Source organism: Triticum urartu, chromosome 6 (assembly GCF_003073215.2).
Source record: "Triticum urartu cultivar G1812 chromosome 6, Tu2.1, whole genome shotgun sequence".
Classification (NCBI taxonomy): Eukaryota; Viridiplantae; Streptophyta; class Magnoliopsida; order Poales; family Poaceae; genus Triticum; species Triticum urartu.
In genome coordinates, this window is record NC_053027.1 from 550,034,342 (window position 1) to 550,105,765 (window position 71,424).

Here is a 71,424-nt window from a genome sequence, read left to right on the forward strand (position 1 = left end):
GCCTTGATGACTTCGTTAATCTCAAGATATTGTGTCGGCTTAATATCTTGAAGGTGCTCGCATGGCTACGGTAACAACATATGAACATAAAACCACTAGCGCCATCGACGAATTGCACAAGTCTTTCTTTTCCAACTGCAAACTACTGCTACGTAATGGGCACGGTTTGACCACATGTTTGTGGTATTACTTTATATGGATATATGTAAGTGATAAAAAAAATAACAAATATTTTCTATGACAAACTTGTGGCGATACCTCTGCATGATTGGATCAAATGAGCCTAATGGCTAGGTATTCATTATTTGCGAAAAGATGTGATGATTGTCAAACTGTATAACTCATTTTCTAGCAAAAGTTCTAGGAAAAACTAAATCCTGTTGCGATCGAGAAGTTTCAATCCAAATAAGCTAATAACAAAAAATCAAAATCAAAATCGCCACAACCTCTTTGCCGGCCAGTCCGAGCATGTCAAGTCCTACTATTAATCAATCAATGAAGTCACTGAAACAGATGTGCCGTTGAGGTTTGCCCGCATGACCACACATAGGAAGAGCAAAAGCCACACATAAAGAGGCAGACGAATATTACACAAGCTTAACAGTGACAAGTAACTGAGAGTGAGACATCATATGTACTATGTGGCGTCGCGTAAAGATCCCAAAACGGGAAAAGGCTGAGGTCGACGTTACGGTTGTACTGGACACATGATAATCCATACTATTTGTTACAGTTCTATTGGACACATGATATTATATTCATACTATTTGCAAATTAAGGCTCTTTTTCATATAAAAAATAACACAGAAAGCAACCCAATAACCACCGTGTATAAATCCAGGGAAACAAATTCACATGGCACATAGACTATTCTGCGAATCTGCAACGGAACAAAGGAGTATATATATACGGGACAAAGCAGCCGTGCAAGCTTAAGGCCACTGTTAGCCGCACAAATTCTCTAAAATCATACTTCTTCTGTTCACAAATGTAAGATATTTTGAATATTTCAATATAGACTACATATGAAATGAAATAAATGAACAAACACACTGAAATATATCTATATACATGTGATTTAGAACGGAGGATTGTTCAGGACGAGAAAGTCCAGATCTGGTGGACCGCTAATCATCAGCTACGCGACAATTGAACAAGAATAAATTAAATTATTCCACGGAGGAACCATGCATGGTGCATGCAACCGAGGGCCGGGGCATATGACGGAAAAACTAGCGAACAGCAAACCGGATCGGACGGCGCCGCCGTGCCCGTCGGCGTGCCCGGCCACGCATAGGGGCGTCTCGGGCGAACGTAGCGACGGCAAAGACGCTGTGCGGAGGCGTGCTAGCGGCACCGGTCGGGCCACCGGCGGACCCCTGAGTACGAGAGAGCGTCTGGCTTGCGTTGCGTACGTACCTCCGGGTGATGGCGAGCGGTGTGAGATGGCCGGAGGCGTCGCGCGCCGCCAGACCCACCGCCTTCCTCGTGTGCTGCTCCGCCGCCGTGGGTGCCATCCTGACTGACGCGCTCGAGGTCCGGCCGGCCGGAGAATTAGTTCTTGAGTAACTTCAGTGGGTGGTACTGGTGGTGGTGCGTCTCTGTTGTGTTGTCGTGGCTGCAAAGGAGGTTCCATGGTTGCCTTTTATGCTACAAGGCCCGCACATCTCGGATGTGCCAAGTGCGTCATCGCTGAGAGTAGTCGGCCGAGGGAGAGAGAGGGTATGGATGGTTCTCGTGAGCGCGGCGTGGGTGCGAACAGTGTCACTGTCCCGTCGCTGTGCATGCCGAGAGGAAACGAAAGGCTTCCTCTCGGGCCACACACTCGTGCTCCACGGGGTCTCGACTTGTACGACGATGCCATTGCCAGACTTTTCTTCCCCTCTCCATCTCCACCTCGAGGGGGTGAGAACAAAACAAGACCGCGACGTTTTCGTTTTTCCTTTGCTTTTCAGAAACATATCAGTCAGTATGGACGTAAACGATCACGTATAACACTGACGTCACACCTACTTGAACGTGTGCTCATATGCTCTACATGTACGGGTACTTTCGATAGACCAAACAGACATGTCTTCAGACTGATGAGGTCTTGCAAAGTCTAGAACATGAGACAAAGATGTGCAATTTCCATCACAAGAAATCTAAGCAACCGACTTAAGCTCAATTCATTGTTATCGTGTCCTTTTAACTACCAGAGCGAAAATATCCTCGAATCAAAATAAGACTGTTGTGATTCCTAAAACATAATACTGTATATCAATCCCAAACAGAAATAAGGATTGTACCAAAGTACATTCTTCACATGTTTTGTGTTCGGGCTAGGCTCAGACTTGGGATTTTAAGATCAGGCTGTCAAGCCTGACTCAAAACTCAACTCGGCCCAACGTATGATCAGGTTTAACGGGCCACCCCTATGGAAACCTTCCGAACTCTCCCGCACTAACTAAATAATGGAAGTCACTAGTTAATGGCGCTTCTTCGAAAGCCTCACAACGATCAGCTTCACTTGGCGCGCTCTCAGCTATTCGCCATGTGTCGTGCTCTGGGCGCTCCTTCGGATTTTGTTTTTTTATTTTTCCGCACGCGATTTCGGTTATTTAAATGGTTTTTTCGACGTTTTAGTTTTCCACTGGTCTTCCTTAGCTTTTCGAGCAAAACATTTTTTTGGGAAATTGTTTTTTTGCGTGAAAAAATGCGTTTTTTCCTTTCGCGAGAGTCACGGTTTTCCTTCCGCGAAAGGCACGGTTTTGCTTTCGCGGGAGTCACGGCCGTGCCTCTCGGAAACGAAAAAACGCGTTTTCTATTTTTTTCCTTTCGCGAGAGTCGCGGTTTTGCTTCCCGTGAGAGGCACGGTTGTGCTTTCCCGAGAGTCACGGTCGTGCCTCTCAGAAATGAAAAAAATGCGTTTTTTGTTTTTGTCCTTTCGCAAGAGTCACGGTTTTGCTTCCGCGAGAGGCACGGGTGTGCTTTCGCGAGAGTCACGGCCGTGCCTCTCGGAAACGAAAAAACGCGTTTTCTGTTTTTTCCTTTCGCGAGAGTCACGGTTTTGCTTCTGCGAGAGGCACGGGTGTGCTTTTGTGAGAGTCACGGCCGTGCCTCCTCGAAAACAAAAAAATGAGTTTTCTCTTCTTCTTTTTTCCTTTCTTGAGAGTCACGGTTTTGCTTTCGCGAAAGGCACGGTTGTATTTCATGAGAGGCACGGGCATGCCTATTTTGGAAAGGGAGAAAACCCGTCCTCCTGGTTTGGTTTTTTAGTCCGGTTTTTCGGCCGGTTTTTTTCGTGAAAAAAAGTTCGTCAAAACCTATCAACATGGGATCTAGTTTTGAAGATCTTGACGCGATGAATACAATGGTGAAAGCGGTTTGAGATTTGGACGCACGGTTTGAGAGATGAAACGTTTTGAATAAAGGGATCTACGAAAAAAGGAAAAACTCTCGGGATGCGACAAGTGGCACGCTGCATGTGCGCCATTTGTCGCAACCTGACGAATTGAAGTGATCTTTGCAACGAGTACTCCTCAACTAGTGATTTCACTAAATAATATTAATCCCCTAAATTTTGTTGTGGTCTTCCTTCTGCTCCGATCGCATGCTGCCACTTTATCATGTAGGTTTAATTCTTTTGCTAAAAAATGCAGGTTTAGTTCTGAAAGAAAACGTCTATAAATGTAGCAAAACTCTAGTGTATGATAAGACTATCTGAAGGGGAGGAACGTTTTGGCTATGGGGTCCAGATGATCTCCCTAGCCTAGACATCCATTTGTTCCTCTCTATCCGTTCTAAAAGCAATTTTCGCTCATATAGAGTTGTCTGGAAAAGGGTTGTAGCACCCTGGGCGTATAGATCTGTATGGTAAACTGGCATTTCAGAGGATGGAAACTTTGCGCTAAGGGGAGGAACGTTTTGGCTATGGGTTTGTCGTGGTATTTTTCTGACGGAATTCATGATGCGGTCGCGGAGGTGCGAGTGATGCGGATGGTGTACGCAAGGAGAGACTTACCTAGGTTCAGGCCCTAGGGTTGAGGTACTATTGTGATTTATGCTTAATTGGATTGATTGCTCTAGCTTCGTGTGATAACTAGCTAGCGCTTGTGTTGTGTACGAGGCGTATACCGAGAGGTATTATGGTTTAGGACTTTAGGTTATGAGGAGATTATCAAGTACGTACTGGTCAGGTGTCCCTGCCCGTCCTTATATACAAGGTCAATGGTAGGGTGACATCATGCAAGTCGGTTGGGAGTTGTCCTAGCTAAGGAAACTATTCTACTCTTGTAGTAGAAGATTTCTTGTCTTGTGCGTCAATGCGATGATGCGCCCTGTATTGTACGTGGACTATGAGTCATGGGCGTGTGCCACCCCGTGGCTACCGATCCTCCATGATCCTGCGTGACTATACCCTGGGGGCATGGTATCGTCGGTAGCCCCTGAGTCCTTCATGATTTGGCTGTTGGCTTCACACTTCTTTCCTGGTTGGTTCTACTATTAACCATGCTCTTAGTCATCGCCACCACCCCAACTAATTGTCGTGGCGTGGTGTTATTGGACGTATACGGGAGGACCAATAGTGTCGCCGCGATGATAATCCAAAGGGAGGTCCCATATGAAGCATGGGCGTGACGTGGTGCTACAACCGGCTAGCGGTGGTTGCCGCCGTGGACCTTGCAGTAGGGATGTGGACAGGATCGCCGATCTGGGAAAGCGGATTAGGAGGGTCCCCCCCCCCCACACACACACACATCGGGCTCATTCCTTTCTAGGAATCAACCCAATGATTTGTCTTGGAGGGAAAGAGATATTTCATTTCGTCAAATAGGGTTTACACAGGGTTTTCCCAAGAGCTGGCAAAAGCTGGCGATACAAAAGGACTATCAACTCTATAATTTTTGCCAACTCCATATTAATTGACATAGTTATGGTGCACGACGCATAGCAGGGATAGCCGGTGAGGTCTCGGTTGGATTTGTGCATCATCCGTGTGTGTCCCCGTAGGGGGTGGTTGTAAGGCAAAGAAAAATTGTTTCTAGTATATAGAAATCGAAGAGGGAGCTCTCCTTTTCAAAACCAAAAAAAAGATATGGTGCACGACACAAAGAAGTCATTATCTCATTTTCTTATGTTATCATGTTGCAGGTTCTTCTCTTGCAGTGAAGTCATCCTCTTTCTTGCATTCTGATATTATATCTGTAATTCAAATACTCCCTCTCATCCAAATTAATCGACGCTGCTTTAGTACAACTTAAAGCTGCGTAAATTAATATAAAATTGTACTAAAACAACGTCAATTAATATGGATCGGAGGGAGTATGTGAATTGGGTAGGAAGTGCTGGATGAAATTAGTAGGGACATTTTTTCAATACATTGAGTTCTGAATTCACGATCTGTGCACAGAAAATGCTTGGTGAACTGCCAGTGAGAACTTCAGAGGAAACTGTTGGGTTTGTAGGCTTTCATCATTTGACACAGCATGCATGTTAAGGTGCGTCTCTCTTGTATTGTCGCGCCGATAGGACATAGGAGGAGGTTCGTTGGCCGCCTTTTATACAGCTGGAAGTGCCAAGTGCGTCATCGCTGAGCCGGTCGGGGGAGAGGTATGGATGGATGTGGTGAGCGCGACGTGGGTGTGAATAGTGCCGCTGTCCCGTGGGTGTGCATGCCGAGAGGAAACAAAATACTTCCTCTCTGCCTCCACACTTGTGCTTCACGGGGTCTCCACATGTGCTACCATGCCATTGCGAGACTTTTCTTCCCCTCTCCATCCCGAGGGGTGACAACAAAACAAGAGTGCGATGTTTTCGTTTTTGTTTTTCCATTTTCCTTTTGAACCCCTCACAATTGTCAGCTTGGGAGGACCTAGGCGAACAATCCGTTCTACTCGAGAAGAGCCAGAAAAGAGATCCTCCCTGTCTCAACCGTTCATTTGGTTGGAGATTCGCATGCATGCATACTTGTCTTCTTTGTCTGCATGGCATAGCCAGTAATTAATTTTGGAGGGCCCCATGTTGGGTAACGTAGCATAAATTCAAAATTTTCCTACGTGTCACCAAGATCTATCTATGGAGTCATCTAGCAACGAGGGAGGAGTGGATCTACATACCCTTGTAGATCGCGCGCGGAAGCGTTCAAGAGAACGGGGTTGATGGAGTCGTACTCGTCGTGATCCAAATCACCGATGATCCTAGCGCCGAACGGACGGCACCTCCGTGTTCAACACACGTACGGAGCAGCGATGTCTCCTCCTTCTTGATCCAGCAAGGGGGGAGGAGAGGTTGATGGAGATCCAACAGCACGACGGCGTGGTGGTGGAAGTAGCGGGATTCCAATAGGGCTTCGCCAAGCGCTGCGGGAGGAGGGAGATGTGTCATGGGAGGGAGAGGGAGGCGCCAGGGCTTAGGTATGGTTGCCCTCCCTTCCCCCCACTATATATAGGGCCAAGGGAGAGGGGGAGGGCGCAGCCTTGCCCCTTCCTCCAAGGAAGGGTGCGGCCAAGGGGGGGGGGGAGGAGTCCATCCTCCCCAAGGCACCTCGGAGGTGCCTTCCCCCTTTAGGACTCTCCCCTCCTCTTGTCCCTTTGGCGCATGGGACTCTAGGGGCTGGTGCCCTTGGCCCATGTAGGCCAAGGCGCACCCCCTACAGCCCATGTGGCCCCCGGGGCAGGTGGCCCCACCCGGTGGACCCCCGGGACCCTTCCGGTGGTCCCGGTACAATACCGGTGACCCCGAAACTTGTCCCGATGGCCGAAATAGCACTTCCTATATATAATTCTTTACCTCCGGACCATTTCGGAACTCCTCGTGACGTCCGGGATCTCATCCGGGACTCCGAACAACTTTCGGGTTACCGCATACTAATATCTCTATAACCCTAGCGTCACCGAACCTTAAGTGTGTAGACCCTACGGGTTCGGGAGACATGCAGACATGACCGAGATGACTCTCCGGTCAATAACCAACAGCGGGATCTGGATACCCATGTTGGCTCCCACATGTTCCACGATGATCTCATCGGATGAACCACGATGTCAAGGACTTAATCAATCCCGTATACAATTCCCTTTGTCTATCGATACGACACTTGCCCGAGATTCGATCGTTGGTATCCCGATACCTTGTTCAATCTCGTTACCGGCAAGTCTCTTTACTCGTTCCGTAACACATCATCCCGTGATCAACTCCTTGATCACATTGTGCACATTATGATGATGTCCTACCGAGTGGGCCCAGAGATACCTCTCCTTTTACACGGAGTGACAAATCCCAGTCTCGATTCGTGCCAACCCAACAGACACTTTCGGAGATACCCGTAGTGCACCTTTATAGTCACCCAGTTACGTTGTGACGTTTGGTACACCCAAAGCACTCCTACGGTATCCGGAAGTTGCACAATCTCATGGTCTAAGGAAATGATACTTGACACTAGAAAAACTTTAGCATACGAACTACACGATCTAGTGCTATGCTTAGGATTGGGTCTTGTCCATCACATCATTCACTACAAGAGATCGGGCCTACTATGACGAGACAAAAAATGTCATCGAATAGCTAATAACATCACAAATTACCCCTAAGTGACGTTTTATGGGCGTCATGAGGATCGTCATGGAATCCCCGTCACAGATTACTCCTAGTGATGGCGCGTGCAAAATAACGTCACTGAAGATGGGACCTTCAGTGACGTTCTCTAGAACATCATCAAGTTGTTATTTCCATGACAACCAACTAATGTCACACGCTACCGAGGAAATATGCCATATTGTACCATATTTAGTGATATAGCAACGTCACTAAATTCATGAAACGTCTAATGCCCGAGTAGACTATCCCATTGCCAACATCATTACTTTCATTATTAATGAATATTTAATTTATTTTGAATTTAAATCACAACAAATTATCAAGTCCACTGTATTCCAAATGTATATCACAATAAGTATTTAATTCATATCACATTATATAAATAAGTTAAGATCCAAATCACATCATAAATTTACAATATTATATACTTCATCATCTTAGCTCAGTTGTCCTCTCAACATAAATGATTGTAAAAAATAACACTAGCCCACGAGTTTGAGACAACAATACACAAGTTGAAATGCACTATTTAGATAAGTAAAGACCACATGTGTTATCCTGATGATTGCAATATATGATTCGACAACTATCTTTCCATCGCAAAAGGATGGCCTTCATGCACCATTAGGTTTGGATTGGGACTGCAGAGTTGCTTGAGCACTTAAGAGAAAACCAATCAGGTTATCCGTCTCTTGTTGCTTCTTTTACGAGGCTTCATTCTTCTCTTGCTGGATATTCTTCACATCTTTGAATTCTTCATGTTGCTTCCTCTGCATCTCTTCAAATGCTCTCGCTTGTGCTTCAAGTCTCGCCACTAACTCCTATCGGTGCCTATAAATCGACAAAGCACAAGAACGTTGCATCCTGATGAGATGAAAATAGACAAGATAACAAGGTACAAGTGTACCACTAAGAATCTTACAATCTATCAAAATATGAATGTAAAATAGAGGGGTACATTATTAAATGTGAAAGCGAACATTCGAATTGGCAAATGAAACAATAAAACCCAAAACAACTTATAATGGTTAAAAACATGGACAACCAAGAGATAAATTTCATTTATCGTTTTGAGAAACATCAAGCATCACCAATAAGATATCAAGTCAGCAACCCATGCAAGAAGCAACTATGCTTGGACAACAGTTTTTTAGATCAAATTAAACCAGCCTATATTGTTCTTCTAAAAATCAAGCACATAAACAAATCAACAAATCATACTGGATTTCAGGATTAGAAACCATACATTACAACCTTATTCTCATGCCTTTGTGTTGCAGCAACAAAGACCATGCAACAAAACATGTATTCTCATTACAAGCATTTATTATTTTTTATGTTACTTTGGATTATTGGATTTGGATCAAACCATACATAAACAACGAAGCACTCCTTAGTTTGTTACAAGAACTAAAAAAGAATGTCTTATTCACAAATATTTGTGTTTTCATTTTCTCACTATCATGAGGGCTCTGTGCACGTGCAGAAAAGCAAGAAAAAAGAAACAACCAGAACACAACGATAAACAAGATAAGTACCTGTCCCTTGCATCTCTCGCCTCGCCATCCTTTTGTTCAATTCTTTATTCTAGAACTCAGATCTGTGCTGATGAAGTAAAGCTCCCAGATCTCTCGGATCTTGATGCATAACTCATGCTGGAAAGGAAGGTGCTATTGGTGCTTTCTTCCTTTAGAACTTCAGCCACAATCATTGAATCAGACACTGGTTGCTCACCTTCTGATTGTGTTTCCATTTTCTTTCCAGTCACATTCTATTGTATAAAGGAAAACATTGATGCTCAAGGTAAAGTTCATATGATGGATACACTGAATCAATATGAGAATCTATTTCAAGTCAGAAACAATAAAGGAAGAAATCTTACATAGGCTAGATGTGCCGGCTCGCTCATGATGTCAGTCTTGTTGTTTGTATGGTTCTCTTTGAAAAACTCAATGGGACTTGGGTCCTGATTATTGTACTTGCCTTTTTCTACAAGATTTATAAAAATCTAACATTACTACTCCATATATAATGACAAGATGCGATAGACATAGGACTGGAAGTAAGGTATTTGGAATTCTTACAATTTTGCTGAAAGTGGAAACATAAGACCTAGATTCAGTCTTTTGGTGATGCTCGGCAGCTTCTCAGTTTTGCGTTTTCATTTTTGGCATGGTACAACCTTTAGGTACCTGGGTCAAACAAGTCAAGCAAAAGAAGGCAGTGAATCAACAGTGACTTATGCAATGTCAACACTAGTTCAAAAAGGCGGGCAGTGAACATAGATAGCATTGTCTAAAAGAGTAGAGGAACAACATGAATCAATCTTTAGTCAACTATTTGTGATAGTTATAGTGCAAAATGACATACACATGATATAAGCAAGAATAATTAAACATGATATAAGCAAGAATAATTAAAGCCAGTGAGTCCACACTGATGTACACATTATTTAAGATGTAAGTCCACACGATATATTACCATTGCTTTGGACATAGAAATGGTGGCTTCCTCTTCATCTCTCAAAGCCCCTTCCTGGAGCTTAGATGAATATAACAAAGTAGATAAGTTAGGATGCAAGCACATGATGCACTAATATTGTATATAAATGATGATCTCACGCATTGGGATCTAACAAGCAAAGCAATCAACAGCCAGTAAGCCAAGGAAAACAGGACTAAAATGTTCAGAACAAAAAACAGGAAAAAAATATTATTGCCGTAGCTACTGGCATAGTTTAGAAACCAGAAAGTTTACTACCCTTTTAGAATTAAGGATCGATGGATGATGCTGTATGTTCGCAAAGTAGGAGCAGCTTGATTTTACCCAGCTTAGTATGTATGAATATAGTAGAATACTGAAGCTTACAATGTATCTGCTTTTATCAAAGTTCTGGGCATACTGAAAATGCTTGTGGGCTTCAGACGCTTAACATCATGGGTAGCTAAATTAGGAGAGGCATGGCAAAGATTAGGTTTAGTTCTCTTTTAACTAGTACTGGAGAGAAAAGTACACTGATACAAAGCTAAACATCTCCTTAGCGAGTCAAAATCAAGTGCTGTCTCAGTCTTTATTCAGTTTTGACAGCACTAGTTAAGGACTATTTATGGGGCATCAGAACCACAAAAATAGAATTCAGTTTCGCATTTTAGCATAGATAAAGTGGTGCATCAATAAGCTAGTTTATTCGGACATGTAGATACATGGATACAAGGATGCACTACTTCCTGCTTGTAATTAGTTCTCCTTTTATATGTTGCATACTTTAGTTCATGCGTTTATGTTCGTCTGATTATGACACCATACAACGATCGAGAGCATCTAGTTTTATAATTACAGTAGGGTACAACCATCAAATGCTTAACATATAATTTTCTTCTGAATGCACGAGTAGCCATACAAGCACATGGCCGCAAAAGAAATCTCCCAGGTCCTAGCTAAGGCCACGCATCTCATACCTAACTGAACTTTTCAGTAACAGTAACTATACTGCAGTAGCATATATTCAGGTTCAGCCCTTTTTACAATAGCAGGCTATAACAAATGCAAAACCATGTTCTCACTAGTGTAGTTTTGCACATAGACCGATCAATAGGATATAAGTAAAGTTATCTAGCAGGAGGTTCAGGCTTTTTATCATCGCAGGCTGTGGCAAATAACTAATTGCAGAGAAGGGCGGGATGAGTAGTAGTACGCATGAACCCCAACCATTGAACGCCAAGGGGTAGAGGGATGAGGAAATCACCGAGAGACGTCGCCAGGCGCTGGGGAAAAGACAGCAGGGTGCTCGCTGGGCGGGTTGATGCGGTGGATCCAAGCTCGGCGGCGGGGCGACCTCCTTCAAGCTGGCGTCCCTGGTCGCTGCAATTGGGGGGAGAAGAGGGCCGGATCCGCGCAGGGCGGGATGTTTGCGTGGATCCGAGCTCGTCCTGTAGGGCGACCTCCCCTGATCTGCCGCCGCCAGTCGTTCCAATCGGGGTTGTAATCTTGGGGAGAAGAGAGCCGGTTGAATCGGGGCATAAGAGATATGCGGCGTGGGCGGTGGCTCTTCGCGGGTGAAATAGAAGGAGTAATTTTGCCTGGGTCTTTGACGAGTGGGGACACAGGGGGATGAGGGGGGAGGGGGGGAATAGAGAAATGGAGCGAAAAGAGTATTTGGGTGGAGGGAAAAGAGTTATTTTTGCAGAGAAATGATTTATTTTCAGGATTTAATTTCTACTTTGATATCATTTAATTCATTTAATTTGAAATAAATAGCATAAGATTGTTAGAAAAAAATAAATCTTATATATCCATTATGATGTGGTATTTTCTATCTAGTTTTTTTATAATTGTAAATAAGTATGCCCAAACTTGTACACAATGGCCTTAAATATGTTTTACTCGCCCACACGGGTTCCTACGGTATTGATCCAGACCATGATGGAACCGATGGTTTGATTTCAATTGGGATCAGACGACAAAGAGATTGTTTTTATCTGTTGCGGAGATGGATGGTTCGCCATACAGATAAATCATTTAATTTTTTAGATAGAACGAAACAACATCACCTCACGAGCACCCTATTCAAGTTTTTTGCCCAACAACTACCTGTTTTATAGATAAGAATAAAAAATATTTTCCATCTACTCTCGCCTTTCCATTTTAACTTTTGAGATAGAGCAAAACAACATTAGCTCATGAACGCCCAATTGAGCTTTTCAACACATCCACTACGTATTTATTCTAGAAATAATAACAAGATAATTGCATTAATTTTTTCCATTGCCCGTTCAATTTCCATTTTTTATTTTGAGATAGACAACATCAGATCACAAATGTCCAATTAAACTTTTCGTCAATTCACTACCTATTTATAGTAGAAAAAAATAACCATCTCAGGAAAATGAGAGAACAAAACAAGGTTTTTAGTTTATAAAAAACAGTAAATAAAAGTATTTCCATGGCCGGTATTAGATAGGGCAAAATAATACAACCCTTAATAGCATTTGAAAAAATTGTGGCGAGTACCACTACCCAAGCTGATGCATGGGTCCTACCTCTCAATAACCCGTGAACTAGCTATGGCGGGTCACACTACTAGACGTTACACGATAAAAATTTTTGTTTATCACACATTAGTAGTGTTCGGTGACACTGGCAAGTCCGTCATGAAAATACCAACCTGTCACAGAAATTGGTAGTCAGGTGTGCTCAGAGGCCGAGGCAATTAAGTGACGTTTATCGTCACCAATTTGCAGTAATCGGTGACATTGTCCACCATTGTCATGAGGATTTCACGATCTAGTGCTATGCTTAATTTTGTCCATCACTCATTCTCCTAATGATGTGATCCCGTTATCAACGACATCCAATGTCCATGGTCAGGAAACCGTAACCATCTATTGATCAACGAGCTAGTCAACTAGAGGCTTACTAGGGACATGGTGTTGTCTATGTATCCACACATGTATCTGAGTTTCCTATCAATACAATTCTAGCATGGATAATAAACGATTATCATGAACAAGGAAATATAATAATAATCAATTTATTATTGCCTCTAGGGCATATTTCCAACAGTCTCCCACTTGCACTAGAGTCAATAATCTAATTCACATCGTCATGTGATTAACACTCACAGGTCACATCGCCATGTGACCAACATCCAAAGAGTTTACTAGTATCACTAAACTAGTTCACATCATCATGTGATTAAGACTCAATGAGTTCTGGGTTTGATCATGTTTTGCTTGTGAGAGAGGTTTTAGTCAACGGGTCTGCAACATTCAGATCCGTATGTACTTCGCAAATCTCTACGCTATATTTAGAGCCATTTTAAATAACTGTTCTACTTGGAGCTATTCCAAATTGTTGCTCCATTATATGTATCCGGTATCTCTACTCAGAGCTATCCGGATAGGTGTTAAGCTTGCATCGACGTAACTCTTTACGTCGAACTCTTTTACCACCTCCATAATCGAGAAAATTCCTTAGTCCACTAGTTACTAAGGATAACTTTGACCGCTGTCCTGTGATCCATTCTTAGATCACTCTTGTACCCCTTGACTAACCCTTGACTGATTCATGGCAAGGCACATTTTAGGTGCGGTACACATCATAGCATACTGTAGAGCCTATGCCTTAAGCATAGGGGACGACCTTCGTCCTTTCTCTCTATTCTGCCGTGGTCGAGCTTTAAGTCTTAACTTCATACCTTACAACTCAGGCAAGAACTCCTTCTTTGACTGATCCATCTTGAACACCTTCAAGATCATGTCAAGGTATGTGCTCATTTGAAAGTACCATTAAGCGTTTTGATCTATCCTTATAGATCTTTGATGCTCAATGTTCAAGTAGCTTAATCCAGGCTTTCCATTGAAAAACACTTTCCAAATAACCCTATATGCTTTCCAGAAATTCTACATCATTTCCGATCAACAATATGTCAACAACATATATTTATCAGAAATTCTATAGTGCTCCCACTCACTTCTTTGGAAATACAAGTTTCTCATAAACTTTGTATAAACCCAAAATCTTTGATCATCTCATCAAAGCGTACATTCCAACTCCGAGATGCTTACTCCAGTCCTTAGAAGGATTGCTGGAGCTTTGCATACTTATTAGCATATTTCAGGATTGACAAAACTTTCTGGTTGTATCACATACAACCTTTCCTCAAGAAAATCGTCGAGGAAACAATGTTTTGACATCCTATCTGCAAGATTTCATAAACAATGCAGTAATCGCTAATATAATTCCAACAGACTCTTAGCATCGCCACGAGTGAGAAAGTCTCATCGTAGTCAACTCCTTGAACTTGTCGGAAAACATCTTAACGACAAGTCGAGCTTTCTTAATGGTGATACTTATCATCATTGTCCGTCTTCCTTTTAAAATCCATCTGTACTCAACAGCCTTACGACCATCGAGCTGTTCTGCCAAAGTCTACACTTTGTTTTCATACATGGATCCTCTCTCGGATTTTATGGCCTCAAGCCATTTATCGGAATCTGGGCCCACCATTGCTTCTCCATAGCTCGTAGGTTCATTGTTGTCTAGCAACATGACTTCCAAGACAGGATTACGTACCATTCTGAAGTAGTATGCATCCTTGTCATCCCACGAGGTTTGGTAGTGACTTGATCTGAAGTTTCATGATCACTATCATAAGCTTCCACTTCAATTGGTGTAGGTGCCATAGGAACAACTCCCTGTGCTCTGCCACACACTAGTTGAAGAGACGGTTCAATAACCTCATCAAGTCTCCACCATCCTCCCACTCAATTCTTTCGAGAGAAACTTTTCCTCGAGAAAGAACCCGATTCTAGAAACAATCCCTTATTGCTTTCGAATCTGAGACAGGAGGTATACCCAGCTGTTTTGGGTGTCCTATGAAGATGCATTTATCCGCTTTGGGTTCGAGCTTATCAGCCTGAAACTTTTTCACATAAGCGTCGCAGCCCCAAACTTTTAAGAAACGACAGCTTAGGTTTCCCTAAACCATAGTTCACACGGTGTCATCTCATCAGAATTACGTGGTGCCCCCTTTTAAAGTGAATGTGGTTGTCTCTAATGCCTAACCCATAAACTATCGTGGTAATTTGATAAGAGACATCATGGTATGCATCATATCCAATAGGGTGCAGTTATGATGTTCGGACACACCATCACACTATGGTGTTCCAGGTTGTATTAGTTGTGAAACAATTTCCACAATGTCTTAATTCTGTGCCAAACTCGTAATTCAGATATTCATCTCTATGATCATATCATAGATATTTTATCCTCTTGTCACGACGATCTTTCAACTTCACCCTGAAATTACTTGAACCTTTCAATAATTCAGACTCGTGATTTATCAAGTAAATGTACTCAACATCTACTCAAATTATCTGTGAAGTAAGAACATAACGATGTCCACTACATGCCTCGGCACTCATTGGACTGCACACATCAAAATGTATTACTTCCAACAAGTTGCTTTCTAGTTCCATTTTACTAAAAAACGAGGCTTTCAGTCATCTTGCCCATGTGGTATGATTTGTATGTCTCAAGTGATTCAAAATCAAGTGAGTCCAAATGGTCCATTTGCATGGAGTTTCTTCATGCATATACACCAATAGACATGGTTCGCATGTCTCAAACCTTTCAAAAACGAGTGAGCCCAAAGATCCATCAACATGGAGCTTCTTCATGCGTTTTATACCGATATGACTTAAGTGGCAGTGCCACAAGTAGGTGGTACTATCATTACTATGTTTTGGCATGAACATGTGTATCACTACGATCGAGATTTCAATGAACCATTCATTTTAGGTGCAAGACCATTGAAGGTATTATTCAAATAAACAGAGTAACCATTATTCTCTTTAAATGAATAACCGTAGTGCGATAGACATAATCCAATCATGTCTATGCTCAACGCAAACACCAAATAACAATTATTTAGGTTTTAATACCAATCTCGATGGTAGAGGGAGCTTGCGATGCTTGATCATATCAACCCTGGAAACACTTCCAACACATATCGTCGGCTCACCTTTAGCTAGTCTCCGTTTATTCCGTAGCCTTTTGTTTCGAGTTACTAACACTTAGTAACCGAACCGGTATCTAATACCCTGGTGCTACTAGGAGTACTAGTAAAGTACATATTAACACAATGTATATCCAATATACTTCTATCGACCTTGCCAGCCTTCTCATCTACCAAGTATCTAGGGTAATTCTGCTCCAGTGGCTGTTCCCCTTATTACAGAAGCACTCAGTCTCGGGTTTGGGTTCAACCTTGGGTTTCTTCACTAGAGCAGCAGCTGAATTGCCGTTTCATGAAGTATCCCCTTTGTTCCCTTGCCCTTCTTGAAACTAGTGGTTTCACCAACCATCAACAATTGATGCTCCTTCTTGATTTCTACTTTCGCGGTGTCAAACATCGCGAATATCTCAAGGATCATCATATATGTCCCTGATATATCATAGTTCATCACGAAGCTCTAGCAGCTTGGTGGTAATGACTTCGGAGAACCATCACTATTTCATCTGGAAGATCAACTCCCACTCGATTCAAGCGATTGTTGTACTCAGACAATCTGAGCACAAGCACAACAATTGAGCTTTTCTCCTTAGTTTGTAGGCTAAGAAAATCGTCGGAGGTCTTATACCTCTTGACGTGGGCACAAGCCTGAAATCCCAATTTCAGCCCTCGAAACATCTCATATGTTTCGCGACGTTTCAAAACGTCTTCGTTGCCTCAATTCTAAACCGTTTTAACTGAACTATCACGTAGTTATCAAAATGTGTATGTCAGATGTTCGCAACATCCACAGACAACGTTCGAGGTTCAGCACACTGAGCGGTGCATTAAGGACATAAGCCTTCTATGAAGCAATGAGGACAATCCTCAGTTTACGGACCTAGTCCGCATAATTGCTACTATCAACTTTCAACTAAATTTTCTCTAGGAACATATCTAAACAGTAGAACTGAAGCGCGAGCTACGACATAATTTGCGAAGACCTTTTGACTATGTTCAGGATAATTAAGTTCATCTTATGAACTCCCACTCAGATAGACATCCCTCTAGTCATCTAAGTGATTACATGATCCGAGTCAACTAGGCCGTGTCCGATCATCACGTGAGACGGACTAGTCAACGTCGGTGAACATCTTCATGTTGATCGTATCTACCATACGACTCATGCTCGACCTTTCGGTCTCTTGTGTTCCGAGGCCATGTCTGTACACATTCTAGGCTCGTCAAGTCAACCTAAGTGTTTCGCGTGTGTAAATCTGGCTTACACCCGTTGTATGTGAACGTAAGAATCTATCACACCCGATCATCACGTGGTGCTTCGAAACGACGAACTTTCGCAACGGTGCACAGTTAGGGGGAACACCTTCTTGAAATTTTAGTGAGGGATCATCTTATTTACTACGGTCGTTCTAAGTAAACAAGATGTATAAACATGATAAACATCACATGCAATCAAATAATAGTGACATGATATGGCCAATATCATATAGCTCCTTTGATCTCCATCTTGGGGCTCCATGATCATATCACATCACATAGCATACCCTGCAAAAACAAGTTAGACGTCCTCTAATTATTGTTGCATGTTTTATGTGGCTGCTATGGGTTTCTAGCAAGAACGTTTCTTACCTACGCAAAAACCACAACGTGATATGCCAATTGCTATTTACCCTTCATAAGGACCCTTTTCATCGAATCCGATCCGACTAAAGTGGGAGAGACAGACACCCGCCAGCCACCTAATGCAACTAGTGCATGTCAGTCGGTGGAACCGGTCTCACGTAAGCGTACGTGTAAGGTTGGTCCGGGCCGCTTCATCCCACGATGCCGCCGAATCAAGATAGGACTAGTAACGGCAAGCATATTGAACAAAATCAACGCCCACAACTACTTTGTGTTCTACTCGTGCATAGAATCTACGCAATAGACCTAGCTCATGATGCCACTGTTGGGTAACGTAGCATAAATTCAAAATTTTCCTACGTGTCACCAAGATCTATCTATGGAGTCATCTAGCAACGAGGGAGGAGTAGATCGCGCGCGGAAGCGTTCAAGAGAACGGGGTTGATGGAGTCGTACTCGTCGTGATCCAAATCACCGATGATCCTAGCGCCGAACGGACGGCACCTCCGTGTTCAACACACGTACGGAGCAGCGATGTCTCCTCCTTCTTGATCTAGCAAGGGGGGAGGAGAGGTTGATGGAGATCCAACAGCACGACGGCGTGGTGGTGGAAGTAGCGGGATTCCAACAGGGCTTCGCCAAGCGCTGCGGGAGGAGGGAGATGTGTCATGGGAGGGAGAGGGAGGCGCCAAGGCTTAGGTATGGTTGCCCTCCCTTCCCCCCACTATATATAGGGCCAAGGGAGAGGGGGAGGGCGCAGCCTTGCCCCTTCCTCCAAGGAAGGGTGCGGCCAAGGGGGGGGGGGAGGAGTCCATCCTCCCCAAGGCACCTCGAAGGTGCCTTCCCCCTTTAGGACTCTCCCCTCCTCTTGTCCCTTTGGCGCATGGGACTCTAGGGGCTGGTGCCCTTGGCCCATGTAGGCCAAGGCGCACCCCCTACAGCCCATGTGGCCCCCGGGGCAGGTGGCCCCACCCGGTGGACCCCCGGGACCCTTCCGGTGGTCCCGGTACAATACCGGTGACCCCGAAACTTGTTTCGATGGCCGAAATAGCACTTCCTATATATAATTCTTTACCTTCGGACCATTCCGGAACTCCTCGTGACGTCCGGGATCTCATCCGGGACTCCGAACAACTTTCGGGTTACCGCATACTAATATCTCTATAACCCTAGCGCCACTGAACCTTAAGTGTGTAGACCCTACGGGTTCGGGAGACATGCAGACATGACCGAGATGACTCTCCGGTCAATAACCAACAGCGGGATCTGGATACCCATGTTGGCTCCCACATGTTCCACGATGTCAAGGACTTAATCAATCCCGTATACAATTCTCTTTGTCTATCGGTACGACACTTGCCCGAGATTCGATCGTCGGTATCCCGATACCTTGTTCAATCTCGTTACCGGCAAGTCTCTTTACTCGTTCCGTAACACATCATCCCGTGATCAACTCCTTGATCACATTGTGCACATTATGATGATGTCCTACCGAGTGGGCCCAGAGATACCTCTCCGTTTACACGGAGTGACAAATCCCAGTCTCGATTCGTGCCAACCCAACAGACACTTTCGGAGATACCCGTAGTGCACCTTTATAGTCACCCAGTTACGTTGTGACGTTTGGTACACCCAAAGCACTCCTACGGTATCCGGGAGTTGCACAATCTCATGGTGTAAGGAAATGATACTTGACATTAGAAAAGCTTTAGCATACGAACTACACGATCTAGTGCTATGCTTAGGATTGGGTCTTGTCCATCACATCATTCTCCTAATGATGTGATCCCGTTATCAACGACATCCAATGTCCATGGTCAGGAAACCGTAACCATCTATTGATCAACGAGCTAGTCAACTAGAGGCTTACTAGGGACATGGTGTTGTCTATGTATCCACACATGTATCTGAGTTCCCTATCAATACAATTCTAGCATGGATAATAAACGATTATCATGAACAAGGAAATATAATAATAATCAATTTATTATTGCCTCTAGGACATATTTCCAACACCCCATGCATGTAAGTTTTTGTCAGAAAGTTGCATGCTCCATCCATCCTATCTTCCATGTATTTTTCATTTCATCTTCTAATTTCAACTTACTACATTTTTTGAATCAAAAATCCAAATTAAGTTTTGTTTGCAATGTGTATTTGTCGCGACGAGAACTTGGAACAAGTCCAGTTTTGAATACATTTCGATAGCTTTAAATAATGTAAGTTTCAATACTGAAACTTGATAATCATAACATTATTTTTTACCATGTTTCATCAAGTTTTACCAAATTTCATATGCTTTTAGGGCTTTAGGGTTCTAAGCTTAGGAATTAGGGCTTTAGGGCTTAGGGTTTAGGATTTAAGTTTTAGTTTTGAAACTTGTTGTATAATTGTTTTTATCAACTTTTAGTAGTTGAAACTTGCTTTGCCAGCCGATTTACCTTGGGATCCGTAAAGTCGTTGGATTCCTCACGAGAGCACACCAAGTTTTAAGTTTAACTTTCTGAAACTTGCCATTTTATCATTCGCGCATACCAAGTGTCAGCAGTTGAAACTTACTGATTTTAAAAACTTATCAAAACATATTCAACATGGATCTTATTTGAAAGCCTTCATCTTAAGCAACATGGATCTAAAAACAAAAATTAAATTGGAAGTATCATTCAAAATATGTAGAAGATTGAAAATTGAACATGAAAAGAAAAAAGATGGGCGGTGGGATGGGTGGAGCTGCCAAAAGTTGCAAAAAAACTGTATGCAGGGGCCCATCCAAAGTTACCAATGCACTAATCTATGCACGGAACCTCCCGTGCACGGGAGAGAATCCACTCTCACCACCGTGTTCTCTTCCAACGTTCGCTACTATTATTTTGTTCATGCAAACCCTCAGTTGGCCCATGAACGTCAATGAAAAAGTGATGTAGGCCCAACTAGCTCATTAACAATGTCATCAAGAATAAAAAAATCCGATGCATAAAATACAAAGATACAAAATTTTACAATTGCCATGCTAGTCATACTTTATAAATATGTCATCCTCTAATTTAAAATTTAACGATGGTATATTTAAAAACACATGTGACATAGTATCTACAAAAACTAAAATTTCCATGCTCTAGTTGTAAAACAACATCATGGGTCTGATGGCAACTTCACCAGAAAAAATGTTTTATCTAGATAAGTCCAATAAAATTGTCATGGTCCAAAGATGAAATAAAGTTGTAAAAGGCACGCAAAATTGCCAAGATTCTAAATAACGAAATTGTCATGGTCTAATGAATAAAATTGCCATGGTGTCAATAGTAAAATTTTCAAGGTCTAATTAATAAAATTGCCATCATCTAATTAATAAAATTGCAAGGTGTAAATAATAAAACTGGCTTTCACCTTGGTAAAAATTGTAGGTGGAGAGGGCCCGAACCTGGGTAAAAATTGTGTTCCTTTACTCCTTGTTACCATTGTGCCAAGATCATCAGCTCGGGACCCCCTACTCGAGATCTACCAGATTTAGCTCCAACACCAGCTTCCTGGCGAACGACCTCTCCTCTATTGTCATTGCAAGACTTTTTTTACTTCTCCATCTTGAGTGGGTGGAAACAAAACAAGAGTGACATTTTCATTTTCTTTTTTTGATTTTGAACCCCAAATAGCTGGCGGTTGTCAGCTTTGGGAGGACCTGGGCGAACAATTCGTTCCCCTCAAGAAAAGGGTCGAGTCAACCACTGTCTTCCCTATCGACGTTCGCGAGGACGATTTTGTCCAAGCAAACCCTCAGCTGGCCCGTGAAGCGTCAGTGGAAAGGCGAGGTGGGCCCAATTCGCTCATTTGAAAAATGTGATATTTTTAAAATCCGATGTATAAAGGACAGAGAACAAAAATCTGCAATTTCCATGCTATACTTTATAAAACTACCATCCCCTAATTCAAAATTTAACCATGTTATATTTAAAAAAACAAATGTGACATGGCATCTACAAGAGCTAAAATTGCCACACTCTAGTTTGTAAAACAATATAATTGGTCCGATGGCAACTTCAATAGAAAAAATGTTTTATCTAGATAAGTCCAATAAAATTGTCATGGTCCAAAGATGAAATAAAAAAGATGTAAAAGGCACAGAAAATTGCCAAGAGTTTAATTAATGAAACTGAAATTGCCATGGTCTAATTATATGACATGGTGTAAATAATAAATTTGACATAGCCTAATTAATAAAATTTCGAGGTGTAAATAATAAAGCTGCCATGGTCCCATTGAAAACAAATTGCAATGATCTAAAAAAATACGAAATTAGCATGCTACCTAAAAAAATCTCCATGGTCTAAATAATAAAGATGCCATGGTAAGTAATAAAAAATTTCATGGATTAATTGAATAATTGTCATTGTCTAAGTAATGGAATTGCAATGCTCCTATAATAAAAATGCACAAGGCAAGTTTGGAAAATTTCTCCTCTAAAGAGCTGGCAACTTTGAGATTTCGTAATGGACACATACCAAAAATATATAAAAATGCTGATGGCAAGTTTTGAAAATTTGTCCACCAAAAAACATGGCAAATTTTTGGATTGTGTAATGGGCATTTGGCAACAATTAAGAATTTTTTTCTTTCAAAGATGACTTTTTTTTGAATTTCTAGTTTTTTCTCGCCAAAATTTCAAAAAAAAAAAGAATTCAGGACGTATAGCAAGTTTGACCATATTTGTTCACAACTAGTTGCCGATCAAGTGGTAAGCCTGCTCCTCCTTCATACAAGTGGATTGAAAAGGCGGTGATGGGGCAAGAAAGTGCCTCCCCAATTGCCTCGGAGACCTCCGGGGAACACCCGATGGGCATGGATGAGCACTTCGCAAAGTTGGTGCAAAGCCCAGAAGCGGCCTCGAATACCCACAGAAGCTCGCAAATAGCTGCCAGCGCAGGGGGGGGGGGGGGTTGGTAAAAGATCGCCACGACGTCCGCAAACAAGGAGATGCTGGATGCGGCGTGCCTCGCCATTAACCTTTGAAGAATGCCCAAGCGGACGACGAACTAGAGCAGGGAGTTGAGTGAATCAATGACGATCGTGAACAACAATGGGGATAGGGGGTGACCCTGCCGTAGGACGCACGCGTGGGGGATTGAGGGGCTGGGGTGCCGTTGAGCAGGATCCGCGTCGAAGCAGTCGAGACGAGGATGGAAACCCACTCGCACCAGTGTCTGCCAAAACCGAGGTGTTGAAGAACCTCTAGTAGGAAGGGCGATGAGATTGTGTCGAAGGCGCGCGCGATATCGAGCTTCAGGAGCACTTGAGGGTTCTTGAGATTGTGGAGTTGGCGCGCTGTTTGCTGAACAAGGACGAAGTTGTCGTGAACGGTCCGTCCAACAATGAAGGCACCCTAATTAGTCGACACGATCTCGCAGAGCCTCGGGGCGAGCCAGAGAGAGAGGATCTTCGCGAAAAGCTCATGTGATATCTCATTACTTTAGCATGCATGATTTCTCTAGCTAGCTAGTAATTTCTAATTACCACCATTTTGAATTCTCATCAATGCACCGAGTATTGCAGTAAAGCAAGCAAAAAAAAAAATACACAAAAACTATGCGCCACCTCAACTGTCAATAGAAAATATTCTCGGATGTAATATCAACTTTGGTAGTAAAAGGGCCTTAATCAAAATGAACGGTGTCCAAGTTGATGGTGTTTAATTTCTACACTTCCTACATAGGTAAGGACCATAAATAGTGTTTTTCATTTTGATACACAATGCTGCATCTTCCAACTTCCCTTTTCAAATAGGGCCAGATTTCATCTATACTGCTCAGCGCTCCTATAGCAGTATAATAAGGTACCGTAAAAAACCTCTTTGAAATAACAGAACCACTTACTTACTACGTTAGGGGAGCCCGCTTCGAAAACTAATGGTGTATATAACATATGATTTCTTGGGATATCATGCAACATCTGCCAAAGAGTTCAGGAAGAATTCATGTACCGTCTTCCTTCACTCATTTTTTTTAGAAAGAAAGAAAGGCTGGCTTCCTTCACATATAAATACAAGTAGCGCGTATACCTATGGGCGTACGCTTTCGCACACAAAAAATAGAAATTCAGATTAATTGTCTCTTTTGTTACTACTGACAAAAGCAGAGAGCCTAAGTCACTCGGCGGCGGCGGCGGCCTTGTCGAGGGTGTTGCCAATGTCGATGACGAATCGATACCTGACATCGGCCTTGGCAAGGTGCTCCATGGCCGTGTTCACGTACTCGGCACCGATCACCTCGATGTCAGCCGTCACGTCGTGCTTGGCCGCCAGGTCGAGCATCTCCTGGGTGTCCCTCATGCCGCCGATGCAGCTCCCGGCCAGGGTCTTGTTCGCTGCCAGACGTACAATGTGTGTATAGATTTGTGAGACTGGAGAGGATATATAGCTAGCTAGGCTTGTAAGGTCGGAGGGCTTACCGGCAACCAGAGCAAAGGGAGAGATCTCCATAGGCTTCTCTGGGAGACCAACCAGGATCATCTTGCCGTTGGGTTTGAGCTGCCTCAAGAGAGGGGCCATGGGGATGTTTGCAGACACGGTGTTTATGATGCCATCCATGCTACTCATCGCAGCCTGCAAAGATGACACATTTAAATTAAGCAGTAAGCAGGCCCAAACTCATCTTTTGGAAGAGAAAAAAAATCTATAGATGCGGCTAGGTCTCATCGACTTAGACTTATCAAGTGACATAACATGTAAGGAAGAAAAAGAAAAAAAAACAACTGAACTTTTTTTGCACGGATTTCAATGTAAGATCTCACGAATATAACCAAGCCTCAGTCACTGAGATTTAGCAAGACTGAAAATTTATATATATGGTCTTGTTTGATTGGTACCTTCATCTCGTCGGCACTCTTGCTGACAATGAAGGCGTCAGCGCCTAGCTGCTTGAGGGCCTCCTGCTTCTTCCCCGGCGACGAGCTGATCACCGTCACCTTCATCCCAAAGGCCTTGCCGAACTTGACCGCGACGTGGCCCAGCCCGCCCAGTCCCAGCACGCCAAGGTGCATCCCTGGAACGTTCAGCCCATGGTACTTCATGGGGCTGTACATGGTGATGTCGGCACACAGCAGCGGCGCGCCCTTGTCCAGCGGAATGGTGTTGGGGAACCGGACAACGAACCGCTCATGCACCACTACCATGCTGGAGTAGCCGCCGTAGGTGATGGTGCCATCAAGGTCGACCAAGTTATAGGTGGGGATTATGCCCGGGCAGTGGTTCTCGAAGCCCTTGTTGCAGCTCTCGCAGGACTGGCACGAGTTCACCATGCACCCGACGCCCACATGGTCGCCGGTCTTGAACTTGGTCACATTCTTGCCGACTTCAGTGACCTCGCCGGCGATCTCATGCCCAGGGACCATGGGGTACCTGGCGTTCTTCCATTCGTTCTTGATGCTGTGTAGGTCAGAGTGGCAGATCCCGCAGTACAGAATCTTGATCACCACATCGTCATCTCCAGTGCTCCTGAAGCAAGAATCATAAGAAACATGAACATCATAAAAAGATACGCTATTACGTACTACCTCTGTTCCAAAATATTGAAGTTCTAGGTTGCCTGACCAAGTTATAGGAAAATTTTCCAATAACTACAAAGTCAAATGTATGTAGTATGAAACTGTATTTTATGACAAATCTAAATAAACTAAATTGGTTATGAAAATGTTTGTATATTTTTTTATAGATTTGGTCAAACTTAAAGAAGTTTGACTTACACTAAACGTATAACTTCAAATATTTTGGAATGAAGGTAGTACATGCAAGTGTGTAAATCAGGCTGATAAATCTCACAAGTAAATCATGGTTTTGTCTATCAACTCAATTCAGTGCTCGTTAATGCAACTAGTCTCAGTTTTTATTTTTTTTTTATCAAGAGGTGGATGCCTGGCTTTAGATAACTGAATCCCTCAAGAACAAGGTTCACAACACCACTCACACCCACCCACACGATCAAAAGCCAAACGATCAGTCATACATGCAAACGACCAATTTTTGTTTGCTGATTTTTTGTCTAATCAATCTGCTGAATTTTATCATTCATACAAATGATTTCACTCGTTTGAGCAAATCACATAATTCAGCCTATTATTACTCTTCAGAACATTAGAAATTTTAGAAAAAAAATTGCAAAGCAAATTCTAGGACTGCAGATCCTAAAACCATCCAGCAATGACCTTATACAGCTCATAGCACACTAGCACATCTACGATAACAACATAAAGCCACTAGCACCATCTACGAATTCGAAGAGTCTTTCATTTCCCACTGCAAACTATTGCTTCGTAATGAGCATGGTGTGCCCACATGTTGGTAGCATTACTTTATATGGATACGTAAGTAAAATAAAAATGTCGAATGAATTTTATGACAAAGTTGTGATCGTACCTTTGCATGATTGCATTAAATGAGCCTAACTAGCTAGGTATTCACTATTTTCGAAAGATGTGATGACGATTAAATTGCTTAGCTTATTCTCTAGCAGAAGTTCTAGGAAACTAAATCCTCTTCTGATCAAGATGTTTTAATCCAAATAAGCTAATGAGTAATAACAAAAAAAAACAAAATCGCTACAACCTCTTTGCCGGCCAGTCAAGTCCTAGTAAATCACTAATCAATGAAGTTACTGAAATAGGCGTGCCTTTGCTTCAGTCCATATATGTTTATATTGAAATATCCAAAACATCTTATAATAGTGGAGGGAGGGAGTACTAATCAATCAATGAAGTCACTGAAACAGGTGTGCCATTTAGGTTTGCCACATATAGGAAAAGTGAATGGTACCGCAAGCTAATAGTGACGAGTCACTGAGAGTGACACATCACATGTATGCGGCTTTTACAACTAATAACAGTGGCGTCGTCTAAAAACTCCAAAAAAAAAAGAGGGTGTCGATGTTACGGTTGTAGTACTGGACACATGATAATTCACACTATTTGTTACGGCTGTACTGGACAAATGGCAATTCATTCTATTTGCAAATTAAGGCCGAATTACACAAAAATAACACAGAAAGCAACCCAAAAACCAGCACGTGGAAATCTAGGGAAACAAATTCACATGCCACGGAGACTATTTTGAGAATCTGCAGCGAAAAAAATATAATGTATACGGGATAAATAAGTTGGGCTAGGCCACTGCTCCCGTGGCGGATCGGAGCAAGTGCTTCGGGTAGGAGAAGTTGGGCTTGGCCCGGGATGTGCTCGCGGGTATGGTGCTCGATGGTGGTGGTCGTGTTAGCCTTGCGTCAGTGTGCGGATTGGCGCCGATGACCATGGACATGATGTCGTGTGAGCTCGCTTGGCCAAGGGCTAGGGCTGGCTCGCCGGCGGTCATCGCAGCCTCGGAGTCGTGTCCCTCCCAATCCACCGGGATTGGCTAGGAATGCAGGTGTTGGTGTTTCCTACGGTGGTGCCGCCGAACCAGACTCGAAGACTAATGACGGGCTAGGAGTGGATGTTGTGTCGTCGCTCTTCCTACCATGGTTGAGTGCGTTGTGATGTGGGCGGCACATGCTTTCTCGCGACAAGGATGTCGGGGCAGCGGCCCCGGATGGAGGTCCGCGTGGTTGCTCTTCGGCGGGCATCATTGTGGTGGTTGTGGCTCTCCTCCCGGGTTGTGTGGCCAACGGGAGGTGTTGCGATGGGTAGTTCAGACGAGCCCTCTCTCAGGGAGGGTGGTGTCCTGATCCGGATCTGGGGATTTGACACCATCGCATTCCTCATGGCGGCCTCGCGGTGGCACGGGTGAGTTGTGGAGCGAAAATTCCATGCCTTGGCGTCGACGACGCCGAGGGTGCCAGTTATTTCAGGATTGATTTTCTAAAAGAGCTACCTTACTATCTTGTGGTTGTATACTTTTTCGGATGTTTCTTTATATTCTCGCCCGCTTTCAAGATTATTCCACGAGCAATGCTACACGCACGGACATATTGTTTACTTACTTCACCGCGCGCGGGGGGGGGGGGGGGGGGGGGGGGGGGGGGGGGGGAGGGGAGAAGACTGGTTAACGCACAGAGTCCATAAAAGCCCGTATTACTCCGTGTGTATAGAATTATCGTTATTCCACCACGGAGGAACCATGCATGGCGCATGCAACCAAGGGCCGGGGCATGATCGGACGGCGCCGCCCGGCCATGCATGGACGCGTCTCTTGCGAACGTAGCGACGGCAAAGACGCTGTCTCCAGATGCGGAGGCGTACTAGCTACACCGCCGGCGCCGAGAGAGCGACTGGCTTGCGTGCGTGCGTGCGTACCTCCGGGTGATAGCGAGCGGGGAGAGGTGGCCGGAGGCGTCGCGCGCCGCCAGACCCACCGCCTTCCTCGTGTGCTGCTGGCTCTGCTCCGTCGCCATGGGTGCCATCCTGAATGACGCGAGGACCTGCCGGCCGGAGAATTAGTTCTTGAGGCGTGGTGGTGCGTCTCTGTTGTGTTGTCGTGGCTGCAACGGCGACCGATGAGGCGATAGGAGGTTCCATGGCCGCCTTTTATACATCTCGATGTGCAGCAGAGTGCGTCATCGCTGAGCCGGCCGGCCGAGGTATGATGGTTGTGGTGAGCGCAGCGTGGGTGTGAACAGTGCCACTGTCCCGTCGGTGTGCATGCCGAGAGGAAACAAAACACTTGCTCTCCGCCTACGCATCTCCGTCCCCAGTTGTACTATAATGCCATTGCCAGACTTTTCTCCCCTCTCCATCTCATCCCTCGTGGGTGAAAACAAAACAAGACTGCGACGTTGTTCTTTTCTTCTCTTTTCTTTTCAAAAACATATCAGTCCATAATCCATATAGACGTAAACGATCACGCACACTGAGACGCACGCACACGTACTCAAACATGTGCACATATCCTATATATCTAAGAGATTGATCCTCACTAACCTACTTATCTTAACATGCAAGCATGTCATATCACCATACAATTATGGATGAGATAAGACCCATCTTATCATGCAACCATGCATCATAAAGACCCACCACCACATGCAACCATGCATGGGAAAATAATTATCATTCTATTGTTCAACTTATATTCAATAAATATTTTATCAAATATAATAAGTCATATGTATTTTAAATTTTGGTTCATGTGTTGTTAATCTAAAAATTTATATTCCACACAATCAAGTCCCATTGAAATATATTGCAACCAATTCCCGTAGAAACGCGCGGGGCATCATCTAGTACCCTATATGGCTGAGCACCTTCGAGAGAGAGCAAGCAGACATATCTTTAAACTGATGAAGTCTTGTTAATGCCCACGCCATGCCAAATCGAGGAACATACGAGCATCTGCGCAAAGTCTAAAACTTGAACTCAGATGTGCAAGTCCCATCGTGAGAAATCTAACCAACTAAGTTAAGCTCAATTCATTGTTTTCGTATCATTTTAACTACCAGATCAACAATACCCTCGAATCAAAAGACGACTGTTGTGATTCCTACAAAAAAAAGATTATGTATATCAAATCCCAAACAGAAATAAGGATCGTACCAATGTATAATTTCCGACACACAAAACTCCTACCCTGGTAAGCCACTTACTTTTTGTAGATGATAGCCTGTTGTTCGTCAAGGCCAGTACAGAGGGAGCTAATGAGTTATACTCACTTCTGAAAAATATTACAATGCTTCTGGTCAAAGGATAAATTTGTCAAAGTGCTATCTTCTTTAGCAAGGGTTGTTTTGACAATCTGAAATTGGAAATCAAGAGCACTCTCAATGTGACGTGGAGTATATGCTCCCGGGCTCAAATGCAACCTGATGAGCAGTGAAATTGAATAAATAGTAAAATAATTCTTAAAATTTTGTGTGGTAAACTTTGACAGTTGTTTTGTACATTCTAAATTTTCAGCACGAAATGACATTTTGTGGAAGTTGTGGCAAAAAAATTGACGCTCCAAAAATGCTAGTTTTGATAACATTTTGGAATACTGATTTTTTTTTGCCACAACTTCCACGGATGTCATTCATGCTGAAATTTGTTACACATACAATTTTTTCAAAGTTTAGCACAAAAAAAATCATATTTTTGAATATATTTACTATTTTTTGTACTTTACTGTTCATCGAGGTGCATTTCAACTCAGGATCAGAATAGGACTTTCCACTCCCAATGTCCCTAATGAATCCTTGTCAGAAAAATACCTTGGTATGTCGTCTGTTGTGGGCAACAGTAAGAATGGGCCATCAAATTCCCAAGGCCCGTGTTTGGAACAAAATCAAAGGATAGATGGCTAAACTGTTGGGAGCAAGGAGGTCCTTATACTGTTCAACCGATATATTTCATGTCCTGCTCCACCGACTTGTGTGAACACATAACTCATTGATCCGGAAATTTTGGTTTGGTAGTAAGGATGGCGAGAGGAAACCTGCGGTTTTTGCCAAGTCAAAAGACAAGCAACTCCTTTGAGTACACATCGAAAAAAGATACGGAGAGATGGGGTCTCTCTGCCTGATTTACCAGTATCAGCAAGCAGTTCTACTTAAGCTGGGTTTCTTGGGCAGTTATGACTAGACCAAATTACGCAGGAGGGCTTGGCTTCTGGGATACTAAGCTTTCAAGCTTGCACTATTGATAGTAAGACAGGCGTGGCGTGTGCTCATGGAACCTAATTCATTAAGTGCACGGGTCCTGAAACCCAAGTATTTTCCAACGTGTGACTTCTTACATGCCGAGCTAGGAAGGCCCAGACACCATGTCTAGAGGATTGATAAAACACGTTGGCAATGGCCAAACGACTGCTATCTGGAGGTATTCTTGGTCATCATGGGATTTCAATATGAGACCAATTACTGCCTAAGTGAGCAACCCACCTTAGCTAGTCAGCGAACTAATTTTGTCCACTTGCTATGAAATCAGACAAATGATATGGAAGTATTTCTGCCCACTGATGCCGAAACGATCCTATTAATCCCCTTGTGCACAAGGCAAGTTGATGACTTCTAGTCTTGGGTGCACGAATGGAATGACATCTTTTCAGTACGGTCAGCATATCAGATGTTGGTAGACACTAAAATCCGTCATGAAACATGGCTCGAAGGGCGATCTGGTTCGCCAAACTCTCAAGGAGAGAACAAGGACTGATCGAAGATGTGGAGTGTCCATGTTCCGTCCAAAATAAAAATATTTCTGTGGCGTCTCTCCCATCAATCCATCACAACTTCTGATCTGTTACACCATCGGAAGATGTCAACTCAGTCAGTCTAAGGGGTTTGCGGCTCCGAGGATTCATGACGGCACTCTCTTGTCTATCGCAACATGGCTCGCTGCATCTGGGCCCTTAAAAACGAGGATCTGGTCGAGGTGTTGATGAGTAACAGAGAACTTGATGCCAAACACTTCATATTCAGTTTGATGGATTCTCTCTCCCATACAAATTTTGCTTTTCGACAAACGGTGGATTTTATTGGCTCAAAAGAGAGCATCAAGAGAATACAAAACACTATGAGCACACACTCGGCCTCTGTATAGTTAGGATGCACACAATTAACAACAACATACAAAAAAAAACACCAGCAAATAGCAAAGTCATATAAGACCAAAAGCTATGCATGGGCGAGAAAAAAAAAAGCCAAGCAATCATATCCGCGTTTGCCAAACTGCAACAATGACCATATTCACACCAATCATCTCATGACATCACACGGATGATGAGGTTTTTCAACAGCAATGCCTTCAGGAAGGGAGTGATACGTCTCAAATGTATCTATAATTTTTTTATCATTTCATGCTGCTATATTATCATTTATATATACTTTTATTACCATTTTATATTATTTCTGTGGTGTAATCCTTATGGTGTGTTGATTGGGATGCAATGAATTATGGATTTATAATCAGAATGTTGAATATTATTGAATCTTTTGAAGTTTCTTTGTTGTACAATTGAGTAGCTATGTATGCCTTCTGAGTTATTTGTCTTCTCTTGCCAAGATAGATGGATAATTCTTCAAAGAGAGTGATGCATAGTAGTAGGTTCAATCTTACAATGTCCTATATACCGGTGACAGAATGGGGAGACAATACATGTATTTGTATTATTGCTACTAAGGATAAAATGAAGCAGTTTAATATTATTGCTAGATTTCTTTCTCTCTACATTATGTCATTTTGTTTATTGCGTTGCTCTGTTTTTATAAACATAATACTTTGAGATGTATACAAGATAGCGGTTTCGGGGTGGAGTAATAGTAGTAGATGCAGTTGGATAAGGGTCTACTTATCACTGACGTCATGCCTTTACAAAATTATGCCATGAATTATCATAGTTATGAATGTTGCTTTTCTATCAGTTGCCCAATAGTAATTTGTCTACCATGCTATTATGTGCTTTCGAGAGAGATGACACTAGTGAACCTATGGCCGCCGGGATCTATTCTCTATTAATACTAGCTTCTACAAAAATCATCTTTTATTTGCTTTCATTATTTTTCCACTTCACTATACCATTATCTATCCACTATTTGCTTTTAACCGTGTAACTAGCAGGACGAGGGGATTGGCAACCCCCTTGTCAAGTTGAGTGCAAGTATTTATTTGTTAGTGCGTAGGTGCGGCTTGTCATGTTAGCTTGTTGACTCCTATTGGTTTGATTAAACCTTGGTTCTTAACTGAGAGAAATACGTTTTCTTTTGTACTATATCACTCTTCTCTTCACGAAATCCAACAACTCCTACGGAAGTAGCAGGGAGTGGAGCTCAAGCGCCTCCATCACTAGACTCAACCACCCAATGTTAGAATAGGTGTTCACCCTGAAGAACCGGTTTAAGCATATCCGAACAATGCCCTCATGATAGGTCTAATGAAACCCAGGTTTTCACCCGGGAGCTCATGACAAGGTGCTCGAGTAGCACCGCAATTGACGTCACCTATGTGTTGTCGCCATCACGTTTCCACAATCCCTGCAGCTAAGCTTGCCACCATTGCACAACCATCCGTTTACTTCAAGCCACTAAATCCTTACAAAGATCCTTCATGGCCACAACAATCCGCCTCTCCAAGGCCGGCCGGTGCAACCACGGACAGGCCCACGCTTGCTGGAGATGTTGAAGACTCGGCGCGTACCCAGCCATGCATGCACCACGCCACGGCCAGCTCGTCATGCTGCACCGCAATAGAGTCTCCGTCGTTCCACGCCTGCATGGGGCCACGACCAAGTCCTTACGTCCCTTCTGTCTGAGTAAATTGCAAAAAATCATCACTTTAAGGACTAGGTTTGTGAAAAATACTAATATACATTTTCTCTACAGAAAACACCACATTTCGCGTGATAGTCTTACAAAAATCACTGATCGGCAGATCTTGCTCATTTAAGTGCGTGTACCTCCCTGCTCGCGCCTGTGTGTGGCGGCCGCCGCAGCTGCTTGCGCATGTGCACCTGTGCGGCATAGGCTGGTCGGCAGAGAGGTTGAAGGGCTAGGTGGGCGGCTGCAGGCCCTCGCCGGCTGGGGAAAGAGAGAGGAGGGAGGAAGGAGAAGGGAAGAAGGGGAGGCATTGTGGAGTTGATTGCTTTTTTCTTTTTGATTTAGGGGTGTCTGTGCAAAATCTATGGACTAGTTTGTAAATTTAGACTAAAATTGATCTAGCATGAAATGTTACGCCATGTAGGGAAAAAAGGGGCCAATCTGTCATAATCTAGCTTGACAGAACCAGATTCGCCAATCAGTGGTTTCTGCAAAACTATTACCCAAGATATGGTGTTTTCTGCAGAAAAAATGTACCCTAGTGTTTTTCGCAAACTTAGTACTCAAAGTGATGGTTTTATACAATTTACTCCTCCTTGCACCCGTCGGCACACAAGCTCCTGGCCACCACTTCCCTTCCAGCTGGAAGACCATCAGATCCGCCGCGAGGGTGCCGCCGAAGCCGTCCGGGCTTTGCCTGACGATACTCTCCGGCGGCAGTGAGGGGAGAGGGGAGCACTAGGCTGCCGCATTTGGGACAACCCGGTGCGGCCGCGGTGCCGCAGGGGAGCATGATTTTCTGATTGGCTGTTCACCCGTTCTACATACTACCTCCGTCTCGGTGAATAAGTCATTCGCGTAGTTCTAGGTTGACGATTTAACTATCTAAATATGTATTATATGTGACAAAAAATATGTATTTAGAAACTACATCATTATAGAAATCTAGTGATATACTTCTCATGACATATAACACATATTTAATTTCTTAAATCGATGACCTAGAACTAATGACTTATTCACCTAGACGGAGGCATGCGCATAGAAAGGCCACCCATAAACAGATTTTTCGGGGGCCACTATCAACTCGTTAGTTCGTTAAGAGCTACATCAGGGAACTGGAGTGCTGCAAGCCCAAGAAACTCATCGTTACGGATGCTGCTTCCTTGGAGGCAATGGCATGTCCAGAAGCACCTGCTCTCTCCCTCGACCAATCATCCCGCTTCGCACGGCGACTCAACGTCCGTAGGCGCCGGCGAACACGCACTGGCAATTAAGAGGGCTGGTTGTACTGCAAGTCTGCAATCGGGATAATTTTAGTGACACATCACCGATTTACTTGCATTTCCACCGGTTTTTAAGGGCCGGCCTTTGCATTGGTATCAGCAAGTAGAAGAGTCAATTCTTGGTGCAAAATTGTGCTACACTTGGAATAGAAGGAAAAACCGTGTATATGCTAGTATGATGAACAGATATGATCCCACATTTCTCATGAATTGTTCCTCTTCTGCAAGTTTCCGTTGCAATTCTGATTGGAGTTTGCTGATAGTATGTTGATTGAATCCAAGGGCATGGGCGTGGAGAGCAAGAACATGATGCACATAACTGATTTGCCTGGTCTTCTAGCAGAGAATTACATGGTGCACGACACAAAGAGGCATCGTTCTCTCATTTTCCTCTGCTATCATGTTGCAAGTTATTCTTTTCCAGTGTAGTGGTCCTCTTTGTATTGCACACCATTGTTATATCTGTATTTCAAGTATGCGAATTGGGTAGGTAGTGTTGGATGAAATTAGTAGGAAATAGTTTTGCCCTACATTGAGTTTTGGTTTCACGATCTGTGCACAGAAAATGCTTGGTGAAAAAGTTCTTCTGCCTTTGATCCAGTGATAAGCCTTTCAAGTTTCCAGCCAACAATAGACAAGAAATTTAGTAATAGAAAAGGCAATAGCATGTTCTATAAGATGTGATCAACCTAATTGTCATTTATTTGGAGAGTTTATCGATTCATGTCTGCACGATCCATAATTTTCTAAGATGAGATGGTGTATGTGCGTCTGATGCCAATATCAACATTTGTTTGCACGGTTCATCTCAACACTAATTCTAGACGTCGCAGCAAGGCGCTCCTTTGCTATATCCATAGAGATGAGAGCTTCATTCATAGGATACCAGATGTGCTACTAGTTCCTTTCCGCAAAGATACATTTTTGTTGCGAGGCACCAACATACATTTTCAGTCTAGTAAACGAAACAAAAAATACACTCACAATATCTAGCCTTTGTATCTCAGCGAAAAGTAGATGAACATCAACAGGTTCAGCACGCTGAGACCAGCCATCATCCAGAAGAAGTAATCGAGGTGGCCTTCGTTGAGGTCATCCGGGATCCACCCGGGCGCGCCGCCACGCCCCGTCGCCGACGCGACCACGCCGAGCACGGCGGAGTTGAGGTAGTTCCCGGCCGAGATGGCGAGCTGGGCGAGCGCCGCGCCCATGCTCTTCATGGTCTCGGGGGACTCGTCATAGAAGAACTCCATGATGCCGACGCTGGTGAACACCTCGGCAACTCCAAGCACGACGTAGGACGGCGTCTGCCACATGATGTTCACGCTCCGGCCGGCTCTGGCCACCTTCAGCCGCCTCATCTCGACCGACGCGGAGTAGGCCATGGCGAGCACGGACAGCGCGAGGCCGACGCCGAGGCGCTGCAGCTGCGAGAGGCCCCGGTCCCTCCCGGTGGCGCGTCGGACAAGCGGCACCAGCACGAGGTCATAGATGGGGATGAAGGCTGCCACAGCGAGGATGTCGAAAGTGGAGAGGGAGGCCGGCGGGACCGTGAACCGGCTGACGCGGTTGTCCATGGCCATGCCCTGCTCGATCAGGGTCGACGACATCTGAGCGGTGACCGCAAAGAAGAAGAGGAGAGACGCCCAGACGGGGCACATCCGCAGCAGCATCTTCAGCTCCTCGACCTGGGACACAGTGCATGTCCTCCATGGGTCCATCGTCTCCACGGCCTTGCCCGAAGAAGGTGGCACTACAATGGCAGCCCTGTCAAGGAACCTGAACTGACTGGTACGCTCAGTGCTGCAATTCACCTGACTCGGGGACAGTTCCTCCTCATGCAGCGGGGCTGAGCCATCATCAGGCAACTTGAGACGATAATTCCTTGCAGCAGCGACGACCACCTGTGACAACCTCTTCAGAGGGCTTCCACCCAGTTTCTTGTACCGGTAAACCTTCCTGCCGGAGACGAACACGACGAGCCCGAAGCCCATCAACACCATCGGGATCGCGTACCCGACTCCCCACCCGACATTGTCCTGCACCCACACAAGCACGGTCGTCGACAGCAGAGAGCCGACGTTAATCAGGAAGTAGTACCAGTTGAAGAAGGAGCCCTTGGTCACCCGCTCCACCGGGTCAGCGGTGTCGAACTGGTCCGCCCCGAGGGCTGACGTGCACGGCTTGATGCCGCCGGTCCCCAAGGCGACGAGGTAGAGCCCTAGGTAGACCATGGCACGCTGGATTTCGCTGGTGCTTAAAGAGGGCATCAGCACCGGGATCGACGCTGACAATGTCATAACCAGCATCCCCTGCCAGCACAAGAGAACTAGTATTCAGAAATGTTGTGCATTGCAGATATTACACATTAAACATTTTTTTCAGACAAACGAAAAATTCTCTTTATGTATTGAGAGAAAAACTTACAACGGTATAGACTGATAGGAAGACTACTATTGCCCGGTATCTCCCCCAGTATGTGTCGGCCAAGAAGGCTCCGATGAGCGGCGTGAAGAAGCAACTGCCGATCCAGGTCGACACGTTCCTCGCGGCGTCGACATTGCTCTCGTGCAGCACGCTCGTGAGGTACGTGACCAAGTTCTTCTGGATCCCGAAGAAGCAGATGCCTTCGGTGAATTCAGCACCTAACATGAATGTGATGTGCAGGAGTCAACTGATTAGTTTGGAAGGGCCAATGCAAGTGGGAAAATGAGGAAGATTGTGCGAACATTTTTCCAATACCTAAAATGAAGTAGCATGCCCTCCAGTTCCCTGTGCTACGCCTCCTGGCAGGCTGTTTGTTGATATCAACTGTTCCATCACTTGTATGCTCTAAACCATCATCCTGATGAGCAGTACAAACAAAAGTTTCAGTAATACTGACCGTAAGTTTAATATAGGAAACACCAAGCAGCAAGTGTCTCTGTTCTTTCAATACAGAAGTAGCAAGATGCAGGATTATGTACATTCAGATGAAAAAAAATGTGCTCAAATGAAAACGTTAATTGCAATCCTCGACACGGTTCATTTTACTCCCCTTGCAGTACTGAAAATTATCTCTCTTGTATTGATTCTTAAGTTAACAAAATTTTGAGCTGAAAATGTTTGTTCCAATAGCTGATGATCTCTAAAAAGAAAATGACTAGCTAGAGGGATAAAGCATGGCGAAGAGAACAAATGTGACCTGAGGAGACAGGTGGTGAATCAGCGGCTTCTCCTCATCTGCTGCTGCTTCCATGTGAGCCCCAGAAATGTTGGTGCTCACTGCTCAGCAGCAATACTTATCAAGCAGCAGTATGACGATAAATACGAGGACTGTGTGTGACTCGACTCCCTTTGCCTTGATAGTGGGAAGCATGCGCCGTTGCTTCTTAAAGAGAAAGGTTCATCTGCAGAGAAATGTAAAGTTTCAAACAAATTCAGCAAGAACAGGAGAGAGAGAACTGGATACCTACCTGATAGAGGAGAACTACTAGCGCTGAGGTTGGGAGAGATTCGGAGGCCCTCTTCCTCTTCCTCCGTGACTGAATCTGATCTGAATGTCGCCGGCCGGGCAACAGTTGGTTCCAATTAATCAGCAGTTCGAGTAGTGAGTGAGCTGCCATGCCATGGTGTAGGTAGGTCGAGGTGTCACATACAGGGCCACTCGTCTCACCAACCAACGACGCAGCATAGCCCAACCAATGGCTCACGTCCTTCCGCGTCGCCGTATCCATGAGTTTGGAACAAAAAATACATTGACGCAGACAGGACAAACGCCAAGTTTACATCAGGTGATTATAAGCACGGCATATCTTCACTTATCATCAGGAAGCAACGTCTGTATAAACTAATAAACTTTCAGTTCATAGTTACACCGTCCTCGGAGACAATATGCAGGTGCGGGTGTCGAATTCATAAGAAATGCAGATGATGCGATTCGACCAGACAGAGAGAAAACAGCAACACTGCAACTGCAGGCACTATAACAGGGTTCAGGTTCAGGTCCAACCTCTCATCCAAACACAAAAGCCTTTCTTCTCAAACTAAATAGTGGAACTCGTGCAGTCAGGGTGCGGGCACACGACACCGATTTCCATTACCGATAACGGAGCAACGAAGCAGAAACCGTATTGCTTGGTCACACCTGACAACCCACGAATTCAAGTTCCAGCACCGGACCAAAAGATCGAAAGCGAGAAACTAAAAGTAGCAATACAGACTTATTAGGAGAAACACAGAAGTCTATAGACCAAATATCCCGACCGGGCACACACCTCAGGTGGAAGCCGCTGCGGCCACGGGGCGCTTCTGGAAGCTGAAACCTGCACCAAACGTGACGATGCACAGTAAGTTTGGTTTCGGTGATACATGACGATGCACGTCAAGTTTGGTTTCGGCATGTCCTCGCTTGATATGGACGCGGCAATAGCTTGGCAAACAATTTGATGCATAGGAGCTATCACGCATTTGATCAATTTTCCTTTGTTTTTCCTAAAATGGCCTTAGCCTACCCTAATTTGTTTGGGACTAAAGGCTTTGTTGTTGTTGTTGTTTCCTAAAATTGGCCTTGAGTAGATTTAATTGTTAACAGAGTTTAGACTCGCGAGATCAAAACATGTATGACCATTCAGATGCCTCGAGACTCGGCAGGGCTTTAACGAAACGATGATTGATGCTGAATCATAGACTAAAGTTGATGTGTAATTACAGCAGAACATGACAGACGAAGCGGTGATATGATTGCAAAAACATATTGAGAGGGTGCTTGGATACGTTTTAGTCTCATGACTAAAAGTAGTGGGACTAAAACTTGCTAGCCTCACCCATGTTTGGATCCAAATACTAAAGAGACTAAAATCAAGTTAGTGAGCATTTATTATCCTCCAAACCCTCCAATCCAGAACTCGCATGTGTTAAAGAAGAGGAGTTAAATGAGGAGAGAGAAGACTAATCCATATTTTAGTAGGGGTACCCCTGACTAAAAAAAAATTTGTCTCAAGACTTGTTTTAGCCCCTCTTTAGTCATGGGTGCTTGGAACTTTAGCCTTTTAAAGACACTATTTTTAGTCAGACTAAAATAAGTCCCTTGGATCCAAGCACCCTCTGAGACTGAAGAACGACAAAGGAACTTATAGTCTGAGCGAGAACATGGATCATTGACGCTGATTTGCTTACGACGTACGCCACACGTACTCAAGATCTTCAAGATTTCACGAATTCCCTCGGTCAACTTTTCCATATTCAGTGTTCACAACCTTCAGTCGCTAGAACGAAGTGGTGGAAACTCAAGGGGGAGGTAGCTCAGGTGTTGAAGGAGAGGGTCATTAAGGAGGGCCCTTGGGAGGAAGGAGGGGATGCGGACAATGTGTGGATGAAGATGGCGACTTGCATTCGTAAGGTGGCCTCGGAGGAGTTTGGAGTGTCCAGGGGAAGGAGAAGCGAAGATAAGGATACCTAGTGGTGGAATGATGATGTCCAGAAGGCGATTAAAGAGAAGAAAGATTGCTTCAGACGCCTATACCTGAATAGGAGTGCAGACAACATAGAGAAGTACAAGATGGCGAAGAAGGCCGCAAAGCGAGCTGTTGATGAAGCAAGGGGTCGGGCATATGAGGACCTCTACCAACGGTTAGGCATGAAGGAAGGTGAAAGGGACATCTATAAGATGGCCAAGATCTGAGAGAGGAAGACGAGGGATATTGGCCAAGTCAAATGCATCAAGGACGGAGCAGGCCAACTCTTGGTGATGGACGAGGAGATTAAGCATAGATGGCGGGAGTACTTCGAAAAGCTGTTCAATGGGGAGAATGAGAGTTCTACCATTGAACTGGGAGACTCCTTTGATGAGACCAGCATGCGTTTTGCGCGGCGAATCCAGGAGTCTAAGGTGAAGGAGGCCTTAAAAAGGATAAAATGAGGCAAGGCGATGGGCCCTAATTGTATCCCCATTAAGGTGTGGAAAAGGTCTCGGGGACATAGCGATAGTATGGCTAATCAAGCTTTTCAACCTTATTTTCCAGGCAAACAAGATGCCAGAAGAATGGAGACGGAGTATATTAGTACCAATCTTCAAAAACAAGGGGGACGTTTAGAGTTGTACTAATTACCGTGGAATTAAGCTGATGAGCCATACAATGAAGTTATGGGAGAGAGTCATTGAGCACCGCTTAAGAAGAATGGCAAGCGTGACCAAAAATCAGTTTGGTTTCATGCCTAGGAGGTCGACCATGGAAGCCATTTTCTTGGTACGACAATTATGAAGAGATATAGGGAGCAAAAGAAGGACTTGCATATGGTGTTCACTGACTTGGAGAAGGCTTATGATAAGATACCGCGGAATGTCATGTGGTGGGCCTTGGAGAAACACAAAGTCCCAACAAAATACATTATCCTCATCAAGGACATGTACGATAATGTTGTGACAAGTGTTCGAACAAGTGATGTCGACACCGATGACTTCCCGATTAAGATAGGACTGCATCAGGGGTCAGCTTTGAGCCCTTATCTTTTTGCATTGGTGATGGATGAGGTCACAAGGGATATACAAGGAGATATCCCATGATGTATGCTCTTTGCGGATGATGTCGTGCTAGTTGACGATAGTCGGACGGGGGTAAATAGAAAGTTAGAGTTATGAAGACAAACCTTGGAATCGAAAGGAAAGGCTTAGTAGAACTAAAACCGAGTACATGATGTGCGGTTTCAGTACTACTAGGTGTGAGGAGGAGGAGGCTAGCCTTGATGGCCAGATGGTACCTCGGAAGGACACCTTTCGGTATTTGGGGTCAATGTTGCAGGAGGATGGGGGTATTGATGAAGATGTGAACCATCGAATTAAAGCCGGATGGATGAAGTGGCGTCAAGCTTCTGGCATTCTCTATGACAAGAGAGTGCCACAAAAGCTAAAAGGCAAGTTCTACAGGACAGCGGTTCGACCCGCAATGTTGTATGGCGCAGAGTGTTGGCCGACTAAAAGGCGACATGTTCAACAGTTAGGTGTGGCAAAGATGCGTATGTTGAGATGGATGTGTGACCACACGAGGAAGGATCGAGTCCGGAATGATGATATACGAGATAGAGTTGGGATAGCACCAATTGAGGAGAAGCTTGTCCAACATCGTCTGAGATGATTTAGGCATATTCAGCGCAGGCCTTCAGAAGATTCAGTGCATAGCGGACGGCTAAAGCGTGCGAAGAATGTCAAGAGAGGGCGTGATAGACCGAATTTGACATGGGAGGAGTCCGTTAAGAGAGACCTGAAGGATTGGAGTATCACCAAAGAGCTAGCTATGGACAGGGGTGCGTGGAAACTTGCCAGAGCCATGAGTTGGTTGCGAGATCTTATGGGTTTCACCTCTAGCCTACCCCAACTTGTTTGGGACTAAAGACTTTGTTGTTGTTGTTGTTGTTGTTGTTGTTGTTGTTGTTGTTGTTGTTGTTGTTGTTGTTGTTGTTGTTGTTGTTGTTGTTCACAACCTTCATGTGCGCGCACATAAATGATTCTTTTACCGTTTCTTGTGCTCCGTTGTTCCAATTAGTTTCTGTATCATGTAATAAATTTAGTAAGATAACAGAATATACATGAAAATTCCTTCAAAATAGAGCAATGTATTTGTCTGAAGAGGATCGGGATACCTCAGTGTTACCCAGCTAAAGAGTGAGCATCACAAGAACTGGAGAGTGTTGGAGAATACAAACCAAGTCAATAGTCGTGAACCACTCATTGAGAAGCAGAGTCTTTAAGTTGCCAAATATAGGATGCCGTTCTAAATCGCAACTGTAGATAATCTGCACAAATTGCAAAAGGAAGAAAAAAGAAGTCTATGGTCCTCAAGTGCTGGGAGATGAGAGGCGCGTCGAATGTCAGCGGGTAGACCTCAGTTTGAACAGCTCCGACTAGCAGGTCCTTGACTTGGCATCTTAGAGCGTACTCGATCAACCGCATGGTGTTTGTGTATGTGCCCTCCGTCTCCGTCTCGTCATCAGGATGGACACTGATCTCGCACCTGACAAGAGGAGAGTCTCCCCGGAGCCGGATGACCAGCTTCACCAGCTTTTCAAAACGCTCGCAGCGCGGGAACCTTGACCTCTCGTCCAAGATGAAGCGTAGGCTGGTTGCGCGCCTCCACAGGCCGCGCCAGCGGGCGCCAAGCACGCAGGTCTGCAGAGCATCATCCTTGGGCAGGTAGGACAGCACATGCCGGAGGAGGTCGTTGGTGAGGTCGCCGAAGCGGTCCTTGCCGCTCGCCGCAGCCTTCTTCGGCATTCCGTCGAGCACGTGGCGGGCGCTGCGAGAGCAGCGAAAAAAATCAGCATAAACAGGAGAGCGTGGCCTCAGCAGAGTCGGGGGTCTGGATAAACAGAAGAAAAACGCAGCGTCACCTGAGATTGGCTGGCGTAGATGAGGAAGCTCCGGCCGCGGGGGAAAACAGCGCGAGCAAGACGCTTCCTGCCACCCCTCCGGTATTTAAACCATGAAATGGGGAGCAGACGGTTCGCCGCCCTCCGTGGATCTTCCTTAACGCACCATTGGCCCTGTTTGGATACTCTAACTCAGTTAAAGGTTAGAGTTAAACTCTAACTCTGAACTAATCCTAAACTAACTCTAATCAAAGAGGTGTTTGGATGACAGGGTTAAATGGAGCACGGATACGACGAGGCGCCTTCATGGAAGGTGCGAGAGGGAGGGAGGGAGAGGACGAGAAACTTCGAGAAAGTGAAGAGGGATCTGCTACAAGAAAAGCGAGAGAAGAATGTGTTTTTTAGTAGTCCCGAGAAGAACTAACCCAAATAAACACCTCTTGGGTGGGTTAGTTTTTTTGGGTGGGTTAGATGCATCTAGGTGGGTTAGGGCATGTACAATGGTGCTATCTTAGGAGTGCCACGTAGGATAAATGATGAGGTGAAGGAGAGAGAACTCATAAGAAAAGACTTGTCTTCTCTTATTTAAGATAAGACAAGAGATGATCTCTTAGGGCATGTACAGTGGTTGATAAGATAGTCTTATCTTAAGTCTTGCATGTGATTTAGAGATGACAATTTTTTTTGTCTACAATGGGTCATCTCTTAGTCTTATCTTCAATAATTAGCAATTCCTAAAAATGTGGTTAGACATATTGTGCTAAGAGGTCACCTCTTGTCTTCTCTTAAATAAGAGAAGACAAGCCTTTTTTATGGGTTCTCTCTCCTCCACATCATCATCTATCCTACGTGGCACTCCTAAGATAGCACCATTGTACATATCCTTAGCACAATATATCTCACCACATTTTTAGGAATTACTAGTTATTGAAGATAAGGCTAAGATATGACCCATTGTAGACATTTTTGATGTGTTAATCTCCCGGAGAAAACCGACGGAGGTGGGTGGGATGCAAGACCGCCGGAGGCAGGCAACAGCCCAGTCGTTTCGAGGAGTAGTTTAATTTTTTTCCCATGAGTTTATCAATGTTTTCTTCTCTGTAATCACAATATTTGATTTTCTATTTCCTATGATGAGTTCTTCGGCTGTAAAAGTTGCAACTTAGAGCAACTCTAGCAGACTTCATATCCCGCTCCAACCCGTAAAATAACCGTCAAAATGCGGGTCGGGACGGAAAAACCAGCCAAATCATACCCCGCATCCCGCCTCGGCCCGCAAAAAATTTTAGGGGGCACGGCAAAATCCCGACCCCAACTCAAGAAAACGTGGGGTTTCCCCTCGCGGCTGCGGTGCCCTGCATATAAGCGGAAGCGGTTGGTGGGGAAACATTTTATCCCGCGCTTTCCCCCACCAACCACCTCTCCTCTCCCCCTTCACGCCGCCGCCGGCCGCAACCCAAGATTTCGGCGAAAGCAGCCGGCAGCAGCACGCTGGAAGGCCGCCACGCGCACGAGGCCTCCCCTCCCTTCCCCCCTGCGTCGGTGGGCCGCCGGATTTGCAAATCTACGGCACTTCATCACGGGACGTCGGATTTGGCTTTTTCCGGCCGCCGGTTGTTGCCCCAAGCAATGGAGTGGTCGGGGAGCCTCTCCCGCAGCCTAGGCAAGGGCGCATCGCCGCATGCAGGTATGGTTTCGTCCGCCCGCCGCCGCCGAAGGTTTGCGGGCATGGATTCGTCCGGCCGTCCACCGGGCTCGGCGCTTGCGCAGCCTCTTTGTGGCTTGCCGATGCCGCTCATATAGTGCGACGACTGCACGCAGAAAGTGTTGCGGCTCACTTCGGGCACGCCGAAGCACCCCGGATGAGTGTTCTCCAAATGCGAAAACGACGGGGTACGTGCACTTGCGATAGCTCATTTCATAGCTCATTCTTTAGTTCAATTGCAGTAGCTCACTTCGAGCTTGCTCATTCTTTTGTGTAAGACGATGGATGCTCATTTTGGGTTTGGGAAGGCCAATACATTGATTTATTGATAGAAAGAAACTTAATAGATGTTAGTGCACTCCTTAGTACAATCGAAGGCAATGATGCGGCTGCATGTGCAACTAGAGGGGAAGCAACGTCTACTTCTTTCGAACCAAATATGAAGAAAGAAGAATGCAAAATCAAAAATCCGCAGATCAACAATGAATGCATGGAGAAGATATTTGTCCAACTTGTGGGAGCAGTTATGGAAGTTGGAAATCTTCTGAAATGCATACTTGTGGTTCTTGTTTTCTTTGGTTTTGCTATTCTAGCAAAGATTTGATGATGTCTTTTGTATCTAATGTTGTTGCAAAAGCAAAGAAATGCATTATGCTAGATCAATTTAAGTTGCAAATTTAAGTCTTGCGGGCCGGGAGAAGCTGCACCAGATCAGACGCCGCAAAGCCGACCCATAAAAAGGGATATTATCTGCAACTATGGATGTCCGCGCCGGCCCGCAAAGGCATTTTTGCGCGAACTGCAAACATGTTTTGCGGGCCGGGAGGATACGGGGTCTGCTAGAGTTGCTCTTAGGCCCCGTTTGGAATCTCTCCACTCCTCCACTCCACGGAGTTGGTAGAGCTCGGTTTTGGCAGCTCCGTTAAAGTGAGCTGAAGTCTGGTCCACTCCGGGAGTGGAGTTAAGAGGAGCGGGGAGGAATCGAACGCTCCTTTATTCACTGAAATTTCTAGAGTTAACTGAGAAGTTGCACTCAGTAATCAAATCATTGTCACTACTATTATTGTGTGGTGTCCAAAAAAAATTACGGCAAAAATTGGTAAATGCTTACTTCCTATTATATGGCCATTTTCTAAAATTTTCTAAAATGTTCTTCGGCTCCCTTCCTATCCAAGCTGATGGTATATGATGACGAATTATAGATAATATTATAGCATAAAACATTTAGAAATTATAGATACATTGAAGACGTATCAACGGCCACCTCGTGCTTCTACTCCGATGACATGCTCTCTCCCATCGTGCTAGATCTTGAGGTAATGCTGGATGTGGTGCAAGAAGGAGCATGTTGAGTGGACGTGGTGAGGATGTTGAGCGGATGTGTTGTGGTGTGAAATTTAGCCGGGTGTGACCGCCTTTAAATAGTGGATTTCACTGGCGCCAAGCGTCCGGGTGCGTCAGCGCCGGAGTTGGTTCCTCAACCGGCGAGCCTGTTTAATGGCTGCATATAAACGAATGAACATTGAACATGCATAGTAGATATCAGTCCCGTCCCGTACAGTAAACGTCTCTTCGACATTGAACAGACGCAGACACCGAGAACGCGGCGCGGCCGGCGCGTCTCACTTTAATGTCGGCGCCAATAAGAGGCCACGTCCGTTCTAGACTGGCGTCAATGCGGGGGGCTCGCTCTATAGCGGCTATAGCAACATGAATGCGGGAACTGGCGTCGGGTGGGAACACACACGGACGAGGGATGAGCGTTTTTGATGCGATAGGATAGTCATGAGTGGACGTGGCAGCGGCCGGCCGCCCGCAAAACTTTCACTTTATCTGGTTTGTGGGTAAAAGCATCCGGATTAGACTAAACTGTGAATCTAGACAGGATCATACTGGATAGTAAAATACGTCTAAACCGCGAGATTTATATATTTGCGGATAGTTTAAGCGTCGACGTGGGAGATGCACGGAAACGAATCGTTTGCCCACGTCCTCCGAGAGCTGATCATCGAAAGGAAAACGAAAACGCCGCACTCTTGTTTTGTTCCCCCTCGAGATGGAGAAGGAAGAAAAGTCTGGCAATGGCATCGGGAGACCCAATGAAGCCCGAGTGTTTTGTTTCCTCTAGGCATGCACAACGACGGGACACTGTTACACCCACACCGCGCTCACCACAACCAATGGTTTCCTGTCGGCATGCACAGCACACCGACGGGCCAGCGGCACTGTTACACCCACTCCGCGCTCACCACAACCATCGTTTCCTTCACACCGACGGGACAGCGGCACTGTGTATGGGCCGGCCGGCTCAGCGATGACGCGCTTGGCACATCCGAAATGTGCGGGCCTTGTTGTAGTATAAAAGGCGGCCATCGGAACTCCCATCGCCTCATCGCTCGCCGTTGCAGTCACGACACCGCAGCAGAGACGCAAGAAGTAGTTCTCCGGCCGGCCGGACCTCGAGCGCGCCAGTCAGGATGGCACCCACGGCGGCGGAGCAGCACACGAGGAAGGCGGTGGGCCTGGCGGCGCGCGACGCCTCCGGCCACCTCTCCCCGCTCGCCATCACCCGGAGGTACGCACGCACGCAAGCCACTCGCTCTCTCCTCTCGTGCTCAAGGTCTTGCACTTGTCCGGCGGTGTAGCCAGCACGCGGCGCGCCTCCGCATGAGGCAGCGCCGCCGTACGCCGTCCGATCCGGTTTGGTGTTCGCTAGTTTTTCCCTCGTGCCCCGGCCGGTTGCTTGCATGCATGGTTACGTGGAACAATTTAATTTATTCCCATCATCAAATTGTCGTGTAGCGGACGATGATTAGCGGTCCACCGGATCTGGATTTCGCGAAATTAATCAGCGATATTTCCTCTTGAACAATCCTTCAATGTTCTGAACTAGTACAGTATGATCTTAGTGAATTTGTGCGGTTAACGGTGGCCTTGCTCTCTCCTTTGTTCCGATGCAGATTCTCAAAATAGTCTTTGTGGCATGTAAATTTATTTCCCTAGATTCATACACGTGTGGCTCTTACTCTTCCTATGTGTGGTATGAATCAAGTGGCTCATGTGGGCAGACCTCAACCGTACACCTGTTTCAGTGACCTCCTTGATTAGTACACTTGTAAGATGTTTTAGATATTTCAATATAAACTATATATGGACCGTGGCAAAAAAAAAAACGGTGAACACATTTGCTATTAACGTCGGCACCAACTCTTTTCCATTTTGGAACCTTTAGGTGACGCTACTGTTAGTTGTAGACACATACATGTGATGTGTCACCCTCAGTTACTTGTCACTATTAGCTTGTAGTACAATTCCTTTGCCTTTGTGCGTGTGGCCTTTGCTTTTCCTATGTGTTGTATGAATCGAGTGGCTCATCTAGTCATGTGGGCAAACCTCAACGGCACACTTGTTTCAACAGCTTCATTGATTAGTACTCCCTCCGTAAACTAATATAAGAGCGTTTAGATCACTACTTTAGTGATCTAAACGTTCTTATATTAGTACTTTACTAGGACTTGACTGGTCCGCAAAGGGGTTATAGCGATTTTGATTTTTTTTTTGTTATTACCCATTAGCTTGTTTGGATTGAAACTTCTTGATCAGAAGAGGATTTAGTTTCCTAAAACTTTTGCTAAAGAATAATCTATGCAATTTAATCATCATCACATCTTTCGTAATTAGTGAATACCTAGCTATTTAGGCTCATTTCATGCAATCATGCAAAGGTACCGTCACAAGTTTGTCATAAGAATGTTTTGATATTTTTATTTTACTTACATATTCGTATAAAGCAATGCTACCAACATGTGGGCACACCAAGCCCATTACGAAGCAATAGTTTGCAGTGGGAAATGAAAGACTCTGCTAATTTGTAGATGGTGCTAGTGGTTTTATGTTGTTATCGTAACCACGCTACTGTGGTATGAGATGTATAAGGTGATTGATGGATGATTTTAGGATCTGCAGTCCTAGAATTTACTTTTGAAATTATTTTCTCAAATCTCTATTTTTCTGAAGAGTAATAATATGCCGAATTATGTGATTTGCTCAAAGGAGTAAAATTATTTGTATGAATAATAAAATTTAGCAGCTTGATTAGACAAGAAAAACAGGAAAACAGAAATTGATCCTTTGCATGTATGACTGATTGTTTGGATTTTGAACCTTGTTGACCGTGTCGGCCTGTGTGTGAGTGGCGTTGTGAACCTTGTTCTTGAGGGATTCAGTTATCTAAAGCCAGGCATCTGCCTCTTTGATAAAAAAATAAATAAATAAACAGAGACTAGTTGCGTCAGCGAGCACTGAATTGAGTTGATAGACGAAACCATGATTTATTAGTGAGATTTATTAGCATGATTTACACACTTGAATGTACTCCCTCCATTCCAAAATATTTGAAGTTCTATGTTTAAGTCAAACTTCTTTAAGTTTAACCAAATCTATAAAAAAATATACCAACATTTTCAAAACAATTTAGTTTATGTAGATTCAACATAAAATATATTTTCATAATACATACTTTTGACATTGTATAGTTATCGGAAAATTTTCCTATAACTTGGTCATACAAATCTAGAGCTCAAAATATTCTAGAATAGAGGTACGTAGTACGTAAGGGCATGTTCAAAGCGGACCCTCAAACCTCTACTACATGTCCGGACCATAGTGTCCAGACCACTTCTGTCATCCAACGGAAGCCTGTATATGTCCGCTTAGCAGTCCGGCGTACGCATTGCGGTATTCAAGAGACAAACTGGGGGGGGGGGGGGGCTTTGTTGGAGTCCGGACATGCACTTGACCAATCACATGCATGGTCCCTCTCTTCTCTCTCTCTCCTCTCAACCAGACACTAAACCACAGATATCCCACCATATGCATGGTCCCCACATACCTTTTCTCCTTCCAACTGGATACTTTGTGATTAGCATTGGATGGCTCCCTTCCGCATCATGTCCGCGGACCAGGTCCGGACATAAAACAGACATATACCGGAGACATTTACTGGTCAGATTTGGAGATGCCCTTATAGCGTTTCTTTTTATGATGTCCATGTTTCTTATGATTCTTGCTTCAGGAGCACTAGAGATGACGATGTGGTGATCAGGATTCTGTACTGCGGGATCTGCCACTCTGACCTGCACGGCATCAAGAACGATTGGAAGAACGCCAAATACCCCATGGTCCCTGGGCATGAGATCGCCGGCGAGGTCAATGAGGTCGGCAAGAATGTGACCAAGTTCAAGACCGGCGACCGTGTGGGCGTCGGGTGCATGGTGAATTCGTGCCAATCCTGCGAGAGCTGCAACAAGGGCTTCGAGAACCACTGCCCGGGCATAATCCCCACCTACAACTTGGTCGACCTTGATGGCACCATCACCTACGGTGGCTACTCCAGCATGGTAGTGGTGCACGAGCGGTTCGTGGTCAGGTTCCCCGACACCATTCCGCTCGACAAGGGAGCGCCGCTGCTGTGCGCTGGCATCACCGTGTACAGCCCCATGAAGTACCACGGTCTGAACGTTCCCGGGATGCACCTCGGTGTGCTGGGACTGGGCGGGCTGGGCCATGTTGCGGTCAAGTTCGGCAAGGCCTTCGGGATGAAGGTAACGGTGATTAGCTCTTCGCCGGGGAAGAAGCAGGAGGCCCTCGAGAGGCTAGGCGCCGATGCGTTCATTGTCAGCAAGAACGACAAAGAGATGAAGGTATGCAAATGTTTTCAATCACCAATTTTTTTGACTCAAATTGGTTTATATTAGACTAATAGAATATTGGACACAACCAAAATATATGGTACTAAACTCACAGACACAAGAACAACCCTAAGGCCTAAATAAAGGACCTACGATTATATGCCTCTTGTCGGAGCCACAACAAGATTTATCGTTGTTGCACCACCATAGCTCTTGCCGAAAATGAACAACATCAACAAATCCGGCCATTGAAGTACTTGCAAAGACCTACTCCCTCCGTCCGAAAATACTTGTCATCAAAATGGATAAAAAAAGATGTATCTAGAACTAAAATACATCTAGATACATCCCTTTTTATCCATTTTGATGACAAGTATTTCCGGACGGAGGGAGTATAAAGGAAGAATTGTCACAATAGCAGACCGCCACATACCATGGAGATTTGCAACAACACCAAGCATATCGGCACGGGGATCACCCTGATCAAGGCAGACATCAGTGCTACTATCGCTCGAAGATGATGTTGCCGCCGCCGATGCACATGAAGCCCCGCCGACAAACAACACAAAAAATCAACCCGTCATCCACAAGTAACAACAGGGACAAAATCTTCCAGGCTCCTTGATAATGCCACAAGAAGCTTCATCGAGACGGGATTGGAGTCGGGCAACTTTTATTCTAGATGACGCCGTCATCCATTGGACTAATGTCAGCCGCGAGACCAAAACCTGCTACACAAAAGACGAGAGATGAAAATCCCCTCCCCTCACCCTGCAGTCCGGAGCGACGATTGGAGCGGAGTGAAGAGGATTTTTTTTTTGGCGGCTAAGGTTTCTTCATGGGTATTTTGTTTAAACTAGCAAAAGGTGTGTTGCAATGGGAGAAAAAATAAATCATAATCTCCAATAGCTATGACCACATTTTGTTAACATCTCATCGCAAGATTTTGAAGAAAAAATTCACAGATGATAGAAAGTGTACCCTTTCTAAATTTATTCACAAATTGAGCAATGTTCACATTTTCAAAAAAATAGCGTGGTTGTAAAAAAACTTGACAATTCAAAGAATTATTCTGAATTTCAAGAAACATTTTAAAAAACATACTACTCCCTTCGTTCGTTTTTATAAGACGTTTTGGACAGCTAGCTTTGAACTGTTTTAGGCACTGTCTGAATTGTCTAAGACGTCTTATAAAAGTGAACAGAAAAAGTATAATATTTCGATCCACCCCGGTAGTTAATTCTTCAAAATTCACACGGGTATATAGTCACAAAGACTCACAAACATTACTGTTTAACTACATACCTTCGATCATTCGTGAATATTTTTATAAATTTGAGAACATTTTCTTTTGAATCGGCGAACGATTCTACAATAGACGAACATTTTTTTAAATTGGTGGACTTTGTTAAATTGATGAATATTTTTTGAAATGCATGAACATTTTTTGAATTAGCAAACATTTTACTAATGAAGAAACTCTTTCGTAACTCATGAACTATTTTTAAAACTTTAGGACATTTTTTTTACAATTCATGCACATTTTTGAATTAGCAAACATTTTGTTCAATTTTATTAACAATTTTTAATGCACTGATTTTTTTCAAAATGAAGTATTTTTTATTTTATAGACATTTTTAAAAAAAAATGCGATTCTTTAAGAAAAATCCGAGCATTTTTTGAATTCATAAACAATTTATATTTTCTTGAGCCTTTTATTTCAAAATTCTCAGTTTTCTAAATTTCAGAATTTTTTTTAAGTCCCAAATTATTTAATGTAGAAAAAAACAGAAAAGAAAAACAACAATAAAAAAAGAAATTATAAAACAGACCGCCCGCACATGGGCCGGCTCAAAAGACATCATGCATATTCTCCTGCGCACAAAGCGCAGTATAGAAGGACTCTACTGCATGGGCAGGCCCATGCGGGTGATTCCCCGCAAAACGTTTTTTGTCACTTATACGTGGCATTGGTAGAAAATGTAATCTAGGTATAGGTAGATATGTTTTGTTGGGCAATCCTCATGACCAAACTCTTGTACCTATGAACATTACTCTGATTCAATAAAGCTTGCGAGACTAGTCAAAAAAAAGTTATATGTGACATTGGTGGGTAATATTTTGCAACTTTAGGGGCAATTTTAATGATGTGCCGCCAAAAGCACTATTTGCTTTATTATTACGTAGAGATTGTTTCCAATCACCAATTCATCAAGCAAGACTATTAGATTGTTCTTTTAGTTCATGTGTGCTTACTGTTTACTGCTTTAATTTAAATTTAAATGTGTCACCTTTGCAGGCCGCGATGAGTACCATGGATGGCATCATAAACACGGTGTCTGCAAACATCCCCATGGCCCCTTTCTTGGGGCTACTGAAACCCAACGGCAAGATGATCATGGTTGGTCTCCCAGAGAAGCCTATGGAGATCTCTCCCTTTGCTCTGGTTGCCAGTAAGTCATCCGACCTCACATGCTTAGCTATATACTATACCCTTTCTCGTCTAACAATTTTAAGAAACCATGCATTGCATTATCGACCACATGCATTTAGTTGTCTGTGTAACTGACTGGCAGTGGCGGAGCCAGGAATTAAAGATTAGGGGGGGCAAATGACTCAATCTTTTGATAAAAGGGGCCAAACAATATGAATGCATGTATTTTTGTCTAAATTTTAGACCGTTCATGTACAAACTAGCAGCAAATCAGCTGTCATAGGAGGGGCCAGGGCCCCTGCTGATCCCCCTGTCTCCGCCACTGCTGACTGGTACACATACTGACGTACGTGTGACTGACTGTATGCACAGCGAACAAGACCCTGGCCGGGAGCCTCATTGGCGGCATGAGGGACACCCAGGAGATGCTTGACCTTGCGGCCAAGCACGGCGTGACGGCAGACATCGAAGTGATCGGTGCCGAGTACGTGAACACGGCCATGGAGCGCCTTGCCAAGGCCGATGTCAGGTATCGATTCGTCATCGACATTGGCAACACCCTCGACAAGGCCGCCGCCGCCACCACCGAGTGATTATGCCTCTCTGCTCTTGTCAGCAGTAGCAAGAAACAACCGAAAAATATGTTTTGGTGTGAAGGTGTAAACCCTCATGTACGCGACACCGCATTTGTATTTGTATGTAATAGTAGTACATGAATTCTTCTTCGTACTGGCAGATGTTGCATGGTATCCAAAGAAATCATATCTTCTATACACCATCAGTTGTGTCATCTTATTGCCAAACACATGGCTTGTTTGAGACTGCTTCGCTCCACCAAAATCACTTTCTAAAGAGCTTCACAAAAACTTTAAGTTGTATCTCAGATTCTATTTTTTTTCAGAGCGGCATATTATGGAGATACCCTGTTTGGCTTGCGTTTTCTAAAGCATAATTTCAAATTAAACATTTTTACAAAATTGTTAGCAAATTCCCAATAAATTGATGTTGAACATAAATTACAAACCACACACTTTTTAAAAACAATTATCAGCTTTTTTTGAAACAAAATATTTCATAAATTTGTGAACAATTTTTTTTTGAAAACGGGATTTTTTTCTAACACTGTAAACAATATCTAAAAAATATTCCAAAATTTTGATTTTTTATAAATAATAATAAATATCAAAAAAGAAAAAAATAAATTAATGAAAAAAGAAAAAAAAGAAACAAAAAAACAAATAAGCCTTGCCCAACTAGGCGACGACATCGCACAATTATGACATAATGCATGCACTATAATATCTGGTTTTGGGAACCTTCTAGAGGGTTTTCATTGGTTTCGTTTTTTTTTCAATATTTTTTCCTTTTTGTTTTTTTACGTTTGTTGGTTTCTTTTTTTCAAGTTTATTTTTTCTGTTTTTTTTCCATATATCTTTATTTTCTGAAAATGTTCGGAATTCCAGAAAATTGCTCAGGATTCCAAAGTTTTGTTCGCATTTTGAAAAGAATATTCAGAACTTTTTCTTGTTCCAGAATAATTCAAAAAAGTTCCCATTGTTTCATAAAATGATTACGCTTCAAAAATGTTCGCGTTTTTTTAAATGATCAAAAGTTATGAAAAATATTTGCTGTTTAAATGAAAGTTCTCTACAGTACCTACTGATTTTTAACTTTGTTCATGTTTTCAAAATGTTTGCATTTTTAAAAAATGTTCAAACTTCAAGAAATGTTTACGTACTTAGATTGTAAGTTACCTCCATCCATATTTGGTATCCCAACCTACTTGTTCTAACAGGTCCACTGTAATTAAACATCAATTGAAATGTATGACAACCCTTTGAAATCCATCCATATTTTGGGTTTGCATGCTGATGGAGTGTAAAACAGATGTCAAATTTAATACAGCTTATTATTTTGTAATTGCTGGTGACACGACAATATTTAGTGTAGACATTTTTTATGTGCCTATGAATTTGTACCTGTTGGAGAACGCAGTAATTTCAAAAAAAATCCTACGCACACGCAAGATCATGGTGATGCATAGCAACAAGAAGGGAAGAGTGTTGTCCACATACCCTCGTAAACCGTAAGCAGAAGCGTTACGACAACGCGGTTGATGTAGTCGTTCGTCTTCACGATCGACCGATCCTATTACCGAAGGTACGACACCTCCGTGATCTGCACACGTTCGGCTCGGTGACGTCCCACGAACTCACGATCCAGCAGAGTGTCGAGGGATAGCTTCGTCAGCACGACGGTGTGATGACGGTGATGATGATGCTACCGGAACAAGGGTTCTCCTAAGCACCGCTACGATATGACCGAGGTGGATTATGATGTAGGGGGGTACCTCACACGGGTGGACACAATCAACTTGTGTGTTCTAGGGTGCCCCCCTGCCCCCGTATATAAAGGAGCAAGGGGGGAGGCCGGCCGGCCTAGGGGCGCGCCAAAGAGAGGGGAAGTCCTCCTCCTAGTAGAAGTAGGACTCCCCATTTCCTAGTCCAACTAGGAAGGGGAAAGGGGAAAGGAAGGAGAGGAGAGAGGGAGGAAAGACGCCCCCACCTTCCTTGTCCAATTCGGACTCCCAAGGGGGGGTGGCTGGGACTAGATGATGGATCTCGAGATCTAATCACCAAGTTTCTGGCCGGCCACCGCCGACGAAGAAGATGACCACCACCACTGGCTACACCGGCCAGAACAGATCTGCCATGGGTGCCGTCAAGCAGTCCACCAGGCCCTCGACGCAGCCGCCGATCTAAAGCCAGATGACATGCCGTCGAAGACCGCATCGCGCCGCCGCCCGATCCAGACCAGCCGCTGCAGCAGCTGCCCGTGGCTCGAGGCAGGGCCGACCGCCGCCGCCGTCGAAGCCAACGCCGTCGCTTCTAGATCGGTTGCACCTCCACGCATGTTGGGGCCCCGCCACCCCTGAGACGCGGGAGGGAGGAAGAGCCCCCGCCATCGCCGTCGGCCTCCGGGCGCAAGCTGGTGGCGTCCTCCGGCGGCGATGGGAGGAGGGGAGGAAGATGGGCTAGGCCCCAGCGACGGCTAGGGTTGGGGAGCCACCCGAGTCGCCCGAGCGGGGGGCGACGCGGGGGTGTATCAATGAACACTGTAACTATATGAACTAAATGGTAATTTGTTTCTGGAACCATTATATATGGGAGGAACACTCTGATGTCTACTACACAACCTTCTTCTTGTAGACGTTGTTGGGCCTCCAAGGCAGAGGTTTGTAGGATAGTAGCAAATTTCCCTCAAGTGGATGACCTAAGGTTTATCAATCCGTAGGAGGCGTAGGATGAAGATGGTCTCTCTCAAGCAACCCTGCAACCAAATAACAAAGAGTCTCTTGTGTCCCCAACACACCCAATACAATGGTAAATTGTATAGGTGCACTAGTTCGGGGAAGAGATGGTGATACAAGTGGTATATGGATAGTAGATAAATGTTTTTGTAATCTGAAAATATAAAAACAGCAAGGTAACGAATGATAAAACTGAGCGTAAACGGTATTGCAATGTGTTGGAACAAGGCCTAGGGTTCATACTTTCACTAGTGCAAGTCCTCTCAACAATAATAACATAATTGGATCACATAACTATCCCTCAACATGCAAGAAAGAGTCACTCCAAAGTCACTAATAGCGGAGAACGAACGAAGAGATTATGGTAGGGTACGAAACCACCTCAAAGTTATTCTTTCCAATCAATCCGTTTGGCTATTCCTATAGGTGTCACAAACAGCCCTAGAGTTCGTACTAGAATAACACCTTAAGACACAAATCAACCAAAACCCTAATGTCACCTAGATACTCCAATGTCACCTCAAGTATCCGTGGGTATGATTATACGATATGCATCACACAATCTCAGATTCATCTATTCAACCAACACATAGAACCTCAAAGAGTGCCCCAAAGTTCCTACCGGAGAATCACGACAAAAACGTGTACCAACCCCTATGCATAGGTTCATGGGTGGAACCCGCAAGTTGATCACCAAAACATACATCAAGTGAATCACATGGTATCCCATTGTCACCACAGATACGCACGACAAGACATGCATCAAGTGTTCTCAAATCTTTAAAGACTCAATCCGATAAGATAACCTCAAAGGAGAAACTCAATCCATTACAAGAGAGTAGAGGGGGAAGAAACATCATAGGATCCAAATATGATAGCAAAGCTCGCGATACATCAAGATCGTATCACCTCAAGAACACAAGAGAGAGAGAGAGAGAGAGATCAAACAAATAGCTACTGGTACATACCCTCAGCCTCGAGGGAGAACTACTCCCTCCTCGTCATGGAGAGCACCGGGATGATGAAGATGGCCACCGGAGAGGGATTCCCCCCTCCGGTAGGGTGCCGGAACGGGTCTAGATTGGCTTTCGGTGGCTACGGAGACTTCTGCCGGCGGAACTCCCGATCTATTGTGCTCCCCGATGTTTTTAGGGTATATGGAGATATATAGGCGGAAGAAGTACACCAGGGAGGCACGAGGGGCCCACGAGGGTGGAGGGCGCACCCTCTACCTCGTGGCCTCCTCGAAGCTTCCCTTACGCGCACTTCAAGTCTTTTGGGCTTCTTTCCTTCCAAAAATGAGTTCCTGAAGTTTCAGGTCAATTGGATTCTGTTTGATTTTCCTTTTCTTCGAAACCCTAAAACAGGCAAAAAACAACAATTCTGGGCTGGGCCTCTGGTTAATAGGTTAGTCCCAAAAATAATATAAAAGTGGATAATAAAGCCCAATAATGTCCAAAACAGTAGATAATATAGCATGGAGCAATCAAAAATTATAGATACGTTGGAGACGTATCAAGCATCCCCAAGCTTAATTGCTGCTCGTCCTCGAGTAGGTAAATGATAAAAACAGAATTTTTGATGTGAAGTGCTACTTGGCATAATTTTAATGTAATTCTTCTTAATTGTGGTATGAATATTCAGATCCGAAAGATTCAAGACAAAAGTTCATATTGACATAAAAATAATAATACTTCAAGCATACTAACAAAGCACTTATGTCTTCTCAAAATAACATGGCTAAAGAAAGTTATCCCTACAAAATCATATAGTCTGGCTATGCTCTATCTTCACCACACAAAATATTTAAATCATGCACAACCCCGATGACAAGCCAAGCAATTGTTTCGTACTTTTGACATTCTCAAAACTTTTTCAATCTTCATGCAATACATAAGCGTGAGCCATGGACATAGCACTATAGGTGGAATAGTGTGGTGGTTGTGGAGAAGACAAAAAGAGAGAAGATAGTCTCACATCAACTAGGCATGTCAACGGGCTATGAAGATGCCCATCAATAGATATCAATGTGAGTGAGTAGGGATTGCCATGCAACGGATGCACTAGAGCTATAAGTATATGAAAGCTCAAAAAGAAACTAAGTGGGTGTGCATCCAACTTGCTTGCTCATGAAGACCTAGGGCATTTTGAGGAAGCCCATCATTGGAATATACCAGCCAAGTTCTATAATGAAAGATTCTCCCTAGTATATGAAAGTGATAACATGAGAGACTCTCTACTATGAAGATCATGGTGCTACTTTGAAGCACAAATGTGGTAAAAAGATAGTAACATTGTCCCTTCTCTCTTTATCTCTCATTTTTTTATTTGGGCCTTTTTTATGGCCTCTTTTCTTTCTTTCTTTTTCTTTTTTTTAATTTTTCGTCTGGAGTCTCATCCCGACTTGTGGGGGAATCATAATCTCCATTATCCTTTCCTCACTGGGACAATGATCTAATAATGATGATCATCACACTTTTATTTTTCTTACAACTCAACAATTACAACTCGATACTTAGAACAAAATATGACTCTATATGAATGCCTCTGGCGGTGTACCGGGATATGCAATGACTCATAAGTGACATGTATGAAAGAATTATGAATGGTAGCTTTGCCACAAATACGATGTCAACTACATGATCATGCTAAGCAATATGACAATGATGGAGTGTGTCATAATAAACGGAACGGTGGAAACTTGTATGGCAATATATATCGGAATGTCTATGAAAATGACATAATAGCTAGGTATGGTGGCTGTTTTGAGGAAGGTATATGGTGGGTGTATGATATCGGCGAAAGGTGCGCGGTATTAGAGAGGCTAGCAAAGGTGGAAGGGTGAGAGTGCGTATAATCCATGGACTCAACATTAGTCATAAAGAACTCATATACTTATTGCAAAAATCTACAAGTTATCAAAGCAAAGTATTACGCGCATGCTCCTAGAAGGATAGATTGGTAGGAAAAGACCATCGCTCGTCCCCGACCGCCACTCATAAGGAAGGCAATCAAAAAATAAATCATGCTCCGACTTCATCACATAATGGTTCACCATACGTGCATGCTACGGGAATCACAAACTTCAACACAAGTATTTCTCAAATTCACAACTACTCAACTAGCACAACTTTAATATCACAATCTTTATATCTTAAAACAATTATCAAGTATCAAACATAGTATTCAACACACTCATAAGCGAATTTTTATTATTGAATACCTAGCATATTAGGATTTTAAGCAAATTACCATGCTATTTAAGACTCTCAAAATAATCTAAGTGAAGCAGGAGAGATCAATAGTTTCTACTCCCTCCGGTCCTTTTTAGTTCGCATATAAGATTTGACTGAATTCAAGCCTCGTAAAATTGGACCAGCTTTGTAGAAAAAAGTGTCAACATTCACAATCTAAAATCAATACCACTAGATGTGTCATGACTTAAAGTTTCATATTATATAACTTTAGCATGGCAGATGTTGATATTTTTTCATATAAATACGGTCAAACTTTATGAAGTTTGACTTCGGAGAATTCTAATATGCAGAGTAAAAAGGACCGGAGGGAGTATAAAACAAATCCACCACCGTGCTCTAAAAGATACTAGATAATACCCCGCGCGCTGCTGCGGGAATTGGTTGCAAGATATTTCAGTGATATTTGTTTGTATGAAACATGCATATTTAGATTTATAATATGAACTTTAGTTAAATAAAAATAGATATACATAATCATTTGATTATTGTACAGTTGTACAATCATTATTGAATATAAGTTTTATAAAATGACAGATGTATTTTCCCATGCATGAATGCTTGTTGAAATGGATGTTTTCCCATGCATGGTTGCATATTGAGTTGGTATATTCACATGTTAAAAGAAATATAGGTAATGGTGATCAACTATGTGAATGAGACCTGTGCGTTTTTACGGAGAATATTTAGTGCATACCATTATAGTTTCTATAACATACATGGATGTGGTAGATCATACACACTCAAAAAGGTGTGCAATAAGGTGAGAATAGATATGTATATAGGACCGGATAAAATGGCCTATCATCAATGACATATTTATAATAGAACTATATATATTGCAGAAATCACGTAATGCATTGACAATTGAACAGTTACAAAACATGTATAATTTATTGAGTGCTCTGTCGCAATCATGCTTTATTCAATGGGATTTCTCGTACTTCAAATATATATTTTCCTCATGTGCTAAACTATTAACGCAATGGTCTAGTAACCCCAGCAGCTGAGTGTAAAATGATTGAAACCGTAACATCCGAGGCGCAATATGGTGATATCGCTAGCTAGTCGTTTACCAGCAAAGAACCATTGCCGCGCCCGTGCATGAGAGAAGCATTTATTTTGCAAATTGAACTAAAACCACAACATTTATTTTGAATTAGAGGGAATAGTTAACAATGACAACGATACAGTCAGGATTTGCATATTCTAAATAATAGCTTGCACAGAGCACACCAAGGATGCGAAAGCAAGCCAAAATGTGACTCACTAACACTGCCATGTAGAGCAACTCAAGAGTAGTTTCGTACTTTCTGTACCTTTTCTAATGGTGCACTCAGCCTTATCAGGCATGCTTGATCCATCAAGCTCTCGATCATCAGATCCGTCCAAACCTTGTTGCATAACCTGCTATGCATGTCAACGCTGAACATCGAGTACAGTACATAAAAACATACTCTATATGGCAGGAGCAAAAAAACATCTATATACATCAGGGAGGAAATAATATACGTAATTGATGAACAGAAGAATAATCCAGTAAAAGACCTTCCCACAAGAAGAGAAATTCTACACCCAGAATATTGGAGAACTCTTTGGCTAGTAGATCAATATAAAGCATGTGCCAGTTAAGGATTTCTGCAAACTGAGAATTTGCATGATTTAATCTAAGGGTAATCATCTTAGAATTGACATAGAGAAGAACTCAGATTTTAAATCCCCTGATAAGTTCAAAAACAACACCATGCTTACAATTTTGAGAATCATTCATTGATCGTCGTTGTCATAAGAAACTGAAGTACATACTACAAAATTGAATTTTCGATCTACTCAGCTTGGATCAGCAGTGTCCATTGAGGAAGAAGAACAAAGGGGAGGATGGCGCTGTGACATGTCTAGGGCCTGAACTTCCACATGCCCCACCCCAGCTGGGGCGAGTCCTAGGTCGCCAGCTCGCCGCTAGTCGAGAGGTCTAGGCCCCTCACAGACACGAGGCAGATCCTCCGTCAGCTGCCGTCGCTGAGTCGAGATGCAAGCTGCCGCATGGTTGCGGGTCGTGGGGAGAAGTTTTTTTTTTTTCAAGTGATCGAGAGATTGGGAGAGATGGAGAAAAGCAGGGAACGGGAGCGAGAATAACGTCCCTGGGCCTACGTGGGCTTTCGGCCTCTGATCGGCCCGAGGAACGAGATGATCCCTCGCTCGGTCTTCGGAGCAGTGGCCCGATTACGCGGCTGACTGGGTCGCGACGCGGTGACAACGCGCTGCAGCGCCAGGTCGGAAGATGGAGCAGTGAGGACCGTTCCTATGGTGGATCGGACGGTGGACGGAGCAAAAACGCTGAGAGGGCTAGTAAGTCGCTCTGTTATACTGTTTTTTAATTGGTAGTAAATATGTTTTGCATACTTAATCATATTACATTAGTTGGCTTACATTCCAGTCGAGATGACCCTTTCACCTGCACATCTGATTCCTACCATGCTAGCTTGAAAGCTTGAACATCATAGCATGCAGGCATACCTAATGGACTTACCTGGAACGTGAGCCTCAGATCAGTGAGCTGAAAAATGGATCATGCTCATAGAGATTTTCTTAGGTGAGACCGTGGGAGATCCTTTACCTACCTCGTGAGGCATACCTAATGGACTTACCTGAAACGTGAGCCTCAGATCAGTGAGCTGAAAAATGGATCATGCTCATAGAGATTTTCTTAGGTGAGACCGTGGGAGATCCTTTACCTACCTCGTGATGTGTAGCAAATTCAACATGCCTTTGATTTTCTGTACTGTGATAGGATAGCAGTAATACAACGACCCATCTGTATCATTACCATAGAGATTTTTTGTAGGCACCAAAAGATTTTTTGTAGGCACCAACGCTCGATAGGGCAGCTACCAGCAGTGCCTAATTTGACAGAACGGTAGGCGGCGACGACCACCCAATTCTGGCTGTCGTTCGCTGCAGATCGCCCAAGGCTGCAACAAATAGTTGTCCCCGAAGATGCGGTGTCTCTGGCCCGTCCTTACAGCTGTGCTCGACGGGGGCCTTCCTCATGGTGGTCGAGGACGCCACGGTCACCGTCTTGCGCCTGGATAGCCGCGCCAGCACGACAGGCTCAATCTTCACATCTAGCAGGTCAGGCCTACTGGCCACGATGAAGCGCGCCCCGCCGGAGCTCAGGCAGCCAGTCAATGGTGCCGTGCTTGCGGGGATATCCGTCAACCGCGCACCAGCCTCGCGACCTGGTGCTGCACGCGATCGTGCTCAGCAACCTTCAATGTCAGGCATCGGTGTTGTTCCCCTTGGGGATTGAGGTCATGCAAGTACAACCAGAAAAGTAAGATCGCTCTCCAAGCCTGACTGCCTCCTCTTTTTGCTTTCTTTCTCTTTCAGCACCGAACATCTTCGCCTGACCCCTCGCGTCGCCTCCCCCCGGGCGACGCCAGGGGCCCCAACCCTAGCGCCGCCAGCACCTCCCCCTCCACCCCCTCCTGCCGCCGCTGCCGCCGGCGTGGGCCGTGGTGGTGGCGGGCCCGATGCCAAAGGTCCTGGGCGGGGGGAGGCGGCGGATCCCATCTGAGGCGGCGGGGGTGGCCCTTCTCATGAGATCCAACGACGGCGGCTAGGACGGAGCACTACTAGGAAAACGGCTATAGATGAAATGGTCACTAATGGCGTACCACATGTGTGGTGCGCCATTAAAATATAGCAATAGTGCACCACATACAGGTACGCCATTACTAATATATTACTAATGGCGCACCTGGTATGCGGTGCGTCATTAGAAGTTTTGAAAAAAAAACAAAATTTGTTACTAATGGCGCACCGTGGGTGTGGTGCGCCATTACTAGTTGACATAGTAATGGCACACCACACCCACGGTGCGCCATTAGAAGTTTTAAAAAAAAAGTAAAAAAAAAATTCTGTTAGTAATGGCGCACCAGTGGACAGTGCACCATTACTAGTGTCCACTGGTGCGCCATTACTAAGTTTTTTTAAAAAAAAATTCAAAAGAAATTTCAATTTTTTTTATTTTTTTTCAAAACTAGTAATGGCGCACTGTGGGTGTGGTGCGCCATTACTAGTTTAACTACTAATGGCGCATCACCCCACGGTGCGCCATTACTAGTTTGCCCGACTTCCACCGAATGCACCCCCCCTCCCCTGTGGACCGCCTTTTCAGTTTTAAAAAAATAAAAAAATGATAAAAATGTCAAAAAAATAAAAGAAAATAAGTTTGCCATGTGATATGTGGACTAGTTGTTGGGAAAATTTACAAATATAAATTTCGACTTTATTTGCAAAATCTCTCTGGAAATTTGTAAAATGGGCATAACTTTTGCATACGAACTCGGATTAAAAAGTTTTATATATGAAAAATCATCTACTCGAAAAGTTACGGGGCTTTCAAGATCTAGAGGCAAAAAAATTCAAAAAAAAGGTTTTGAATTTTTTTTATTTTTTTTTTCAAAAAATGATACGTAATATGACCGGGAAGTTTGAAATATTTTTCAAAATTTCATCATAGTCATGAACATGAATAAAGTCCTAGACATCAACAAGGTATAATAGGATTGATATGCTAGATATATCAACAAGTGCGTGTGAAGTGAGCTGTTGCTGGGGTTGGATAGAACTCTGAAGTTAAGCGTGCTTGGGATTAAGCATATTGACCTGAGATTAAGACATAATGACCTGAGATTAAGAAAAAAACGAAAAAAATTGAAATTTTTTGAAAAAAATTAAAAAAAATTATGAAAAAAAATTTGAAAAAAAATTGTTACTAATGGCGCACTTCTATGTGGTGCGCCATTAGTATACCAGATACTAATGGCGCACCGTGGGCCATACTAATGGCGCACCAGCGGTGCGCCATTAGAATACCAGATTCTAATGGCGCACCACAGGTGCGCCATTAGAAAAAAATTCTAATGGCGTGATGCTAGTGGCGCACCAGTAGTGCGCCATTAGTAGCGAAAATAGGTGCGCCACTAGCAGCCCTTTTTCTAGTAGTGGAGTATCCGGGCTGTGCGGCGGGGGCCCGAGCACCATCGCCAGCGGAGCGGCGGCCCTGCATGGACGGCGGCGGTGGCAGTGCCCCATCCGGCAAGGTGGGCTGTCCTGCTCGTGATGGTGACGACGGCTACTGCGGATCCAACGCCCCGTTTGGATCCGTCGCGGGGAGGCCTTTCGCCGACCGGCGGCGCGTGGAGGGACCGGTGAGGAGATGCCGGATCTCCGCTGGAGTACCAACGGCAACATACGTCTTCATGGAGAGGTTCCGCTCGGTTCCAGCCAGCCACGAGGTCGGGAAGACGTGGCTTCCGATGAAAATCGCGCCAGACTGTGGTCTTGGCGGACGATGGCGGCGCCTCAGACGTCGTTTCCTTCTGGAGGCATCGTTGTTGCAGTTCTCATCAACCTGATCGGGAAGTTCCGGGGAAAACCCTAGATCTGGGTCTACCGGATCGGACGATGACGGTGCTATCGGTATCGTTCTCCCTCATGGGGGCATCGTTTTGGAGCGAGTGCTGGTTGGAGGGGACAAGAGGAGGAGCGGTGTTTCATCTGCTCCATTAATGACGGCGGATCTCGGCGGCGTGGCGCAGTGAAGACTCGGCGCCTGATGAGCGGAGATGGACTCGCGCAAGAGGGTGATGCTGCCTGGCGTCATGGTGGCGTCGGTGGCAGTTGGACCGGCCAAGGTTGATGCAGCAGTACAGCTCTGAAGATGAATTCGTGGCAGGTGGCTGCGGCGGCCTCATACCCGGCAGGGGTCCTGGTTGAGAAGCACGCCGGACTGGTGGGTGCCCATACCCGGCAGGCGTCCTGGGTGGGACCTCAAGTCTTTAGATGTTTAGGTTTGGCTGCGTGGTCTGTTTGGTATTAGGCCCAGACTTTCAGCGCCCCTACATCAATTGGATAGGGATAGCGACAGTTGTTGCTTAGTTTGGTGGCTTTAGACTTATTGTTGTATGACTCTGTACGGTCTTGTGTCAATAATTAATAAAGTGGTCGTATGTATCGTCCAGATGCAGAGGTCGGGGGTCGTACTCCTTTTCTAAAAAAAAGGACGAAGAGAAACCATAATCCTACTTATTATATACTACTACTGTCAGAAGACGAAGAGAAAGGAGTAGTTGCGAAGTTGAAGAGGAAAGGAATTCGCAACAGACTAATAAAATCGATCGGTGGGAAGTATCAGTAATCAGTATCTGAATTAAGACATAAAGAGAACATGGACCGAAAGAAAACTCTAGGTCTGCCCAGTAGATAAAAAAATGATATTGTGGAGTTATATATGAAGAAAAGGAAACGCCAGTCTAGGCCACGACTTGTTAGTTTTTTATATGGATGGCGTGGCAGATTTGTTAATTAAAAAATTCTTTCTTTTGCTGAGGGGGCACATGCATCGCAGTTACTGTTGAGAGGGCACACGCATGGTTGTTACTGTTGTAAAAGTGCAATAAAATTGCTGATGTGGCAGGTGTGATGATGTGGATGGGTTGCATGTTGAGCTAAATCAAATAGTGTGGATGAATCTCTTAGGTATATAGGATAAGTAAAGTACTAGAGCAAAATTATATAACTCAAAATATATAAGCGAAGCACATAGAGTATTCTAACAAATTCTGAATCATGTATGGCTCTCTCAAAAGGTGTGTACAGGAAGGATGATTGTGGTAATTTTAACAAATAAAGACTCAAATAATACAAGACTCTCCAAGCAAAACACATATCATGTGGCAAATAAAAATATAGCTCCAAGTAAAGTTACCGATAGAAATAGACGAAAGAGGGGATGCCTTTCGGGGCATCCCCAAGCTTTGGCTTTTAGGTGTCCTTAGATTATCTTGGGGGTGCCATGGGCATCCCCAAGCTTAGGCTCTTGCCACTCCTTGTTCCATAATCCATCAAATCTTTACACAAAACTTAGAAACTTCACAACACAAAACTTAAAGTAGAAAATCTTGTGAGCTCCGTTAGCGAAAGAAAACAAAAGACCACTTCAAGGTACTGTAATGAACTCATTCTTTATTTATATGGATGTTATACCTACTGTATTCCAACTTCTCTATGATTTATAAACTATTTTACTAGCCATAGATTCATCAAAATAAGCAAACAACACACGAAAAACAGAATCTGTCAAAAACAGAACAGTCTGTAGCAATCTGTAGCTAGCGCAAGATCTGGAACCCCAAAAATTCTAAAATAAATTTCTTACGTGAGGAATTTATCTATTAATCATCTGCAAAAAGAATTAACTAAACAGCACTTTCCAAATAAAAATGACAGCAGTTCTCGTGAGCGCTAAAGTTTCTGTTTTTTACAGCAAGATCAACAAGACTTTTCTCAAGTCTTCCCAACGGTTCTACTTGGCACAAACACTAATTAAAACATAAAAACTCAATCATAACAGAGGCTAGATAAATTATTTATTACTAAATAGGAACAAAAAGCAAGAAATAAAAATAAAGTTGGGTTTCCTCCCAACAAGCGCTATCGTTTAACGCCCCTAGCTAGGCATGATGATTTCAATGATGCTCACATAAAAGATAAGAATTGAAACATAAAGAGAGCATCATGAAGAATATGACTAGCACATTTAAGTCTAACCCACTTCCTATGCATAGGGATTTTGTGAGCAAACAACTTATGGGAACAATAATCAACTAGCATAGGAGGGCAAAACAAGCATTACTTCAAAACTTTAAGCACATCGAGAGGAAACTTGATATTATTGCAATTCTTACAAGCATATATTCCTCCCTCATAATAATTTTCAGTAGCATCATGAATGAATTCAACAATATAACCAACACCTAAAGCATTCTTTTCATAGTCTACAAGCATAGAAAATTTACTACTCTCCACATAAGTAAGATTTTTCTCATTCGGAATAGTGGGAGTATCATAAGAGACTCGAATACTATAAATTGTTTCTACATTAAAAATTAATATTCAGAAAAGGGGTAACCATAATCATGACAAGTTTTATAAATATAATCACTACTTTTTATATCATAAGTATCATCACAATAATCATCATAAGTAGGAGGCATGCTATCATCATTATAAATTTGCATATCAAAACTTGGGAGACTAAAAATATCATCTTCATCAAACATATCATCACCAAGCTTGGGACAAACATTAATTGCAGCAAATATATTCTCAAAAACATCATCTTCATCAAACATAGCTTCCCCAAGCTTGGGCCTTTTCATATCATAAGCATAATCACTCTCATCATTAATAGTATAGATAGCACCAATAGTATAGCAATTATCATATTCTTCCAAGAAAGTGCCAAAAAGATTTTCAAGATCATAAGAAGTATCATTATCTTCCACAATTATATTTTCATGAGGCACAATAGTAATAGGAGCAGCACTATTTGGGGGAGATATCTTTTTACCTCTCTTCCTTTTTCTTTTTTTCTTCTTCACCACATCATGTGTGGGTTCAATCCTCTTTTTGGAGCTTATTAATGAGATTGGTTGAATAGGAGGATCCTCCTCGTTACCTGATTCATCATAAGAAATAATAGGAGGATATTGGGAAGTCTCTTCCCTTTCATTAGTATTCTCTTCATCTTCTATTTGTTTTCTTTTCTTTATGTAATTGGCAATATAAGGATTTTCAATGCAATTTACCGCACAATACATATAAATTTCCTCTAGATCAAAATGAAGAACTCTATCAAGGGCAAATTTTGGAATATCCTTAGTTATACGTTTCATTTCTTCGTAGCCCATAACCAAACTAAATTCATTATAATGTGCAAGGGAAATCAAGTCATCACAATTTTTGGACACGATTAGATCATGAAACAATTTGCATCGGATAGTTAAATGACCACGTTCATTACAAAGCTCACAAGTATGGCCTAGAAAATTTAAATTTTCAGCACAATCATCTAGTATTTCTTGCAACAATTTAGTTTCTAAGTACTTATGCTTCTTGTAATATCTATCTTCCCTTTTTGGTGTGTACTTACAAACCCAATGCACTCCACAAAAATTGACATGTTTATAGGAGACATTTTCATCATAACTAGTGCAATCATTATTAGTACCATGGATATTCAAAGAATTCGTACTAACAAGATTGCAATCATGCTCATCATTCACATATTTTATGCCAAGCATTCTATGTAATTCTTCTTCTAGTATATGAGCACAATTTTCCTTTCCATCATACTCATGAAAGATATTAAAAAGATGAAGCGTATGAGGTAAACTCAATTCCATTTTTTTGTAATTTTCTTTTATAAACTAAACTAGTGATAAAACAAGAAACTAAAAGACTCATTTGAAGATCTAAAGATATACCTTCAAGCACTCACCTCCCCGGCAACGGCGCCAGAAAAGAGCTTGATTTCTACTACACAACCTTCTTCTTGTAGACGTTGTTAGGCCTCCAAGTGCAGAGGTTTGTAGGACAGCAGCAAATTTCCCTCAAGTGGATGACCTAAGGTTTATCAATCCGTAGGAGGCGTAGGATGAAGATGGTCTCTCTCAAGCAACCCTGCAACCAAATAACAAAGAGTCTCTTGTGTCCCCGATACACCCAATACAATGGTAAATTGTATAGGTGCACTAGTTCGGGGAAGAGATGGTGATACAAGTGGTATATGGATAGTAGATAAAGGTTTTTGTAATCTGAAAATATAAAAACAGCAAGGTAACGAATGATAAAACTGAGCATAAACGGTATTGCAATGTGTTGGAACAAGGCCTAGGGTTCATACTTTCACTAGTGCAAGTCCTCTCAACAATAATAACATAATTGGATCACATAACTATCCCTCAACATGCAAGAAAGAGTCACTCCAAAGTCACTAATAGCGGAGAACGAACGAAGAGATTATGGTAGGGTACGAAACCACCTCAAAGTTATTCTTTCCAATCAATCCGTTTGGCTATTCCTATAGGTGTCACAAACAGCCCTAGAGTTCGTACTAGAATAACACCTTAAGACACAAATCAACCAAAACCCTAATGTCACCTAGATACTCCAATGTCACCTCAAGTATCCGTGGGTATGATTATACCGATATGCATCACACAATCTCAGATTCATCTATTCAACCAACACATAGAACCTCAAAGAGTGCCCCAAAGTTCCTACCGGAGAATCACGACAAAAACGTGTACCAACCCCTATGCATAGGTTCATGGGCGGAACCCGCAAGTTGATCACCAAAACATACATCAAGTGAATCACATGGTATCCCATTGTCACCACAGATACGCACGACAAGACATGCATCAAGTGTTCTCAAATCTTTAAAGACTCAATCCGATAAGATAACCTCAAAGGGGAAACTCAATCCATTACAAGAGAGTAGAGGGGGGAAGAAACATCATAGGATCCAAATATGATAGCAAAGCTCGCGATACATCAAGATCGTATCACCTCAAGAACACAAGAGAGAGAGAGAGATCAAACAAATAGCTACTGGTACATACCCTCAGCCTCGAGGGAGAACTACTCCCTCCTCGTCATGGAGAGCACCGGGATGATGAAGATGGCCACCGGAGAGGGATTCCCCCCTCCGGTAGGGTGCCGGAACGGGTCTAGATTGGCTTTCGGTGGCTACGGAGGCTTCTGGCGGCGGAACTCCCGATCTATTGTGCTCCCCGATGTTTTTAGGGTATATGGAGATATATAGGCGGAAGAAGTACGTCAGGGTGGCACGAGGGGCCCACGAGGGTGGAGGGCGCACCCCCCTACCTCTTGGCCTCCTCGAAGCTTCCCTTACGTGCACTTCAAGTCTTCTGGGCTTCTTTCCTTCCAAAAATGAGTTCCGTGAAGTTTCAGGTCAATTGGACTCCGTTTGATTTTCCTTTTCTTCGAAACCCTAATACAGGTAAAAAACAGCAATCCTGGGCTGGGCCTCCGGTTAATAGGTTAGTCCCAAAAATAATATAAAAGTGGATAATAAAGCCCAATAATGTCCAAAACAGTAGATAATATAGCATGGAGCAAACAAAAATTATAGATACGTTGGAGACGTATCACACTCACCTGACACTGTAAACACGGACATGGATAGAAGGATTTGAGATTCTAATACTACCATTCGGATCATTAAAAGGAAAGCAACAGGCAGGGCAACTGCAGTGTTCCCGCTCCGCCCCCGAGTCACTCCCGTGGGCGACTTCGGGCGCAACCCTAGCGCCACCGCCCCTAGCTCCTCGCCTCGACCTCCCCTTCCTCGCCGCCATCGGTGGCGTCGCCGGCAAAAGGCCGCGTAGCGCAGGTGGCGGCAGGACGTCTCCTCCCGCGGGCAGGTGGCTGGCGTCACGGGGTGACGCTTGGAGCTCGCCGGGTGACGCGGGTGGGCAGCTGATACGTCTCCGTCGTATCTATAATTTTTGATTGTTCCATGCCAATATTCTACAACTTTTATATACTTTTGGCAACTTTTTATACTATTTTTTGGGACTAACATATTGATCCAGTGCCCAGTGCCAGTTCCTGTTTGTTGTATGTTTTTTGTTTCGCAGAAAATCCATATCAAACGGAGTCCAAACAGGATAAAAACGTACGGAGAATATTTTTGGCATATATGTGAAATATGGGAAGAAAATCAACGCGAGACGGTGCCCGAGGGAGCCACGAGGAAGGGTGCGTGCCCCACCCCCGTGGGCACGCCCCTGACCCTCGTGGCCCTCCGTAAGGTGGTTGCTGCTCTTCTTTGGCCGCAAGAAAGCTAATTTTCCAAAAAAATCGGGGCAAAGGTTTCAATCCAATCGGAGTTACGGATCTCCGGGAATATAAGAATCGGTGAAAGGGCAGAATCCCAGAACGCAGAAACAGAGAGAGACAGAGAGACATATCCAATCTCGGAGGGGCTCTCGCCCCTCCCATGCCATGGAGGCCATGGACCAGAGGGGAAACCCTTCTCCCACCTAGGGAGAAGGTCAAGGAAGAAGAAGAAAGGGGGCTCTCTCCCCCCCGCTTCCGGTGGCGCCGGAACGTCGCCGGGGGCCATCATCATCACCGCAATCTACACCAACACCTCCTCCATCTTCACCAACATCTCCATCACCTTCCCTCCTCTGTCTACAGCAGTCCACTCTCCCGCAACTTGCTGTACCCTCTACTTGAACATGGTTCTTTATGCTTCATATTATTATCCAATGATGTGTTGCCATTCTATGATGTCTGAGTAGATTTTTGTTGTCCTATCGATGATTGGTGAATTGCTATGATTTATTTAATTTGCTTGTGGTTATGTTGTTGTCCTTTGGTGCCCATCATATGAGCGCGCGCGTGGATCACACCATAGGGTTAGTTGTATGTTGATAGGACTATGTATTGGAGGGCAAGAGTGACAGAAACTTCAACCTAGCATAGAAATTGATACATACGGGATTGAAGGGGGACCAATATATCTTAATGCTATGGTTGGGTTTTACCTTAATGAACGTTAGTAGTTGCGGATGCTTGCTAATAGTTCCAATCATAAGTGCATAGAAT

At 43.9% G+C, this 71,424-nt stretch overlaps 5 protein-coding genes and 1 long non-coding RNA gene across 8 annotated transcripts in view; 1 reads left to right on the forward strand and 5 right to left on the reverse strand.

Annotated features, from left to right (window-relative positions):
* Positions 1-1,658, reverse strand: part of LOC125515208 (probable cinnamyl alcohol dehydrogenase 5) — a 6,164-nt gene extending 4,506 nt beyond the window's left edge. The window contains exon 1 of the mRNA XM_048680647.1: positions 1,420-1,658. Within this exon, the coding sequence (XP_048536604.1) occupies positions 1,420-1,517 (98 nt within the window). The 5' untranslated portion in view covers positions 1,518-1,658. The remainder of the gene's footprint in view (positions 1-1,419) is intronic.
* Positions 1,659-7,962: 6,304 nt separating this feature from the next.
* Positions 7,963-11,653, reverse strand: LOC125515209. 2 transcript variants are annotated; one of them, XR_007286876.1, is made up of 6 exons: positions 11,321-11,653; positions 10,057-10,110; positions 9,660-9,767; positions 9,458-9,564; positions 9,114-9,346; positions 7,963-8,406 (listed from the first exon to the last, which is right to left on the reverse strand). It is a non-coding gene; the product is annotated as an uncharacterized LOC125515209 (long non-coding RNA). The 2 variants fall into 2 exon arrangements; XR_007286875.1 differs by having other exon boundaries at positions 10,057-10,116.
* A 12,006-nt stretch (positions 11,654-23,659) lies between these two features.
* Positions 23,660-28,168, reverse strand: LOC125515211 (probable cinnamyl alcohol dehydrogenase 5). The gene is made up of 4 exons (XM_048680650.1): positions 27,983-28,168; positions 24,569-25,196; positions 24,152-24,305; positions 23,660-24,067 (listed from the first exon to the last, which is right to left on the reverse strand). Exons 1-4 carry the CDS (start codon positions 28,087-28,089, stop codon positions 23,850-23,852), a joined length of 1,107 nt encoding a protein of 368 aa, XP_048536607.1. The 5' UTR covers positions 28,090-28,168; the 3' UTR covers positions 23,660-23,849.
* A 6,881-nt stretch (positions 28,169-35,049) lies between these two features.
* LOC125515210 (protein NRT1/ PTR FAMILY 8.3-like) lies at positions 35,050-37,851 on the reverse strand. The gene is made up of 5 exons (XM_048680649.1): positions 37,652-37,851; positions 37,381-37,585; positions 36,939-37,041; positions 36,624-36,841; positions 35,050-36,508 (listed from the first exon to the last, which is right to left on the reverse strand). The coding sequence occupies exons 2-5, from the start codon at positions 37,432-37,434 to the stop codon at positions 35,186-35,188; spliced, it is 1,698 nt and encodes a 565-aa protein (XP_048536606.1). The 5' UTR covers positions 37,435-37,585; positions 37,652-37,851; the 3' UTR covers positions 35,050-35,185.
* Positions 37,852-41,811: 3,960 nt separating this feature from the next.
* LOC125512872 (F-box/FBD/LRR-repeat protein At4g26340-like) lies at positions 41,812-42,673 on the reverse strand. The gene is made up of 2 exons (XM_048677943.1): positions 42,561-42,673; positions 41,812-42,466 (listed from the first exon to the last, which is right to left on the reverse strand). The coding sequence occupies exon 2, from the start codon at positions 42,442-42,444 to the stop codon at positions 41,899-41,901; it is 546 nt and encodes a 181-aa protein (XP_048533900.1). The 5' UTR covers positions 42,445-42,466; positions 42,561-42,673; the 3' UTR covers positions 41,812-41,898.
* A 3,944-nt stretch (positions 42,674-46,617) lies between these two features.
* On the forward strand, positions 46,618-53,143 carry LOC125515212 (probable cinnamyl alcohol dehydrogenase 5). Of its 2 annotated transcripts, none has more exons than XM_048680652.1 (4): positions 46,618-46,819; positions 49,349-49,946; positions 52,234-52,387; positions 52,741-53,143. In XM_048680652.1, the coding sequence occupies exons 1-4, from the start codon at positions 46,722-46,724 to the stop codon at positions 52,959-52,961; spliced, it is 1,071 nt and encodes a 356-aa protein (XP_048536609.1). In that variant the 5' UTR covers positions 46,618-46,721; the 3' UTR covers positions 52,962-53,143. The 2 variants fall into 2 exon arrangements, with proteins under 2 accessions (XP_048536609.1, XP_048536608.1); XM_048680651.1 differs by having other exon boundaries at positions 46,620-46,819; positions 49,319-49,946.
* Positions 53,144-71,424: the final 18,281 nt, after the last annotated feature.

Excerpts from the sequence above, each read along its gene's own strand:
- LOC125512872 (XM_048677943.1), bottom strand. The coding sequence starts at position 42,444 with ATGCCGAAGAAGGCTGCGGCGAGCGGCAAGGACCGCTTCGGCGACCTC.
- LOC125515210 (XM_048680649.1), bottom strand. The coding sequence starts at position 37,434 with ATGGAAGCAGCAGCAGATGAGGAGAAGCCGCTGATTCACCACCTGTCT. Across the intron at positions 36,842-36,938 it reads GGCATGCTACTTCATTTTAG|GTGCTGAATTCACCGAAGGC; the intron begins GTATTGGAAAAA and ends CATTCATGTTAG. Across the intron at positions 36,509-36,623 it reads TCCTATCAGTCTATACCGTT|GGGATGCTGGTTATGACATT; the intron begins GTAAGTTTTTCT and ends TTGTGCTGGCAG.
- LOC125515211 (XM_048680650.1), bottom strand. The coding sequence starts at position 28,089 with ATGGCACCCATGGCGACGGAGCAGAGCCAGCAGCACACGAGGAAGGCG. Across the intron at positions 24,306-24,568 it reads AGAGTGCCGACGAGATGAAG|GCTGCGATGAGTAGCATGGA; the intron begins GTACCAATCAAA and ends TCATCTTTGCAG. Across the intron at positions 24,068-24,151 it reads TCCCTTTGCTCTGGTTGCCG|CGAACAAGACCCTGGCCGGG; the intron begins GTAAGCCCTCCG and ends TACGTCTGGCAG.
- LOC125515212 (XM_048680651.1), top strand. The coding sequence starts at position 46,722 with ATGGCACCCACGGCGGCGGAGCAGCACACGAGGAAGGCGGTGGGCCTG. Across the intron at positions 46,820-49,318 it reads CCGCTCGCCATCACCCGGAG|GAGCACTAGAGATGACGATG; the intron begins GTACGCACGCAC and ends TTCTTGCTTCAG. Across the intron at positions 49,947-52,233 it reads AGAACGACAAAGAGATGAAG|GCCGCGATGAGTACCATGGA; the intron begins GTATGCAAATGT and ends TCACCTTTGCAG.